The sequence below is a fragment of the Salvelinus alpinus genome, chromosome 30 (assembly GCF_045679555.1).
Source record: "Salvelinus alpinus chromosome 30, SLU_Salpinus.1, whole genome shotgun sequence".
In the NCBI taxonomy this organism is placed as follows: domain Eukaryota; kingdom Metazoa; phylum Chordata; class Actinopteri; order Salmoniformes; family Salmonidae; genus Salvelinus; species Salvelinus alpinus.
The window spans coordinates 4,277,960-4,350,048 of record NC_092115.1 but is presented as its reverse complement, the minus strand read 5'-3'; the positions used below and the strand labels follow the sequence as shown (position 1 = coordinate 4,350,048).

The 72,089-nt window shown below is 44.8% G+C and overlaps 1 protein-coding gene across 2 annotated transcripts; it reads left to right on the top strand.

Annotated features, from left to right (window-relative positions):
• The first annotated feature begins 18,146 nt into the window (after nucleotides 1–18,146).
• LOC139559942 (metallophosphoesterase 1-like) lies at nucleotides 18,147–54,052 on the top strand. Of its 2 annotated transcripts, XM_071376422.1 has the most exons (9): nucleotides 18,147–18,870; nucleotides 19,139–19,247; nucleotides 19,930–20,033; nucleotides 28,108–28,188; nucleotides 30,780–30,891; nucleotides 33,036–33,113; nucleotides 34,753–34,875; nucleotides 49,506–49,646; nucleotides 51,982–54,052. In XM_071376422.1, the coding sequence occupies exons 1-9, from the start codon at nucleotides 18,611–18,613 to the stop codon at nucleotides 52,165–52,167; spliced, it is 1,194 nt and encodes a 397-aa protein (XP_071232523.1). In that variant the 5' UTR covers nucleotides 18,147–18,610; the 3' UTR covers nucleotides 52,168–54,052. The 2 variants fall into 2 exon arrangements, with proteins under 2 accessions (XP_071232523.1, XP_071232524.1); XM_071376423.1 differs by lacking the exon at nucleotides 28,108–28,188.
• The last annotated feature ends 18,037 nt before the right edge of the window (nucleotides 54,053–72,089 follow it).

Here is a 72,089-nt window from a genome sequence, read left to right as displayed (position 1 = left end):
TGGAGGGATTAGAATCACTGTTAGCTAGTGGAGGGATTAGCAACGGATTAGCAACGCTGCTAGCTAGTGGAGGGATTAGCAACGCTGCTAGCTAGTGGAGGGATTAGCAACGTTGCTAGCTAGTGGAGGGATTAGCATCACTGTTAGCTAGTGGAGGGATTAGCAACGCTGCTAGCTAGTGGAGGGATTAGCAACGTTGCTAGCTAGTGGAGGAATTAGCATCGCTGCTAGCTAGTGGAGGGATTAGCATCGCTGCTAGCTAGTGGAGGAATTAGCATCGCTGCTAGCTAGTGGAGGGATTAGCATCGCTGCTAGCTAGTGGAGGGATTAGCAACGCTGCTAGCTAGTGGAGGAATTAGCAGCGCTGCTAGCTAGTGGAGGGATTAGCATCGCTGCTAGCTAGTGGGGGGATTAGCAACGCTGCTAGCTAGTGGAGGGATTAGCAGCGCTGCTAGCTAAGGCATCGCGATCAGGAACAGTTTGCCCCTCACTCCTCTCCTCCGGCACTGACAGTTCTCTGGCCCGTTCTTGGTTCGATTCCATCTTTCTCTGGATTTTGGGATTTGAAAAATTTAATCAAACTCCATGGCCTTATCCATTTTTTATTTGACTTTCCCACGTTTTAAATTCAGCAAGGAGATGACTAGTCTAGGCTACGTAATGTGATTAAGTATGGACCTCTTCACTAGCTGACCACCACTACCAAGAGCTATGTCAAGATTAGTTACTTACCCCACTGGCTCTCCCCATAACAACTGAAATCAGTGTGGCAGGATAGAATGATTAAACAGAAGGATCACCGTGCTTTTACACTGTGGTCTTTCTGGGGGGGGCGGGAGAAATAACGAGGAGGCAAGTGGATTTAATACTGATCGCTTTTATTAGAATGTCTACAGTGTGAACAGTGAAACAATTAATAAATCATGTCGCGAGTGGTACACGTTGTCCTCAGAACAGCCTCAATTTGTTGTGGCATGGACTCTACAAGGTGTCCAAAGCGTTCCATAGGGATGCTGGCCAATGTTGACTCTAATGCTTTCCACAGTTGTGTCAAGTTGACTGGATGTCCTTTGGGTGGTGGACCATTCTGGATACACACTGGAAACTGTTGAGCGTGAAAAATCCAGCAGCGCTGCAGTTCTTAACACAAACCTTGCCTGGCACCTACTATCATACCCCGTTCACCATCTGAATGGCATCACATACACAATCCATGTCTCAGAAGGCTTAAAAATCCTTCTTTAACCTGTCTCCATCCCTTCGTCTTTTACCTGTATTCACCTGGCTAGTCTATGTCATGGAAAGAGCATCATGTTTTGTCCACTCTGAATTTAGTAGTCCTAATCGCTAGCCCTCCACTGAACTCAATTTTGACCATAGAATACACTTGACACTTGTATGTCATAGCGTGGTGGAGACCATTATCTATCTTGTGTTATTAAGCTATATATAACACTTGTATGTCATAGCCTAGTGGAGACCAATATCTATCGTGTTATTAAGCTGTATATAACACTTGTATGTTGTAGTCTAGTGGAGACCATTATCTATCGTGTTATTAAGCTGTATATAACACTGGTTGTTGATGTGTATGGCTGCATTTCAGATACACTTTTGTACATTTGAATATTGCAGTATTTGAACCTAGGCCTGTAGCGTTTTGAGCGAGCGAGAGAGAGAATTATTTTGACAGCAAGCCCTGATCCCAATGACTCGACTACCCTCGCATGGAGAGAAAGACAACTGCTCTTTTTCATGGACTCACGAGGCTCAGTTGAATTTCCTGATGCACCAGGAAAATTCCCCGCAACAAAAGAGTGATCAAGTTAAGATCCAACATCTGTATGGGACTGGGCAGCTGTATGGGCCAATATATGGTCATTGGGTAAACCCATAAAGACATACATTATTTAAGAATCTTGGTCATCGTAGGAAGTACTCACACAGGGTAATGCACAGGGCAATAACGTTAAAGCTTTTAAAACACTGAGATGAGATGCCTGAGGATAAGAGCACTTCACCCCTCTGACCAACACCCTAACAGTTTCTAACCTTGACAACATTACTGAACTTGTTTTACAACCAATTTTACAACCTGTGTCAAAATGGTAGGAGAGGTGGAGACCTGCAAACTGTGGAGAAAGGAGTGGTGAAATCCAACATGGTAGGAGAGGTGGAGACCTGCACACTGTGGAGAAAGGAGTGGTGAAATCCAACATGGTAGGAGAGGTGGAGACCTGCACACTGGAGAAAGGAGTGGTGAAATCCAACATGGTAGGAGAGGTGGAGACCTGCACACTGTGGAGAAAGGAGTGGTGAAATCCAACATGGTAGGAGAGGTGGAGACCTGCACACTGTGGAGAAAGGAGTGGTGAAATCCAACATGGTAGGAGAGGTGGAGACCTGCACACTGTGGAGAAAGGAGTGGTGAAATCCAACATGGTAGGAGAGGTGGAGACCTGCACACTGTGGAGAAAGGAGTGGTTAAATCCAACATGGTAGGAGAGATGGAGACCTGCACACTGTGGAGAAAGGAGTGGTTAAATCCAACATGGTAGGAGAGATGGAGACCTGCACACTGTGGAGAAAGGAGTGGTTAAATCCAACATGGTAGGAGAGGACTTACAGCCGGTCATCTCACTGAGACTCTGAGCAAGGAGTTACAGTCAGTTATCTCACTGAGACTCTTAGCAAGGAGTTACAGCCAGTGATCTCACTGAGACTCTGAGCAAGGAGTTACAGCCAGTGATCTCACTGAGACTCTGAGCAAGGAGTTACAGCCAGTGATCTCACTGAGACTCTGAGCAAGGAGTTACAGCCAGTGATCTCACTGAGACTCTGAGCAAGGAGTTACAGCCAGTGAGCTCACTGAGACTCTGAGCAAGGAGTTACAGCCAGTGATCTCACTGTGACTCTGAGCAAGGAGTTACAGCCAGTGATCTCACTGAGACTCTGAGCAAGGAGTTACAGCCAGTGATCTCACTGAGACTCTGAGCAAGGAGTAACAGCCAGAGATCTCACTGAGACTCTGAGCAAGGAGTAACAGTCAGTGTCAGAATGGGTCATTAACAATACACTGGTCTTAAATACATCTTCAACCTAAATAATTTTATTTGGTTTAAAGCGTTCTCTTAGACCTAAACCTCAGCTGGAGTTGTGCATAAAGGGTGTGACCATTGAACAAGTTGAAGAAACTGAACTCCTAGGAGTAACATTGGATAGTCAGTTATCAAGGTCAAGTCCTATTAACAAAGTTGTTGTGAAGATGGGGGAGAGGTATGTCCGTTATTAAAAGATGTTCTGCGTTTTTGACACAAAGATCAACAGTACTAGTTGTTAGGTCTCTAGTCTTGTCCCATATTGATTAAATCTAATTTATTTATATAGCCCTTCTTACATCAGCTGATATCTGAAAGTGCTGTACAGAAACCCAGCCTAAAACCCCAAACTGCAAGCAATGCAGGTGTAGAAGCACGGTGGCTAGGAAAAACTCCCTAGAAAGGCCAAAACCTAGGAAGAAACCTAGAGAGGAACGAGGCTACGAGGGATGGCCAGTCCTCTTCTGGCTGTGCCGGGTGGAGATTATAACAGAACATGGCCAAGATGTTCAAATGTTCATAAATGACCAGCATGGTCAAATAATAATAATCACAGTAGTTGTCGAGGGTGCAGCAAGTCAGCACCTCAGGAGTAAATGTCAGATGGCTTTTCATAGCCGATCATTAAGAGTATCTCTACCGCTCCTGCTGTCTCTAGAGAGATTACAGTGGTCGATACATGCCGTTTCTATAATATAAACTGACTGTGGTCGATACATGCCGTTTCTATAATATAAACTGACTGTGGTCGATACATGCCGTTTCTATAATATAAACTGACTGTGGTCGATACATGCCGTTTCTATAATATAAACTGACTGTGGTCGATACATGCCGTTTCTATAATATAAACTGACTGTGGTCGATACATGCCGTTTCTATAATATAAACTGACAGTGGTCGATACATGCCGTTTCTATAATATAAACTGACAGTGGTCGATACATGCCGTTTCTATAATATAAACTGACTGTGGTCGAAACATGACGTTTCTATAATATAAACTGACTGTGGTCGATACATGCCGTTTCTATAATATAAACTGACTGTCGTCGATACATGCCGTTTCTATAATATAAACTGACTGTGGTCGATACATGCCGTTTCTATAATATAAACTGACTGGGGTCGATACATGCCGTTTCTATAATATAAACTGACTGTGGTCGATACATGCCGTTTCTATAATATAAACTGACTGGGGTCGATACATGCCGTTTCTATAATATAAACCGACTGGGGTCGATACATGCCGTTTCTATAATATAAACTGACAGTGGTCGATACATGCCGTTTCTATAATATAAACCGACTGTGGTCGATACATGCCGTTTCTATAATATAAACTGACAGTGGTCGATACATGCCGTTTCTATAATATAAACTGACTGTGGTCGATACATGCCGTTTCTATAATATAAACTGACAGTGGTCGATACATTCCGTTTCTATAATATAAACTGACAGTGGTCGATACATGCCGTTTCTATAATATAAACTGACAGTGGTCGATACATGCCGTTTCTATAATATAAACTGACAGTGGTCGATACATGCCGTTTCTATAATATAAACTGACAGTGGTCGATACATGCCGTTTCTATAGTATAAACTGACTGTGGTCGATACATGCCGTTTCTATAATATAAACGGACAGTGGTCGATACATGCCGTTTCTATAATATAAACTGACAGTGGTCGATACATGCCGTTTCTATAATATAAACTGACTGTGGTCGATACATGCCGTTTCTATAATATAAACTGACTGTGGTCGATACATGCCGTTTCTATAATATAAACTGACAGTGGTCGATACATGCCGTTTCTATAATATAAACTGTGGTCGATACATGCCGTTTCTATAATATAAACTGACAGTGGTCGATACATGCCGTTTCTATAATATAAACTGACTGTGGTCGATACATGCCGTTTCTATTATAGAAACTGACTGTGGTCGATACATGCCGTTTCTATAATATAAACTGACTGGGGTCCACATTCCGTTTCTATAATATAAACTGACTGGGGTCGATACATGCCGTTTCTATAATATAAACTGACTGTCGTCGATACATGCCGTTTCTATAATATAAACTGACTGTGGTCGATACATGCCGTTTCTTTAATATAAACTGACAGTGGTCGATACATGCCGTTTCTATAATATAAACTGACAGTGGTCGATATATGCCGTTTCTATAATATAAACTGACTGTCGTCGATACATGCCGTTTCTATAATATAAACTGACAGTGGTCGATACATGCCGTTTCTATAATATAAACTGACTGTGGTCGATACATGCCGTTTCTATAATATAAACTGACTGTGGTCGATACATGCCGTTTCTATAATATAAACTGACTGTCGTCGATACATGCCGTTTCTATAATATAAACTGACTGTCGTCGATACATGCCGTTTCTATAATATAAACTGACTGTGGTCGATACATGCCGTTTCTATAATATAAACTGACTGGGGTCGATACATGCCGTTTCTATAATATAAACTGACTGTGGTCGATACATGCCGTTTCTATAATATAAACTGACTGGGGTCGATACATGCCGTTTCTATAATATAAACCGACTGGGGTCGATACATGCCGTTTCTATAATATAAACTGACAGTGGTCGATACATGCCGTTTCTATAATATAAACCGACTGTGGTCGAAACATGCCGTTTCTATAATATAAACTGACAGTGGTCGATACATGCCGTTTCTATAATATAAACTGACTGTGGTCGATACATGCCGTTTCTATAATATAAACTGACAGTGGTCGATACATTCCGTTTCTATAATATAAACTGACAGTGGTCGATACATGCCGTTTCTATAATATAAACTGACAGTGGTCGATACATGCCGTTTCTATAATATAAACTGACAGTGGTCGATACATGCCGTTTCTATAATATAAACTGACAGTGGTCGATACATGCCGTTTCTATAGTATAAACTGACTGTGGTCGATACATGCCGTTTCTATAATATAAACGGACAGTGGTCGATACATGCCGTTTCTATAATATAAACTGACAGTGGTCGATACATGCCGTTTCTATAATATAAACTGACTGTGGTCGATACATGCCGTTTCTATAATATAAACTGACTGTGGTCGATACATGCCGTTTCTATAATATAAACTGACAGTGGTCGATACATGCCGTTTCTATAATATAAACTGTGGTCGATACATGCCGTTTCTATAATATAAACTGACAGTGGTCGATACATGCCGTTTCTATAATATAAACTGACTGTGGTCGATACATGCCGTTTCTATTATAGAAACTGACTGTGGTCGATACATGCCGTTTCTATAATATAAACTGACTGGGGTCCACATTCCGTTTCTATAATATAAACTGACTGGGGTCGATACATGCCGTTTCTATAATATAAACTGACTGTCGTCGATACATGCCGTTTCTATAATATAAACTGACTGTGGTCGATACATGCCGTTTCTTTAATATAAACTGACAGTGGTCGATACATGCCGTTTCTATAATATAAACTGACAGTGGTCGATATATGCCGTTTCTATAATATAAACTGACTGTCGTCGATACATGCCGTTTCTATAATATAAACTGACAGTGGTCGATACATGCCGTTTCTATAATATAAACTGACTGTGGTCGATACATGCCGTTTCTATAATATAAACTGACTGTCGTCGATACATGCCGTTTCTATAATATAAACTGACTGTGGTCGATACATGCCATTTCTATAATATAAACTGACTGTGGTCGATACATGCCGTTTCTATAATATAAACTGACAGTGGTCGATACATGCCGTTTCTATAATATAAACTGACTGTGGTCGATACATGCCGTTTCTATAATATAAACTGACTGTGGTCGATACATGCCGTTTCTATAATATAAACTGACTGTGGTCGATACATGCCGTTTCTAGAGTATAAACTGACAGTGGTCGATACATGCCGTTTCTTTAATATAAACTGACAGTGGTCGATACATGCCGTTTCTATAATATAAACTGACAGTGGTCGATACATGCCGTTTCTATAATATAAACTGACAGTGGTCGATACATGCCGTTTCTATAATATAAACTGACAGTGGTCGATACATGCCGTTTCTTTAATATAAACTGACTGGGGTCGATACATGCCGTTTCTATAATATAAACTGACAGTGGTCTAACATGCCGTTTCTATAATATAAACTGACAGTGGTCGATACATGCCGTTTCTATAATATAAACTGACTGGGGTCGATACATGCCGTTTCTATAATATAAACTGACAGTGGTCGATACAGGGAGTTTCTTTACTATCAGTCAACTGAAATAAATTCATTAGGCCCTAATCTATGGATTTCACATGACTGGAAATGCAGATGTGAATCTGTTGGTCACAGATAGTTTTTTATAAAGGTAGTGGTGTGGATCAGAAAACCAGTCAGTATCTGGTGTGACCACCATTTGCCTCACGCAGCTCGACACATCTCCCTCGCATAGAGTTGATCAGGCTGTTGATTGTGGCCTGTGGAATGTTGTCCCACTCCTCTTCAATGGCTGTGCGAAGTTGCTGGATATTGGCGGGAATTGGAACACGCTGTCGTCCTGGGTTGGCGTGGTTACACGTGGTCTGCAGTTGTGAGGCAGGTTGGACGTACCTCCAAATTCTATAAAACAAAGTTGGGGGCAGCTTATGGTAGAACAATGTACATTAAATTCTCTTTCAACAACTCTAGTGGACATTCCTGCAGTCAGCATGCCAATTGAACTCTCCCTCAAAACTTGACACATCTGTGGCATTGTGTTGTGTGACAAAACTGCACATTTTAGAGTGGCCTTTTATTGCCCCCAGCACAAGGTGCACCTGTGTAATGATGCTGCTGTTTAATCAGCTTGTTGATACACCACACCTGTCAGGTAGATGGATTATCTTGACAAAGGAGAAATGCTCACTAACAGGGATGGAAACAAATTTGTGCACAACATTTGAGAGAAATAAGCTTTTTGTGCGTATGGAGCATTTCTGGGATCTTTTATTTCAGCTCATGAAACATGGGACCAACACTTTACATGTTGCGTTTATATTTTTGTTTCAGTGTAGATCAATTGTGATTTAGCTAAAGGGTCCAGTATTACATCTGGAGGCGAGATATGTCGACGAGGGTAAAAAAAACACAAGATATTTTTCTGCTCTTACAAAAATAAAGACCATATTTTTCTGCTCTTACAAAAGTAAGAGACCATCTCTTTCTGCCTTAAATATTTACAAGACCTTTGTGTAAACTGTGTGTATTCTTTTTCTGAAAATCTGTATGAATCTAGTTTTAATGGGATTGAATGTGGACATATTATGAAACATGTCCATATCCATGATCCATGATTAGAGACGCTCCATGATCCATCCATCCATGGTCTTTCTATTCTATAGTAGAGATTTAGAGACGCTCTTTAAATCTATGAGGAAGGACAAAGCACCTGGGGACAAGATGGTCTTTCTATTCTATAGTAGAGATTTAGAGACGCTCTTTAAATCTATGAGGAAGGACAAAGCACCTGGGGACAAGATGGTCTTTTTGTGGAATTGCATTTAAAAATGTTGGGAACATTTAGAGGGACCAGTATTCAACATGTTCCAAGAAGGTCTAGTTTACAGTGAGATGATTACTACCATGGAGCAAGAGGTTATTACCTTTAACACCAACACCTGATAAAGATCCCCTTTTCATAGGTCATTGGAGACGGATTATATTAAGTACAGATTATAAATGGATAACTTTAGCATATGCTAATAGACTTTTAAAATGGATCTAAACCACCTTACTAATGAAACGCAAACTGGTTTCATGAAAGGTCGCTACATCAGCGGTTCGTTTTAGACTTGATTGATTACGCTGATTACGTTGACTCAGATGGATATAATTTTACCATCAGCTGTTTAGTTGCATTATTTTATTCCTCTACTTTTGTAAAAACATTTAATACAATAGAACACAAGTTCCTGTTACATTGTTGTACACTTTTTTGTTAAAAAGGTCCAAATATATCTCAATTAGCAGCTCTGTTTATTAAAGGATCAAGTTGCTATTACACTTAATATTATCAAATCATTCTCTTCTGCTTCTGGTCTGGAATTTAATTGAGAAATATTGTCCATACGTAACTCAAATTACCAATCTGTTGAGAATATTCCAGTGAAAGATCATTCGAAATATTGTCCATACGTAACTCAAATTACCAATCTGTTGAGAATATTCCGGTGAAAGATCATGTGAAATATTGTCCATACGTAACTCAAATTACCAATCTGTTGAGAATATTCCGGTGAAAGATAACGTGAAATATTTAGGGGTACCCATTGCGAAAAGCCATATTGTCCGTCAACATCTCAATTTTTCTCAGAGATTAAAGAAAACTAAATCCCTCTTTAATAACCGGCTCCAACGTGACCTCTCTAGTATTGGACGGGGTTTACTGTCTAAAGCAGAGGGTCTGTCACGTTTTTGTCTGCCATGCTCTATCCCTATCTGTAGCTGATCAAACCAGCCAGGATATCAACAACACTTCCCTCGACTTTATATGGACAAATAAACAACACAAACTTAAGAAGTCTGTAATATCAAACCAAAAGAGCTGATGGTGGGATAGAAGTACTAGACTTCATTGATATCAAAAATACCTTTCAAATAAACTGGATAAAAATATGTATTGCTTAGCTCTGAATTCATAACGATACTTCATTCCTTGTCATATTTTTTGTTGTTGTAAATTCGGGTTTCCAAGTGTAACTTTTCTTTAGCAAAATTACCCATCAATTTGTCCAGATTTCACAAACAAGCCTTTTTTCAGACTAGAAACTCTACAACTCCACAAAATGGCCACAACTTCTCCCCGACGCAAAACACTTCTGTGGAACAACAAAGATAGTGTTGTTTAAAACAAGTCTTTCTTGCCGTGCTTCTACACCTGCATTGCTTGCTGTTTGGGGTTTTAGGCTGGGTTTCTGTACAGCACTTTGAGACATCAGCTGATGTAAGAAGGGCTTTATAAATACATTTGATTTGATTTATTCATCCCTAAGTGGTTTGAAATAAATATTATATTTGTGATTGTATTTATTTAATAAAGAAGGGAATATACTCTCTCTTATAGGAAGGTCTTAGAAACATATAACTTACCAAATACATAATAAATAATTTAATTCTTTATGCAAAGTAATACCTTCATAAATGACTAAATTAATGTAATCTCATTCGTGTTTTGGAGAATATGTCAAGATAGATATACAATGTATGTTAGAAGGCTGCCCCCTGCTGGATAACACATGTAATAACACATTCTTCAGGGAACTTTTTCAGTCCAAGAACAAGATCCCCTCCTAGAGGGAAATTCTTCTGGAACGCACATATTACTGAAATCGAATGGAAGAAAGCTTGGTTTTGCTCCCTCTTAAATTTTGTATATCAAATAAAGTAAAATAGATTAACTTTAACATATTGCACAAAATATACCCTTGTAACAACTTGGACATCGGCCTTTCTGTGATAAAGAAGGGGAAACTGTTATACACATGTTTTATGAGTGTGACTCTGTGATGTTATTTTGGAGCGAGTTCAATATTTACATTTTTTTTATTTAATGAATTACATTTTTAATTTCATGAATAAGACCCATGTATTCACAATGAATGATGTAATATGATATTTTTCAAATTAAAACAAAATCATTAATTTATTCATTCTCTCTGGGTAAATTTTACATACACAAAAACAAATATTTGAAATCTGTCACCAAATGTAATATATTTTTACTTGAAATCAAATATTTTATAAAATGTATTAATAACAAACAAAAATATATTCTTACAACTTTAATATGATTTTCTTTACTTTAATGTGATTTTCTTTACTTTAATGTGATTTTCTGTACTTTAATGTGATTTTCTTTACTTTAATGTGATTTTCTGTACTTTAATGTGATTTTCTTTACTTTAATGTGATTTTCTTTACTTTAATGTGATTTTCTGTACTTTAATACTTTAATGTGATTTTCTGTACTTTAATACTTTAATGTGATTTTCTTTACTTTAATGTGATTTTCTGTACTTTAATGTGATTTTCTTTACTTTAATGTGATTTTCTGTACTTTAATGTGATTTTCTTTACTTTAATGTGATTTTCTGTACTTTAATACTTTAATGTGATTTTCTTTACTTTAATGTGATTTTCTTTACTTTAATGTGATTTTATGTTTCTTAAGAGAAAACATATTTGTAGTGATGTCCTGTGTTTATTTGTTATTGTATTGTAATTTATGACATTTTATTTAAAATTAAAAATATATATAAAAGTCACCTTGTCCTAGAGAGATTTACATGGTTATCAAAACGTCACGCCAGGGTAAGCCTAAACGAAACACAGCCCTTATTTTAAGTGTTTCTAAAATCCCAGATGGGAAAAATGATTGGAACCATTTCCCTGTTTGACAACTAGGTTTTATGGGGCTCTATGGGAGCATAATTAATCATCGTGGGCAGAACAAGTAAGGAAGTGCACAGGCGCAATAACTACATCTGCCCTTACACTCCGTCTAAACAATGCAAAATAGACTTTGGCAAACAAAACTTTCGAGTAGTAAGACATGTATAAAAGCAGCAGATACCATTAATAAGAAGGGGCTAGAAGCGTCTTATATGGTGAGCTACCGAGTGGCTAGGACAGGCAAGCCCCATACTATTGTGGAGGACTTAATTCTTCCTGCTGCAGCAGATATGGCTGGGACAATGCTGGGGGGAAAAGGCCCAAAAAACTATACAGACAATGCCTTCATCAAACAACACTGTTTCACGACACATCATTGACATGGCAGGAGATGTTTTGAAACAATTACTGCTTCGCATACAAGCCAGTGAATTATATGCGTTACAGCTGGATGAGTCAACAGACGTGGCGGGCCTGGCACAGCCCCTGGTATATGTCCGTTACGTTTATGGGGGGTCAATTAAGGAAGACATCCTCTTCTGCAAACCACCAGTAACCAGGACAACAGGAGAGGATATTTTTAAAGTACTGGACAGCTTTGTGACATCAAATGGACTTTGGTGGTCAAGATGTGTTGGTATCTGTACTGACTGCGCAAAAGCCATGACCTAGTGGAGTGGTAACGTGCGTGCAAGCAGTTGCTCCCGACGCCACTTGGGTACACTGCAGCATCCACCGAGAGGCTCTTGCTACCAAGGGAACGCCTGACAGCTTGAAAGACGTTTTGAACACTACAGTGAAAATGGTTAACTTTGTTAAAGCAAGGCCCCTGAACTCTCGTGTATTTTCTGCACTATGCAATGATACGGGCAGCAACCATGTAACGCTTTTACAACATACAGAAGTGCGCTGGTTATCAAGGGGCAAAGTATTGACCATTTATTTTAAATTGAGAGTCGAGTGGCCGTACTGAAGAGCTCTTTGACTTTCATCGTGGCACCGTCATAAGATTCCACCTTACCAACAAGTCAGTTTGTCAAATTTCTGCCCTGCTAGAGCTGCCCCGGTCAACTGTACGTGCTGTTGTTGTGAAGTGGAAACGTCTAGGAGCAACAACGGCTCGGCCGTGAAGTGGTAGGCCACACAAGCTTACAGAATGGGACCGCCGAGTGCTGAAGCGAGTAGCGTGTAAAAATTGTCTGTACTTGGTTGCAACACACACTACCGAGTTCCAAACTGCCTCTAGAAGCAACGTCAGCATAAGAACTGTTCGTCGCGAGCTTCATGAAATAGGTTTCCATGGCCAAGCAGCCGCACAAAATGCGCAAAGCCAAGCGTCGGCTGGAGTGGTGTAAAGCTCACCGCCATTGGACTCTGGAGTGATGAATCACACTTGGTCCTCCCCTTGCTCCTCTGAGGAGCCTCCTCTGCTGTCTATTATATGTAATAGGTGAAATACAGAAAACAACATTCCTTATGTAACGTGTTTAGTTGTTTTTCTTTGATAAGCCTCTCTCTCACATTGTGACCGTTGTCCTCTCCTCAGCTGTGGTGTGTGACGGCCTGGAGGCGTGTTGTGGTGTTTGATCAATTCCGCCCCTTGTCTCTCATTAACTTGTAAGTCGCTCTGGATAAGAGCGTCTGCTAAATGACTTAAATGTAAATGTAAAAATTAACCATATCATCTCAGCAGCAGGCTGGAGGGTGACTGAGGACGGGACAGAGCACTGGGTGGGGAGAAACTTCTGAGTACGTCTCCACACACAAACAAACCACAAAACACACAGGATACACACACACCTACCGTGTGACAATTCAGTCCGTTTCAAAATCCTATTTTCCCTAACTCTAAACCTAACCTTAACCCTAAAACTAAACTAACTCTAGCTCCTAAACATAATTCTAACACTAATTCTAACCTTTGACCTTGTCGGGACTAACAAAATGTCACCAGTTGACAGGGTTGGGGAGTAACAGATTACATGTAAGGGATTACAACAACAAACGGTAACTGTAACCCGTTACGTTACCAGCTAAAATATTATAATCAGATTACAGATACTTTTGAAAAACTAAATGATTACTTTAAAAATTCAGAAAGGATGTTTGCGGAAATAAATCTTTGACACTTCTCTGTTTTCTCAATGACATTCAAATCAGCTTTGAAAAAAGAGGCGCAAGTTTAAGTTTGTTCCACCTGAGAGAGTCAGACCACTACGATGACACATCAAATGATGACTACCAATCAGAGACCACTATAATGACACATCAAAAGATGACCACCAATCAGAGACCACTATGATAACACATCAAATGATGACCACCAATCAGAGAACACTATGATGACACATCAAATGATGACCACCAATCAGAGAACACTATGATGACACAAAGTGTTTGATGGATCAAAACATTTAAAAATAATAAAAACCCTTGAATGGCAGAGTTGTAAAGAAAAAGCCATTTCTCAGACTGGCCAATAAAAAGAAAAGATTAAGATGGGCAAAAGAACACAGACACTGGACAGAGGAACTCTGCCTAGAAGGCCAGCATCCCGGAGTCGCCTCTTCACTGTTGACCTTGAGACTGGTGTTTTGTGTGTACTATTTAATAAAGCTTCCAGTTGAGGACTTGTGAGGCATCTGTTTCTCAAATTTGACACTCTAATGTACTTGTCCTCTGCTCAGTTGTGCTCCAGGGCCTCCCACTCCTCTTTCTATTCTGGTTAGAGCCAGTTTGCGCTGTTCTGTGAAGGGAGTAGTACACAGCGTTGTACGAGATCTTCAGTTTCTTGGCAATTTCTCGCATGGAATAACCTTCATTTCAAGTCAAGAATAGACTGACGAGTTTCAGAAGAAAGGACTTTGTTTCTGACCATTTTGAGCCTGTAATCGAACCCACAAATGCTGATGCTCCAGATACTCAGCTAGTCTAAAGAAGGCCAGTTTTATTGCTTCTTTAAAATCACAACAACAGTTTTCAGCTGTGCTAATATAATTGCAAAAGGGTTTTCTAATGATCAATTAGTCTTTTAAAATGATAAACTTGGATTAGCTAACACAACGTCCCATTGGAACACAGGAGTGATGGTTGCTGATAACGGGCCTCTGTACGCCTATGTAGATATTCCATTAAAAATCTGCCATTTCCAGCTACAATAGTAATTTACAACATTAACAATGTCTACACTGATTTTCTGATCAATTTGATGTTATTTTAATGGACAAAAAAGTTTTCTTTCAAAAACAAGGATATGTCTAAGTGACCCCAAACTTTTGAACGGCAGTGTATATATACACATATATAGTGTGGCGCAGCGGTCTAAGGCACTGCATCTCAGTGCTAGAGGGGTCATTACAGACCCTGGTTCAATTCCAGGCTGTAGCGCAACCGTCTGTGATTGGTAGTCCCATAGGGCGTACCACAATTGGCCCAGCGTCGTCTGGGTTAGGGTTTGGCCGGGGTATCATTGTAAATAAGAATTTGTTTTTAACTGACTTGCCTAGTTTAAATAAAGGTTAAATAAAAAATATAGATGTGTGTATATATATATATATATAACCATTTATTCTTGAAGAATGTAACTTATAAATGCCTCATGAGTTTAGTTCTGTCAACATTCCATCAGAACATAAACTTGTTCTCCTCCAATGTTTGTAAACAGTGTAAATGTAAACAAACACTGTGTAGCCTCATAACATGGTTATAACTATAATGTTGATATCATGGATGGCCAGTCCTGTATAACCTCATAACATGGTTATAACTGTAATGTTGATATCATGGATGGTCAGTCCTGTATAGTCTCATAACATGGTTATAACTATAATGTTGATATCATGGATGGTCAGTCCTGTGTAGCCTCATAACATGGTTATAACTATAATGTTGATATCATGGATGGTCAGTCCTGTATAGCCTCATAACATGGTTATAACTATACTGTTGATATCATGGATGGTCAGTCCTGTATAGCCTCATAACATGGTTATAACTATAATGTTGATATCATGGATGGTCAGTCCTGTATAGCCTCATAACATGGTTATAACTATAATGTTGATATCATGGATGGTCAGTCCTGTATAGTCTCATAACATGGTTATAACTATAATGTTGATATCATGGATGGTCAGTCCTGTATAGCCTCATAACATGGTTATAACTATAATGTTGATATCATGGATGGTCAGTCCTGTGTAGCCTCATAACATGGTTATAACTATAATGTTGATATCATGGATGGTCAGTCCTGTATAGCCTCATAACATGGTTATAACTATAATGTTGATATCATGGATGGTCAGTCCTGTATAGTCTCATAACATGGTTATAACTATAATGTTGATATCATGGATGGTCAGTCCTGTATAGCCTCATAACATGGTTATAACTATAATGTTGATATCATGGATGGTCAGTCCTGTATAGCCTCATAACATGGTTATAACTATAATGTTGATATCATGGATGGTCAGTCCTGTATAGCCTCATAACATGGTTATAACTATAATGTTGATATCATGGATGGTCAGTCCTGTATAGCCTCATAACATGGTTATAACTAATGTTGATATCATGGATGGCCAGTCCTTGCATCCATATCTCTATCTATTAATCTGAGACTGGTTACATTTCTCCAGGCCCGTCCCTCAGCTTTTTACCAAAACAGAGGCAGGGCGACCATGTTGTTATTGTCTCATCTGTAGATTTGCCCTTTAAAACAGCTGCATATTATCACGATATAAAAGTGTCACCAACTAAAAAGGTAAACAATATATTCCTGTAGCAAATGCAGAATATGGTATTGATTTTTCACATGTAAATAGCCCTTTTCAGTAGTGCTCAAAGCATGCCATTCCATGAGCTAGAATCAATGAGCCCAATCAGTCCTCCATGACAACACAATCATAGACAACAGAGTAGGGCTGGCTAATAAGTCCTTAGTTTTGGGGTCATGCTCATGTAAAACTATTTGGCTAATCTATACTTCCATATTTCCACATCCTGTTCTAGAAGATCAAGGGGTTTAACATTTATTGGAATGACTGGAATTCTGATAGACTTCGGTTTTTAATGTAAAGATATAATTTAATCGTATTATTATGTAGTAGAAAGCGATGAGTTAGAAGAAGCATCACCAACCCATAAAGTACAATTTAACATCCATATATGGCCAGTTATGTCAACTTGAACATTGATTTATGAAATTATTGTTTGTCTTCTTCTAATGCCTCTTAAGGGGAAAGTAATCTAAAAGTAACTGAATGTAATCAAATTACATTAGACTACAATTTTGACCAGGTAACTAGTAATTGTAACGGATTACATTTAGAAGGTGCCCTGCCAGTTGGTCACATGTTTGTTTGTTTACTATTCTTGTGGGGACTTCTGCTCCAGTATAGTTAAACACACACACACACACACACACACACACACACACACACACACACACACACACACACACACACACACACACACACACACACACACACACACACACACACACACACACACACACACACACACACACAGACTTAGTACGGGCCTTTTTACAATAGAACAATTGTCTGTCATGAAATACGTCTTCTGATTCCTCAACCAACAACAGCTGACATAGAGAAGCTGTGACGACTGTATATCAATCTGGAAAGATGGTACTAAGAACAGTATTTTGGGTTTGCTTCACAGGGAGAATATGGTTGGGCGAAGATCGTGACCTGTGCTTATAAAAGGAAGGAAAGGGAACTGGTACAACCTGGCTATTAGGAAGACCGTTACCTATCGGAATCCCATTGTGACATAAGAGGAAGGAACGCTGACACTAGTAGCTTCTAGACCTGTCAATCAAAAGCCTTAGAGGCGTATCCCAGAACATATACTGTCTTCCTTAAATGAAGGAACCACGTCCTATATTTCTTACCAGGTCCATCTACAAGTCAATGATGTCCTTACGAAACAGTTGTGCCTGCCAGTTGACCTTAGCGTTGACCTGATGTTAATATTGAAGAATATGTCAAGAGATACTACTGTCCACTCAATTCAGTGTAAACATACAGTATGAATGCCCTGTGACAGCACTGAAACACTCTCAGGAGACTGTTACTGAACTACACCTCACACTCATTCTGCATTGGGCTGTTTGACTGCTGTTAGCAAATGTTATGTAAGAATAAACAATGATTTTTTTGCCTTTTCATTTGTTCAGCGAAATAAGAAATTGGTGAAGCAGGTTACTGTGCCTTTAAAGCTGTTCATTGGTCCTCTTAAGAAATTGTTAGGAATAATCTAGTTCCTTATGATCCTGAGCTCTTCATCGATTGGCTAGCTAGCTAATCTCAGAGCCCAGTCCTGAATGGTATTTCGAGGCTATATTATAATTAGGAATCGTTATTATGTGATGACATTGTGCTGTAAATGAAGGCTGTATTATTCATATGATTTTAACCCCAACGTGACAAGAATGTTGTTATAATCATAGCTATATAATTCACTGCTTTTTGCTGTCTGGCTTTTACAGGAAGTATTCAATAACACCTATTTCAGTAAATCTAGAGGAATCTCCAATCAAGAAAGACCCTCTTTAGAGACTCGTTGTCAGGAATTACAAATTAAATATGAAATTATATTATTGAATGAGCCTCGTGACTATTCCATGGGTCAAGGACAACAGAATCAACTACATCTACCCCTCCCCTCCCCTCCACCCTTCATCCAACTGCGAACGCGTGAATGGGGACCTATTACAAAACAGCGTCTTGCAGCTCAGCTGTCAACAGTCCACTCAACCTTATCTCCCTGAGCAAGCAGTCATCGGTCGCCGTTCAGATCTTTGAATTTAAAAAAAACAACATACCGTTATTTCTCTACAATTGTGCATCATGCGATGAGAACGTCACGAAGACATTGTGATATTTAGGTTTGAAAAGAAGAAGAAGAAGAGACGATGCCTGGTGAAACGCCGCCGCTCCACCAGCGCGCCTCTATTGCAGGCCATCTGAAAACCACAACAATAGAGATATGATGCCTGGCTTGAGCGTCGTATGCAGCGCCGTTATTGTCCTGTTCGGAGCGGTTTGCAGCGTGTTCATATTCTGTGAATATCTGATTTATTACGCCGCGATATTACAGTGTGGTTGGCCGGGGATCGACCATGGTGCGCCGGCGGCTGAGAAGAGCGCAGACGGGCAGCCAAATGCGGAGGTTCTCCGCGCTATGGTGCTTTCAGACACGCACCTCCTCGGCGCTGTCGGAGGGCACTGGTTCGACAAACTGCGAAGGTAATGGTGATCCTGATAAATAGATCTAACTATGCATTTTATTGTGAAAATAAATAATTGTATGTTTTGCATATACTTTGTGAGCGAGTTTCTGTTATGCAAGGGAATGCATGTGACGCGTGTACAGTGGTTCTTCCGTCCCCGACTCTTCTTATCAGCCAATATCCACGCTGTCTCCAAGGAGATGAGTCGTCAACCACCACAACAGAGCGGCTAATGCATGGTGCACTGAGCTGACAGTGTGTCGGTCTGTCTCTGTGCCACCCAGAGAATGGCAGATGGAACGGGCTTTCCAGACCGCCCTGGCACTGCTCCGACCCGAGGTCGTTTTTATTCTGGGAGACGTGTTCGATGAGGGGAAGTGGAGCTCTCCAAAGGTATGTGCCCATAAAAGCCCGTTAATACAGGGTACACTGCAGCGAATTATTGGCGTTGTCCAATTGAGATTCGAACCTGTAACTTAGTCTTGGCCATTATGCAAAGAGGACCAAACCTGTTGATGCGGAGTCGATGTTATTCTAGCGACAGTAGGCAAACACTGAACATGTCTATATAATAGTCCTATAGACTGACTGTATTTATTCCTCTTGTCCCCTACAGGTCTATGTAATAGTCCTATAGACCGACTGTATTTATTCCTCCTGTCCCCTACAGGTCTATATAATAGTCCTATAGACTGACTGTATTTATTCCTCTTGTTCCCTACAGGTCTATATAATAGTCCTATAGACTGACTGTATTTATTCCTCTTGTTCCCTACAGGTCTATGTAATAGTCCTATAGACTGACTGTATGTATTCCTCTTGTCCCCTACAGGTCTATATAATAGTCCTATAGACTGACTGTATTTATTCCTCTTGTCCCCTACAGGTCTATGTAATAGTCCTATAGACTGACTGTATTTATTCCTCTTGTCCCCTACAGGTCTATGTAATAGTCCTATAGACTGGCTGTATTTATTCCTCTTGTTCCCTACAGGTCTATGTAATAGTCCTATAGACTGACTGTATGTATTCCTCTTCCTATGTAATAGTCCACTTCCTCTTATTCCCTCCACAGAACTGGGAGGATGATGTCTGTCGTTTTCAGAAGATGTTCAGACACCCCAGAGACACAGAGCTGGTAGTTCTGGTTGGAAACCACGACATCGGCTTCCACTACGAGTAGGTTAACATCCATCAGCATGGAGCTGTAGACTCTATACCGTACATACCATATACTGCAGACTCTATACTGTACATACCGTACACTGCATACTCTATACTGTACATATCATATACTGCAGAATCTATACTGTACATACCGTACACTGCATACTCTATACTGTACATACCGTACACTGCAGACTATATACTGTACATACCGTATACTGCAGAATCTATACTGTATATATCATATACTGCAGAATCTATACTGTACATACCGTACACTGCATACTCTATACTGTACATACCGTACACTGCAGACTATATACTGTACATATCATATACTGCAGAATCTATACTGTACATATCATATACTGCAGACTCTATACTGTACATACCGTACACTGCATACTCTATACTGTACATACCGTACACTGCAGACTATATACTGTACATACCGTATACTGCAGAATCTATACTGTACATATCATATACTGCAGAATCTATACTGTACATATCATATACTGCAGAATCTATACTGTACAAACCGTATACTGCAGACTCTATACTGTACACTGCAGACTCTATACTGTACATACCGTACACTGCAAACTCTACATACCGTATACTGCAGACTATACTGTACATACTGTATACTGCAGACTCTACTGTACATACCGTATACTGCAGACTATACTGTACATACCGTATACTGCAGACTATACTGTACATACGTATACTGCAGACTATACTGTACATACCGTATACGGCAGACTATATACTGTACATACCGTATACTGCAGACTATACTGTACATACGTATACTGCAGACTATACTGTACATACCGTATACTGCAGACTATACTGTACATACCGTATACTGCAGACTATACTGTACATACCGTATACTGCAGACTATACTGTACATACCGTATACTGCAGACTCTATACTGTACACTGCAGACTCTATACTGTACATACCGTACACTGCAAACTCTACATACCGTATACTGCAGACTATACTGTACATACTGTATACTGCAGACTCTACTGTACATACCGTATACTGCAGACTATACTGTACATACGTATACTGCAGACTATACTGTACATACGTATACTGCAGACTATACTGTACATACCGTATACGGCAGACTATATACTGTACATACCGTATACTGCAGACTATACTGTACATACCGTATACTGCAGACTATACTGTACATACCGTATACTGCAGACTATACTGTACATACGTATACTGCAGACTATACTGTACATACCGTATACTGCAGACTATACTGTACATACCGTATACTGCAGACTCTATACTGTACACTGCAGACTCTATACTGTACATACCGTACACTGCAAACTCTGCATACCGTATACTGCAGACTATACTGTACATACTGTATACTGCAGACTCTACTGTACATACCGTATACTGCAGACTATACTGTACATACCGTATACTGCAGACTATACTGTACATACGTATACTGCAGACTATACTGTACATACCGTATACGGCAGACTATATACTGTACATACCGTATACTGCAGACTATACTGTACATACGTATACTGCAGACTATACTGTACATACCGTATACTGCAGACTATACTGTACATACCGTATACTGCAGACTATACTGTACATACCGTATACTGCAGACTCTATACTGTACATACCGTATACTGCAGACTATATAATGTACATACCGTATACTGCATACTCTATACTGTACATACCGTACACTGCAGACTCTACATACCGTATACTGCAGACTATACTGTACATACCGTATACTGCAGACTATACTGTACATACCGTATACTGCAGACTATACTGTACATACCGTATACTGCAGACTCTATACTGTACATACCGTATACTGCAGACTATACTGTACATACTGTATACTGCAGACTCTATACTGTACATACCGTATACTGCAGACTATACTGTACATACCGTATACTGCAGACTATACTGTACATACCGTATACTGCAGACTCTACTCTACATACTGTATACTGCAGACTATATACTCTACATACCGTATACTGCAGACTATATAATGTACATATCATATACTGCAGAATCTATACTGTACATATCATATACTGCAGAATCTATACTGCAGAATCTATACTGTACATACCGTATACTGTACATACCGTATACTGCAGACTATACTGTACATACCGTATACTGCAGACTCTACATACCGTATACTGCAGACTATATACTGTACATACCGTATACTGCAGACACTATACTGTAAATACCGTATACTGCAGAATCTATACTGCACATACCGTATACTGCAGACTCTATAATGTACACCGCAGACTCTATACTGTACATACCATATACTGCAGACTATACTGTACATACCGTATACTGCAGACTATACTGTACATACCGTATACTGCAGACTATACTCTGCATACCGTATACTGCAGACTCTATACTGTACATAACGTATACTGCAGACTATACTGTACATACCGTATACTGCAGACTCTATACTGTACATACCGTATACTGCAGACTATACTGTACATACCATATACTGCAGACTATACTGTACATACCGTATACTGCAGACTCTACTCTACATACTGTATACTGCAGACTATATACTCTACATACAGTATACTGCAGACTATATACTGTACATATCATATACTGCAGAATCTATACTGCACATATCATATACTGCAGAATCTATACTGTACATACCGTATACTGCAGACTCTACTTTACATACCGTATACTGCAGACTATACTGTACATACCGTATACTGCAGACTATACTGTACATACCGTATACTGCAGACTATACTGTACATACCGTATACTGCAGACTATACTGTACATACCGTATACTGCAGACTCTACATACCGTATACTGCAGACTATATACTGTACATACCGTATACTGCAGACACTATACTGTAAATACCGTATACTGCAGAATCTATACTGTACATACCGTATACTGCAGACTCCATACTGTACACTGCAGACTCTATAATGTACATACCGTATACTGCAGACTCTATACTGTACATACCGTACACTGCAAACTCTACATACCGTATACTGCAGACTATACTGTACATACTGTATACTGCAGACTATACTGTACATACCGTATACTGCAGACTCTACATACCGTACACTGCAAACTCTACATACCGTATACTGCAGACTATACTGTACATACTGTATACTGCAGACTATACTGTACATACCGTATACTGCAGACTCTATACTGTACATACCGTATACTGCAGACTATACTGTACATACCATATACTGCAGACTATACTGTACATACCGTATACTGCAGATTCTATACTGTACATACCATATACTGCAGACTCTACATACCATATACTGAAGACTCTATACTGTACATACCGTATACTGTAGACTCTATACTGTACATACCGTACACTGCAAACTCTACATACGTATACTGCAGACTATACTGTGCATACCGTATACTGCAGACTATATACTGTACATACCGTATACTGCTGACTCTACTATACATACCGTATACTGCAGACTATATACTGTACATACCGTATACTGCAGACTCTATACTGTACATACCGTACACTGCAGACTCTACTCTACATACCATACACTTCAGACTCTACTCTACATACGGTATACTGCAGACTATATACTGTACATACCGTATACTGCAGACTCTATACTGTAAATACTGTATACTGCAGACTATACTGTACATACCGTATACTGCAGACTATACTGTACATACCGTATACTGCAGACTATACTGTACTTACCGTATACTGCAGACTATACTGTACATACCGTATACTGCAGACTATACTGTACATACCGTATACTGCAGACTCTATACTGTACATACCGTATACTGCAGACTATATACTGTACATACCGTATACTGCAGACTATATACTGTACATACCGTATACTGCAGACTCTATACTGTACATACCGTACACTGCAGACTATACTGTACATACCGTATACTGCAGACTCTACTCTACATACTGTACACTGCAGACTCTACTCTACATACCGTACACTGCAGACTCTACTCTACATACGGTATACTGCAGACTCTACTCTACATACGGTATACTGCAGACTCTACATACGGTATACTGCAGACTCTACTCTACATACGGTATACTGCAGACTATATACTGTACATAGCGTATACTGCAGAATCTATACTGTAAATACCGTATACTGCAGAATCTATACTGTAAATACCGTATACTGCAGACACTATACTGTACATACCGTATACTGCATACTCTATACTGCACATACCGTATACTGCAGACTATACTGTACATACCGTATACTGCAGACTCTATACTGTACATACCGTATACTGCAGACTCTACTCTACATACCATACACTGTATCCCAGGTCCATTCTGTAAACCTGGCTTATGAATGTTGTTAAGTCAATGAGGCCTATTCAAATGGTATATTTTTACCTTCTACAGTAATTTACAGATTGCAGAATGACCAAAGCATACTGTGGAATAGTGAAACGATTCAACATGTACAGTATAGGACTAGTACTGTAGAGTATAGGACTAGTACTGTACAGTATAGGACTAGTACTGTACAGTATAGGACTAGTACTGTAGAGTATAGGACTAGTACTGTGCAGTATAGGACTAGTACTGTGCAGTATGGGACTAGTACTGTGCAGTATAGGACTAGTACTGTGCAGTATAGGACTAGTACTGTAGAGTATAGGACTAGTACTGTAGAGTATAGGACTAGTACTGGGCGGTATAGGACTAGTACTGTACGGTATAGGACTAGTACTGTACAGTATAGGACTAGTACTGTACGGTATAGGACTAGTACTGTGCGGTATAGGACTAGTACTGTACAGTATAGGACTAGTACTGTGCAGTATAGGACTAGTACTGTGCAGTATAGGACTAGTACTGTGCGGTATAGGACTAGTACTGTACGGTATAGGACTAGTACTGGGCGGTATAGGACTAGTACTGGGCAGTATAGGCCTGGTACTGTACGGTATAGGACTAGTACTGGGCGGTATAGGACTAGTACTGTGCGGTATAGGACTAGTACTGGGCGGTATAGGACTAGTACTGGGCGGTATAGGACTAGTACTGGGCGGTATAGGACTAGTACTGGGCGGTATAGGACTAGTACTGTGCGGTATAGGACTAGTACTGTACAGTATAGGACTAGTACTGTGCAGTATAGGACTAGTACTGTGCAGTATAGGACTAGTACTGTGCGGTATAGGACTAGTACTGTACGGTATAGGACTAGTACTGGGCGGTATAGGACTAGTACTGGGCAGTATAGGCCTGGTACTGTACGGTATAGGACTAGTACTGGGCGGTATAGGACTAGTACTGTGCAGTATAGGACTAGTACTGGGCGGTATAGGACTAGTACTGGGCGGTATAGGACTAGTACTGGGCGGTATAGGACTAGTACTGGGCGGTATAGGACTAGTACTGGGCGGCATAGGACTAGTACTGGGCAGCATAGGACTAGTACTGTGCAGCATATGACTAGTACTGTACAGTATATGACTAGTACTGTACAGTAGAGGACTAGTACTGTGCAGTATAGGACTAGTACTGTACAGTATAGGACTAGTACTGTACAGTATAGGACTAGTACTGTACAGTATAGGACTAGTACTGTACAGTATAGGACTAGTACTGTACAGTATAGGACTAGTACTGTGCAGTATAGGACTAGTACTGTGCAGTATAGGACTAGTACTGTGCAGTATAGGACTAGTACTGTGCAGTATAGGACTAGTACTGTGCAGTATAGGACTAGTACTGTACAGTATAGGACTAGTACTGTGCAGTATAGGACTAGTACTGTACAGTATAGGACTAGTACTGTGCAGTATAGGACTAGTACTGTACAGTAGAGGACTAGTACTGTACAGTAGAGGACTAGTACTGGGCGGTAGAGGACTAGTACTGTGCAGTAGAGGACTAGTACTGGGCGGTATAGGACTAGTACTGGGCGGTATAGGACTAGTACTGGGCGGTATAGGACTAGTACTGGGCGGTATAGGACTAGTACTGTGCAGTATAGGACTAGTACTGGGCAGTATAGGACTAGTACTGTACAGTATAGGACTAGTACTGTACAGTATAGGACTAGTACTGTACAGTATAGGACTAGTACTGTACAGTATAGGACTAGTACTGTACAGTAGAGGACTAGTACTGGGCAGTATAGGACTAGTACTGTGCAGTAGAGGACTAGTACTGGGCGGTATAGGACTAGTACTGGGCGGTATAGGACTAGTACTGTGCAGTATAGGACTAGTACTGTGCAGTATAGGACTAGTACTGTGCAGTATAGGACTAGTACTGTGCAGTATAGGACTAGTACTGTACAGTATAGGACTAGTACTGTACAGTATAGGACTAGTACTGTACAGTATAGGACTAGTACTGTGCAGTATAGGACTAGTACTGTGCAGTATAGGACTAGTACTGTGCAGTATAGGACTAGTACTGTGCAGTATAGGACTAGTACTGTGCAGTATAGGACTAGTACTGTGCAGTATAGGACTAGTACTGTGCAGTATATGACTAGTACTGTGCGGTATAGGACTAGTACTGTGCGGTATAGGACTAGTACTGTGCGGTATAGGACTAGTACTGGGCGGTATAGGACTAGTACTGTGCAGTATAGGACTAGTACTGTACAGTATAGGACTAGTACTGTACAGTATAGGACTAGTACTGTACAGTATAGGACTAGTACTGTACAGTATAGGACTAGTACTGTACAGTAGAGGACTAGTACTGTACAGTAGAGGACTAGTACTGGGCAGTAGAGGACTAGTACTGGGCAGTAGAGGACTAGTACTGGGCGGTATAGGACTAGTACTGGGCGGTATAGGACTAGTACTGTGCAGTATAGGACTAGTACTGTGCAGTATAGGACTAGTACTGTGCAGTATAGGACTAGTACTGTGCAGTATAGGACTAGTACTGTGCAGTATAGGACTAGTACTGTACAGTATAGGACTAGTACTGTACAGTATAGGACTAGTACTGTGCAGTATAGGACTAGTACTGTGCAGTATAGGACTAGTACTGTGCAGTATAGGACTAGTACTGTGCAGTATAGGACTAGTACTGTGCAGTATAGGACTAGTACTGTGCAGTATAGGACTAGTACTGTGCAGTATAGGACTAGTACTGTGCAGTATAGGACTAGTACTGTGCGGTATAGGACTAGTACTGTGCGGTATAGGACTAGTACTGGGCGGTATAGGACTAGTACTGGGCGGTATAGGACTAGTACTGGGCGGTATAGGACTAGTACTGTGCGGTATAGGACTAGTACTGGGCGGTATAGGACTAGTACTGTGCGGTATAGGACTAGTACTGTACAGTATAGGACTAGTACTGGGCAGTATAGGACTAGTACTGTGCAGTATAGGACAAGTACTGTGCAGTATAGGACTAGTACTGTGCAGTATAGGACTAGTACTGTGCAGTATAGGACTAGTACTGTGCAGTATAGGACTAGTACTGTGCGGTATAGGACTAGTACTGTGCGGTATAGGACTAGTACTGGGCGGTATAGGACTAGTACTGTGCAGTATAGGACTAGTACTGTGCAGCATAGGACTAGTACTGTGCAGTATAGGACTAGTACTGTGCAGTATAGGACTAGTACTGTGCAGTATAGGACTAGTACTGTAGAGTATAGGACTAGTACTGTACAGTATAGGACTAGTACTGTGCAGTATAGGACTAGTACTGTGCAGTATAGGACTAGTACTGTGCAGTATAGGACTAGTACTGTACAGTATAGGACTAGTACTGTACAGTATAGGACTAGTACTGTACAGTATAGGACTAGTACTGTGCAGTCGCCTCTGTTCTTGAACATCGATGATACATGATGTATTGTATGAAAACAGTTTAACCTTCAAAAGAAGCCAATGAAAAGTCTCACAGAATAATGATGTGAAACGGCTTGTCTGGACTTCCCTCTGGCTTGGTGCCATCTCTCCTCCTCCTGAAGAATGGACTGGTTCAAGTTACAGCGCTTTGAGAAAGCCTTCAACACCACCTCCACCAGAATGGTCACCAAGAAAGGAGTGAAGTAAGTCTCCCTACTGTATAAACCCTGAGGTGTTGTCTCTCTACTGTATAAACCCTGAGGTGTTGTCTCTCTACTGTATAAACCCTGAGGTGTTGTCTCTCTACTGTATAAACCCTGAGGTGTTGTCTCTCTACTGTATAAACCCTGAGGTGTTGTCTCTCTACTGTATAAACCCTGAGGTGTTGTCTCTCTACTGTATAAACCCTGAGGTGTTGTCTCTCTACTGTATAAACCCTGAGGTGTTGTCTCTCTACTGTATAAACCCTGAGGTGTTGTCTCTCTACTGTATAAACCCTGAGGTGTTGTCTCTCTACTGTATAAACCCTGAGGTGTTGTCTCTCTACTGTATAAACCCTGAGGTGTTGTCTCTCTACTGTATAAACCCTGAGGTGTTGTCTCTCTACTGTATAAACCCTGAGGTGTTGTCTCTCTACTGTATAAACCCTGAGGTGTTGTCTCTCTACTGTATAAACCCTGAGGTGTTGTCTCTCTACTGTATAAACCCTGAGGTGTTGTCTCTCTACTGTATAAACCCTGAGGTGTTGTCTCTCTACTGTATAAACCCTGAGGTGTTGTCTCTCTACTGTATAAACCCTGAGGTGTTGTCTCTCTACTGTATAAACCCTGAGGTGTTGTCTCTCTACTGTATAAACCCTGAGGTGTTGTCTCTCTACTGTATAAACCCTGAGGTGTTGTCTCTCTACTGTATAAACCCTGAGGTGTTGTCTCTCTACTGTATAAACCCTGAGGTGTTGTCTCTCTACTGTATAAACCCTGAGGTGTTGTCTCTCTACTGTATAAACCCTGAGGTGTTGTCTCTCTACTGTATAAACCCTGAGGTGTTGTCTCTCTACTGTATAAACCCTGAGGTGTTGTCTCTCTACTGTATAAACCCTGAGGTGTTGTCTCTCTACTGTATAAACCCTGAGGTGTTGTCTCTCTACTGTATAAACCCTGAGGTGTTGTCTCTCTACTGTATAAACCCTGAGGTGTTGTCTCTCTACTGTATAAACCCTGAGGTGTTGTCTCTCTACTGTATAAACCCTGAGGTGTTGTCTCTCTACTGTATAAACCCTGAGGTGTTGTCTCTCTACTGTATAAACCCTGAGGTGTTGTCTCTCTACTGTATAAACCCTGAGGTGTTGTCTCTCTACTGTATAAACCCTGAGGTGTTGTCTCTGTCTCTCTACTGTATAAACCCTGAGGTGTTGTCTCTCTACTGTATAAACCCTGAGGTGTTGTCTCTCTACTGTATAAACCCTGAGGTGTTGTCTCTCTACTGTATAAACCCTGAGGTGTTGTCTCTCTACTGTATAAACCCTGAGGTGTTGTCTCTCTACTGTATAAACCCTGAGGTGTTGTCTCTGTCTCTCTACTGTATAAACCCTGAGGTGTTGTCTCTCTACTGTATAAACCCTGAGGTGTTGTCTCTCTACTGTATAAACCCTGAGGTGTTGTCTCTCTACTGTATAAACCCTGAGGTGTTGTCTCTCTACTGTATAAACCCTGAGGTGTTGTCTCTGTCTCTCTACTGTATAAACCCTGAGGTGTTGTCTCTCTACTGTATAAACCCTGAGGTGTTGTCTCTCTACTGTATAAACCCTGAGGTGTTGTCTCTCTACTGTATAAACCCTGAGGTGTTGTCTCTCTACTGTATAAACCCTGGTCTCTCTACTGTATAAACCCTGAGGTGTTGTCTCTCTACTGTATAAACCCTGAGGTGTTGTCTCTCTACTGTATAAACCCTGAGGTGTTGTCTCTCTACTGTATAAACCCTGAGGTGTTGTCTCTCTACTGTATAAACCCTGAGGTGTTGTCTCTGTCTCTCTACTGTATAAACCCTGAGGTGTTGTCTCTGTCTCTCTACTGTATAAACCCTGAGGTGTTGTCTCTGTCTCTCTACTGTATAAACCCTGAGGTGTTGTCTCTGTCTCTCTACTGTATAAACCCTGAGGTGTTGTCTCTGTCTCTCTACTGTATAAACCCTGAGGTGTTGTCTCTCTACTGTATAAACCCTGAGGTGTTGTCTCTGTCTCTCTACTGTATAAACCCTGAGGTGTTGTCTCTCTCTCTCTACTGTATAAACCCTGAGGTGTTGTCTCTGTCTCTCTACTGTATAAACCCTGAGGTGTTGTCTCTGTCTCTCTACTGTATAAACCCTGAGGTGTTGTCTCTGTCTCTCTACTGTATAAACCCTGAGGTGTTGTCTCTCTACTGTATAAACCCTGAGGTGTTGTCTCTGTCTCTCTACTGTATAAACCCTGAGGTGTTGTCTCTGTCTCTCTACTGTATAAACCCTGAGGTGTTGTCTCTCTACTGTATAAACCCTGAGGTGTTGTCTCTCTACTGTATAAACCCTGAGGTGTTGTCTCTGTCTCTCTACTGTATAAACCCTGAGGTGTTGTCTCTGTCTCTCTACTGTATAAACCCTGAGGTGTTGTCTCTCTACTGTATAAACCCTGAGGTGTTGTCTCTCTACTGTATAAACCCTGAGGTGTTGTCTCTGTCTCTCTACTGTGTAAACCCTGAGGTGTTGTCTCTGTCTCTCTACTGTGTAAACCCCAAGGTGTTGTCTCTTTGTGTCTCTCTAGCTTCCTATTGGTTAACAGCGTGGCGTTGCATGGTGACGGCTGTCCTATCTGCCAATCAGTGGAGAAACAGCTGTCCACACTGTCCAGGAACCTCAACTGTTCATTACTACAGGTAGACACGTCCTCTACCTCACAGACAGATGTCCACACTGTCCAGGAACCTCAACTGTTCATTACAGGTAGGCACGTCCTCTACCTCACAGACAGATGTCCACACTGTCCAGGAACCTCAACTGTTCATTACTACAGGTAGACACGTCCTCTACCTCAAAGACAGATGTCCACACTGTCCAGGAACCTCAACTGTTCATTACTACAGGTAGGCACGTCTTCTACCTCAAAGACAGATGTCCACACTGTCCAGGAACCTCAACTGTTCATTACTACAGGTAGGCACGTCTTCTACCTCAAAGACAGATGTCCACACTGTCCAGGAACCTCAACTGTTCATTACAGGTAGGCACGTCCTCTACCTCACAGACAGATGTCCACACTGTCCAGGAACCTCAACTGTTCATTACAGGTAGACACGTCCTCTACCTCACAGACAGATGTCCACACTGTCCAGGAACCTCAACTGTTCATTACAGGTAGGCACGTCTTCTACCTCACAGACAGATGTCCACACTGTCCAGGAACCTCAACTGCTCATTACTACAAGTAGGCACGTCTTCTACCTCACAGACAGATGTCCACACTGTCCAGGAACCTCAACTGTTCATTACAGGTAGACACGTCTTCTACCTCACAGACAGATGTCCACACTGTCCAGGAACCTCAACTGTTCATTACTACAGGTAGGCACGTCTTCTACCTCACAGACAGATGTCCACACTGTCCAGGAACCTCAACTGTTCATTACTACAGGTAGGCACGTCTTCTACCTCAAAGACAGATGTCCACACTGTCCAGGAACCTCAACTGTTCATTACAGGTAGGCACGTCCTCTACCTCAAAGACAGACGTCCACACTGTCCAGGAACCTCAACTGTTCATTACTACAGGTAGACACGTCCTCTACCTCAAAGACAGATGTCCACACTGTCCAGGAACCTCAACTGTTCATTACTACAGGTAGACACGTCCTCTACCTCAAAGACAGACGTCCACACTGTCCAGGAACCTCAACTGTTCATTACTACAGGTAGACACGTCCTCTACCTCACAGACAGATGTCCACACTGTCCAGGAACCTCAACTGTTCATTACTACAGGTAGACACGTCTTCTACCTCAAAGACAGACGTCCACACTGTCCAGGAACCTCAACTGTTCATTACTACAGGTAGACACGTCCTCTACCTCAAAGACAGATGTCCACACTGTCCAGGAACCTCAACTGTTCATTACTACAGGTAGGCACGTCTTCTACCTCAAAGACAGACGTCCACACTGTCCAGGAACCTCAACTGTTCATTACTACAGGTAGGCACGTCCTCTACCTCAAAGACAGACGTCCACACTGTCCAGGAACCTCAACTGTTCATTACAGGTAGGCACGTCCTCTACCTCAAAGACAGACGTCCACACTGTCCAGGAACCTCAACTGTTCATTACTACAGGTAGGCACGTCCTCTACCTCAAAGACAGACGTCCACACTGTCCAGGAACCTCAACTGTTCATTACAGGTAGGCACGTCTTCTACCTCAAAGACAGACGTCCACACTGTCCAGGAACCTCAACTGTTCATTACTACAGGTAGACACGTCCTCTACCTCAAAGACAGATGTCCACACTGTCCAGGAACCTCAACTGTTCATTACTACAGGTAGACACGTCTTCTACCTCACAGACAGATGTCCACACTGTCCAGGAACCTCAACTGTTCATTACTACAGGTAGGCACGTCTTCTACCTCAAAGACAGACGTCCACACTGTCCAGGAACCTCAACTGTTCATTACTACAGGTAGACACGTCCTCTAACTCAAAGACAGATGTCCACACTGTCCAGGAACCTCAACTGTTCATTACTACAGGTAGACACGTCCTCTAACTCAAAGACAGATGTCCACACTGTCCAGGAACCTCAACTGTTCATTACTACAGGTAGGCACGTCTTCTACCTCACAGACAGATGTCCACACTGTCCAGGAACCTCAACTGTTCATTACTACAGGTAGGCACGTCTTCTACCTCAAAGACAGATGTCCACACTGTCCAGGAACCTCAACTGCTCATTACAGGTAGGCACGTCCTCTACCTCACACGTTGTGGAGTCCTCATGACATGCCTGTTGTGTTTTGTTATCTGACAGAATTCCCAGTCCAGTATTATTAATGAATTCTGTCGAGACGCATGGACCTATCCTCCTACACCACCCATTATCCTGCAGGTAGATATATGCTCTTTATTACACGGTAATAACCCCTATTACACGGTAATAACCCCTATTACACGGTAATAACCCCTATTACATGGTAATAATCCCTATTACATGGTAATAACCCCTATTATATAGTAATATCCCCTATTATATAGTAATAACCCCTATTACATGGTAATAACCCCTATTACATAGTATTAACTCCTATTACATGTAATAACACCTATTACATGGTAATAACCCCATATTACAAGGTAATAACCCCTATTATATAGTAATAACCCCTATTACAAGGTAATAACCCCTATTACATGGTAATAACCCCTATTACAAGGTAATAACCCCTATTGCATGGTAATAACCCCTATTACATGGTAATAACCCCTATTACATGGTAATAACCCCTATTACATGGTAATAACCCCTATTACAAGGTAATAACCCCTATTACATGGTAATAACCCCTATTATATAGTATTAACTCCTATTACATGGTAATAACCCCCTATTACATGGTCATAACCGCCTATTACAAGGTAATAACCCCTATTGCATGGTAATAACCCCTATTGCATGGTAATAACCCCTATTACATGGTAATAACCCATATTATATAGTAATAACCCCTATTACATGGTAATAACCCCTATTACATGGTAATAACCCCTATTATATAGTATTAACTCCTGTTACATGTAATAACCCCTATTACATGGTAATAACCCCCTATTACAAGGTAATAACCCCTATTATATAGTAATAACCCCTATTACATGGTAATAACCCCTATTGCATGGTAATAACCCCTATTACATGGTAATAACCCCTATTACAAGGTAATAACCCCTATTACAAGGTAATAACCCCTATTGCAAGGTAATAACCCCTATTACATGGTAATAACCCCCTATTACATAGTAATAACCCCTAGTATATGGTAATAACCCCTATTACATAGTAATAACCCCTAGTATATGGTAATAACCCCTATTACATGGTAATAACCATACAGTGTAGTCATAATAGGTAGTGAAAGGTAGAAGAGCTAGTTTTAATAATAAATAAGTATATTTTTGTTGTTGTTCTAAATGAGTTTCTGAAGTTCTTTTCACACTTCTAGTTTGTTCCTCTTTCCAAGGGACTTGATTGTAAAACGAGGATTACTCACAGTATTCACCAGCATATCTGTCTGCCTGCCTGCCTGTCTGTCTGTCTGTCTGCCTGCTTGCCTGCCTGTCTGCCTGCCTGCCTGTCTGTCTGCCTGCCTGTCTGCTTGCCTGCCTGTCTGCTTGCCTGCCTGTGTCTGTCTGCCTGCCTACCTGTCTGCCTGCCTGCCTGTCTGTCTGTCTGCCTGCCTGTCTGCTTGCCTGCCTGTGTCTGTCTGCCTGTGTCTGTCTATCTGTCTGCCTGCCTGCCTGTCTGTCTGTCTGCTTGCCTGCCTCTGTCTGTCTGTCTGTCTGTCTGTCTGTCTGTCTGCCTGCCTGCCTGCCTGTCTGTCTGTCTGTCTGTCTGTCTGTCTGTCTGCCTGCCTGCCTGCCTGTCTGTCTGTCTGTCTGTCTGTCTGTCTGTCTGTCTGTCTGTCTGTCTGCCTGTCTGCTTGCCTGCCTGTCTGGTTGCCTGCCTGTGTCTGTCTCTCTCTCTCTTTCAGCATTACCCTCTGTACCGGGCGAGTGATTCGGGCTGTACGGGTCGGGATGCTGCTCCTCCTAAAGAGCGCTACCTGCTGTTCAGAGAGAAGTATGACGTGCTGTCTCAGGAGGCCTCTCACAGGGTATGTGGACCACTGATAGACTGGTCTCAGATCAGTTTGTGCTCTTGTCCCAACCCTCAATATTGCTGTCATTATGAAGCACAACGTGTTTTGTATGACAATGAGTGACAGGCAGTAAAGCACTTGGATTGGTTCAGTCCACAAGAACCACTACGGGTCACCGAAACCCCAGAAATAAAAAACATTATTTGTAATTTGACGGAAGTCAGTCGGGGTCTCAACTTATTGTTGAGAGTTTGAATAGAAGAATAGACAACAGTCAATCCATTATCCCATGTCAGATAACATTTTATAGATTGCTAGGTAAGTTAGCCTAGCATGCTATCTAAACATGGAAGTAAACGTGGCTGAATTACTGACCGGGCTACCCAGGGGGCCCTGGCCTCCAGGGGCCCTGACCTCCAGGGGGCCCTGACCTCCAAGGGGCCCTGACCTCCAGGGGGCCCTGACCTCCAAGGGGCCCTGACCTCCAGAGGGCCCCTGACCTCCAGGGGCCCCTGACCTCCAGGGGGCCCTGACCTCCAGGGGGCCCTGACCTCCAGGGGGCCCTGACCTCCAGGGGGCCCTGACCTCCAGGGGCCCCTGACCTCCAGGGGGCCCTGACCTCCAGGGGGCCCTGACCTCCAGGGGCCCTGACCTCCAGAGGGCCCTGACCTCCAGAGGGCCCTGACCTCCAGGGGGCCCTGACCTCCAGGGGGCCCTGACCTCCAAGGGGCCCTGACCTCCAGGGGGCCCTGACCTCCAGAGGGCCCTGACCTCCAGAGGGCCCTGACCTCCAGAGGGCCTGAACTCCAGAGGGCCTGAACTCCAGAGGGCCTGAACTTCAGAGGATCCCCATTGATTTTGTTAGTCACTAACTCAGATATATGAACAATGCAAATCCTCCATCCCCATGGAAAAATGTGTAAAATTACAAGACATCAAAACTTGATTGCAGTTTCTATGCTACAATGGTTAAATGTTGAATATATCTTTAATACCGGTAATCAGAATGTGTTGTTAGGTGTCAAGTTACATGGCTACCATTTTGATAGTTTAATGTGTAATATTATGATTACTTAAAACAAATCTATTGTTAAAATACCCTAAAAAGCTATTGTTTAACTTACATTTTTCTAAATAAATAAATTTGTTTCGACCGCAGCCCACCACTCAGATTATATTTTGGCCAAATCCAAACACTAGACCAGGGACGACGGTACCGGATGTCTGGACTAGACCAGGGACGACGGTAACGGATGTCTGGACTAGACCAGGGACGACGGTAACGGATGTCTGGACTAGACCAGGGACGACGGTAACGGATGTCTGGACTAGACCAGGGACGACGGTAACGGATGTCTGGACTAGACCAGGGACGACGGTAACGGATGTCTGGACTAGACCAGGGACGACGGTACCGGATGTCTGGACTAGACCAGGGACGACGGTACCGGATGTCTGGACTAGACCAGGGACGACGGTAACGGATGTCTGGACTAGACCAGGGACGACGGTAACGGATGTCTGGACTAGACCAGGGACGACGGTAACGGATGTCTGGACTAGACCAGGGACGACGGTAACGGATGTCTGGACTAGACCAGGGACGACGGTAACGGATGTCTGGACTAGACCAGGGACGACGGTAACGGATGTCTGGACTAGACCAGGGACGACGGTAACGGATGTCTGGACTAGACCAGGGACGACGGTAACGGATGTCTGGACTAGACCAGGGACGACGGTACCGGATGTCTGGACTAGACCAGGGACGACGGTACCGGATGTCTGGACTAGACCAGGGACGACGGTACCGGATGTCTGGACTAGACCAGGGACGACGGTAACGGATGTCTGGACTAGACCAGGGACGACGGTAACGGATGTCTGGACTAGACCAGGGACGACGGTAACGGATGTCTGGACTAGACCAGGGACGACGGTAACGGATGTCTGGACTAGACCAGGGACGACGGTAACGGATGTCTGGACTAGACCAGGGACGACGGTAACGGATGTCTGGACTAGACCAGGGACGACGGTAACGGATGTCTGGACTAGACCAGGGACGACGGTAACGGATGTCTGGACTAGACCAGGGACGACGGTAACGGATGTCTGGACTAGACCAGGGACGACGGTAACGGATGTCTGGACTAGACCAGGGACGACGGTAACGGATGTCTGGACTAGACCAGGGACGACGGTACCGGATGTCTGGACTAGACCAGGGACGACGGTAACGGATGTCTGGACTAGACCAGGGACGACGGTAACGGATGTCTGGACTAGACCAGGGACGACGGTACCGGATGTCTGGACTAGACCAGGGACGACGGTAACGGATGTCTGGACTAGACCAGGGACGACGGTAACGGATGTCTGGACTAGACCAGGGACGACGGTAACGGATGTCTGGACTAGACCAGGGACGACGGTAACGGATGTCTGGACTAGACCAGGGACGACGGTAACGGATGTCTGGACTAGACCAGGGACGACGGTAACGGATGTCTGGACTAGACCAGGGACGACGGTACCGGATGTCTGGACTAGACCAGGGACGACGGTACCGGATGTCTGGACTAGACCAGGGACGACGGTACCGGATGTCTGGACTAGACCAGGGACGACGGTAACGGATGTCTGGACTAGACCAGGGACGACGGTAACGGATGTCTGGACTAGACCAGGGACGACGGTAACGGATGTCTGGACTAGACCAGGGACGACGGTAACGGATGTCTGGACTAGACCAGGGACGACGGTAACGGATGTCTGGACTAGACCAGGGACGACGGTAACGGATGTCTGGACTAGACCAGGGACGACGGTAACGGATGTCTGGACTAGACCAGGGACGACGGTAACGGATGTCTGGACTAGACCAGGGACGACGGTACCGGATGTCTGGACTAGACCAGGGACGACGGTACCGGATGTCTGGACTAGACCAGGGACGACGGTACCGGATGTCTGGACTAGACCAGGGACGACGGTACCGGATGTCTGGACTAGACCAGGGACGACGGTACCGGATGTCTGGACTAGACCAGGGACGACGGTACCGGATGTCTGGACTAGACCAGGGACGACGGTACCGGATGTCTGGCACTAGACCAGGGACGACGGTAACGGATGTCTGGACTAGACCAGGGACGACGGTAACGGATGTCTGGCACTAGACCAGGGACGACGGTAACGGATGTCTGGCACTAGACCAGGGACGACGGTAACGGATGTCTGGACTAGACCAGGGACGACGGTAACGGATGTCTGGCACTAGACCAGGGACGACGGTAACGGATGTCTGGACTAGACCAGGGACGACGGTAACGGATGTCTGGACTAGACCAGGGACGACGGTACCGGATGTCTGGACTAGACCAGGGACGACGGTACCGGATGTCTGGACTAGACCAGGGACGACGGTACCGGATGTCTGGACTAGACCAGGGACGACGGTACCGGATGTCTGGACTAGACCAGGGACGACGGTACCGGATGTCTGGACTAGACCAGGGACGACGGTACCGGATGTCTGGACTAGACCAGGGACGACGGTACCGGATGTCTGCGACTAAACCAGGGACGACGGTACCGGATGTCTGGACTAGACCAGCGAGGTACCGGATGTCTGGCACTAGACCAGGGACGACGGTACCGGATGTCTGGACTAGACCAGGGACGACGGTACCGGATGTCTGGCACTAGACCAGGGACGACGGATGGCTGTCTGGACTAGACCAGGGACGACGGTAACGGATGTCTGCGACTAGACCAGGGACGACGGTAACGGATGTCTGGACTAGACCAGGGACGACGGTAACGGATGTCTGGACTAGACCAGGGACGACGGTAACGGATGTCTGGACTAGACCAGGGACGACGGTAACGGATGTCTGGACTAGACCAGGGACGACGGTAACGGATGTCTGGACTAGACCAGGGACGACGGTAACGGATGTCTGGACTAGACCAGGGACGACGGTACCGGATGTCTGGACTAGACCAGGGACGACGGTAACGGATGTCTGGACTAGACCAGGGACGACGGTACACGGATGTCTGGACTAGACCAGGGACGACGGTAACGGATGTCTGGACTAGACCAGGGACGACGGTAACGGATGTCTGGACTGGACCAGGGACGACGGTAACGGATGTCTGGACTGGACCAGGGACGACGGTAACGGATGTCTGGACTAGACCAGGGACGACGGTACCGGATGTCTGGACTAGACCAGGGACGACGGTAACGGATGTCTGGACTAGACCAGGGACGACGGTAACGGATGTCTGGACTAGACCAGGGACGACGGACGGATGTCTGGACTAGACCGGGACGACGGTACGGATGTCTGGACTAGACCAGGGACGACGGTACCGGATGTCTGCGACTAGACCAGGGACGACGGTAACGGATGTCTGGACTAGACCAGGGACGACGGTAACGGATGTCTGGCACTAGACCAGGGACGACGGTAACGGATGTCTGTCACTAGACCAGGGACGACGGTAACGGATGTCTGCGACTAGACCAGGGACGACGGTACCGGATGTCTGGACTAGACCAGGGACGACGGTACCGGATGTCTGGCACTAGACCAGGGACGGTACCGGATGTCTGTCACTAGACCAGGTACGGTACCGGATGTCTGTCACTAAACCAGGGACGGTACCGGATGTCTGTCACTAGACCAGGTACGGTACCGGATGTCTGCCACTGGACCAGGTACCGGATGTCTGTCACTAAACCAGGGACGACGGTACCGGATGTCTGTCACTAGACCAGGTACCGGATGTCTGTCACTAGACCAGGTACGGTACCGGATGTCTGTCACTAGACCAGGGACGGTACCGGATGTCTGTCACTAGACCAGGGACGGTACCGGATGTCTGTCACTAGACCAGGTACCGGATGTCTGTCACTAGACCAGGGACGGTACCGGATGTCTGTCACTAGACCAGGTACCGGATGTCTGTCACTAGACCAGGGACGGTACCGGATGTCTGGACTAGACCAGGGACGACGGTACCGGATGTCTGGCACTAGACCAGGGACGACGGTACCGGATGTCTGGCACTAGACCAGGGACGGTACCGGATGTCTGTCACTAGACCAGGTACCGGATGTCTGGCACTAGACCAGGGACGACGGTACCGGATGTCTGGCACTAGACCAGGGACGACGGTAACGGATGTCTGGCACTAGACCAGGGACGGTACCGGATGTCTGCACTAGACCAGGTACCGGATGTCTGTCGACTAGACCAGGGACGACGGTAACGGATGTCTGGCACTAGACCAGGGACGACGGTAACGGATGTCTGGACTAGACAGGGACAGGCGGTACCCAATAGAACTAGACCCCCGCGGACCAATATATCGACTAAACCAGGACGGTACCCGGTACTATGACCAGCCGGCCGAGCGGTAACGGATGTCTGGACTAGACCACGGCGACGACGCGTAACGGATGTCTGGACTAGACCAGGGACGACGGTAACGGATGTCTGGACTAGACCAGGGACGACGGTAACGGATCTGTACTAGACCAGGGAGCGGTACGGATCTGTCACAACCAGGGACGGTACCGGTAACGGTCATGTCTGGACTAGACCAGGGACGACGGTAACGGATGTCTGGACTAGACCAGGGACGACGGTACCGGATATCTGTCACTAAACCAGGGACGATTCTGTCACTAAACCAGGGACGGTACCGGATGCTGGACTAGACCAGGGACGACGGTAACGGATGTCTCAGACTCAGACCAGGGCGACGTAACGGATGTCTGGACTAGACCAGGGACGACGGTAACGGATGTCTGGCACTAGACCAGGGACGACGGTAACGGATGTCTGGACTAGACCAGGGACGACGGTAACGGATGTCTGTGACTAGACCAGGGACGACGGTAACGGATGTCTGGCACTAGACCAGGGACGACGGTAACGGATGTCTGGCACTAGACCAGGACGACGGTACCGGATGTCTGTCACTAGACCAGGGACGGTACCGGATGTCTGTCACTAGACCAGGTACCGGATGTCTGTCACTAAACCAGGGACGACGGTAACGGATGTCTGGCACTAGACCAGGGACGACGGTAACGGATGTCTGGCACTAGACCAGGGACGGTACCGGAAGTCTGTCACTAGACAGGTACCGGATGTCTGGCACTAGACCAGGGACGACGGTACCGGATGTCTGGCACTAGACCAGGGACGACGGTACCGGATGTCTGGACTAGACCAGGGACGACGGTAACGGATGTCTGGACTAGACCAGGGACGACGGTAACGGATGTCTGGACTAGACCAGGGACGACGGTACCGGATATCTGTCACTAAACCAGGGACGGTACCGGATGTCTGTCACTAGACCAGGTACCGGATGTCTGTCACTAGACCAGGGACGGTACCGGATGTCTGTCACTAGACCAGGTACCGGATGTCTGCCACTAGACCAGGGACGACGGTACCGGATGTCTGTCACTAAACCAGGGACGGTACCGGATGTCTGTCACTAGACCAGGTACCGGATGTCTGTCACTAGACCAGGGACGGTACCGGATGTCTGCCACTAGACCAGGGACGACGGTACCGGATGTCTGTCACTAGACCAGGGACGGTACCGGATGTCTGTCACTAGACCAGGGACGGTACCGGATGTCTGTCACTAGACCAAGTACCGGATGTCTGTCACCAGACCAGGGACGACGGTACCGGATGTCTGCCACTAGACCAGGGACGACGGTAACGGATGTCTGGCACTAGACCAGGGACGACGGTACCGGATGTCTGGACTAGACGAGGTACGACGGCAACCGATGTCTGGACTAGACCAGGGACGACGGTAACGGATGTCTGGACTAGACCAGGGACGACGGTAACGGATGTCTGGACTAGACCAGGGACGACGGTAACGGATGTCTGGACCAGACCAGGGACGACGGTACCGGATGTCTGTCACTAGACCAGCGGACCGGTACCGGATGTCTGTCACTAGACCAGGGACGGACGATGCTGCCACTAGACCAGGGACGACGGTACCGGATGTCTGTCACTAGACCAGGGACGGTACCGGATGTCTGTCACTAGACCAGGGACGGTACCGGATGTCTGTCACTAGACCAGGTACCGGATGTCTGTCACTAAACCAGGGACGACGGTACCGGATGTCTGTCACTAGACCAGGGACGGTACCGGATGTCTGTCACTAGACCAGGGACGGTACCGGATGTCTGGACTAGACCAGGGCGGCGGTACCGGATGTCTGGACTAGACCAGGGACGACGGTAACGGATGTCTGGACTAGACCAGGGACGACGGTAACGGATGTCTGGACTAGACCAGGGACGACGGTACCGGATATCTGTCACTAAACCAGGGACGGTACCGGATGTCTGTCACTAAACCAGGGACGGTACCGGATGTCTGTCACTAGACCAGGGACGGTACCGGATGTCTGTCACTAGACCAGGGACGGTACCGGATGTCTGTCACTAGACCAGGGACGGTACCGGATGTCTGCCACTAGACCAGGTACCGGATGTCTGTCACTAGACCAGAGACGGTACCGGATGTCTGTCACTAGACCAGGGAGTACCGGATGTCTGTCACTAAACCGGGGACCGTACCGGATGTCTGTCACTAGACCAGGGACGGTACCGGATGTCTGTCACTAGACCAGGGCTACCGGATGTCTGCCACTAGACCAGGTACCGGATGTCTGTCACTAGACCAGGGACGGTACCGGATGTCTGTCACTAGACCAGACGGTACCGGATGTCTGTCACTCAGACCAGGGACGGCGTACCGGATGTCTGTCACTAGACCAGGTACCGGATGTCTGTCACTGACAGTGCCCATATGGCTGCAACTGTCACTAGACCAGGGACGACGGTACCGGATGTCTGTCACTAGACCAGGGACGACGGTACCGGATGTCTGCCACTGGACCAGGTACCGGATGTCTGTCACTAGACCAGGGACCAGGTACCGGATGTCTGCCACTAGACCAGGTACCGGATGTCTGTCACTAGACCAGGGACGGTACCGGATGTCTGCCACTAGACCAGGGACGGTACCGGATGTCTGTCACTAGACCAGGGACGGTACCGGATGTCTGTCACTAGACCAGGGACGGTACCGGATGTCTGTCACTAGACCAGGTACCGGATGTCTGTCACTAAACCAGGGACGGTACCGGATGTCTGTCACTAGACCAGGGACGACGGTACCGGATGTCTGTCACCAGACCAGGGACGACGGTACCGGATGTCTGTCACTAGACCAGGTACCGGATGTCTGTCACTAGACAAGGGACGGTACCGGATGTCTGTCACTAGACCAGGGACGGTACCGGATGTCTGTCACTAGACCAGGGACGGTACCGGATGTCTGTCACTAGACCAGACCAGACCAGGGACGACGGTACCGGATGTCTGTCACTAGACCAGGGACGACGGTACCGGATGTCTGTCACCAGACCAGGGACGACGGTACCGGATGTCTGTCACTAGACCAGGGACGGTACCGGATGTCTGTCACTAAACCAGGGACGGTACCGGATGTCTGTCACTAGACCAAGTACCGGATGTCTGTCACCAGACCAGGGACGACGGTACCGGATGTCTGCCACTAGACCAGGGACGGTACCGGATGTCTGTCACTAGACCAGGGACGGTACCGGATGTCTGTCACTAGACCAGGGACGGTACCGGATGTCTGTCACTAGACCAGGTACGGTACCGGATGTCTGTCACTAAACCAGGGACGGTACCGGATGTCTGTCACTAGACCAGGTACGGTACCGGATGTCTGCCACTGGACCAGGTACCGGATGTCTGTCACTAAACCAGGGACGACGGTACCGGATGTCTGTCACTAGACCAGGTACCGGATGTCTGTCACTAGACCAGGTACGGTACCGGATGTCTGTCACTAGACCAGGGACGGTACCGGATGTCTGTCACTAGACCAGGGACGGTACCGGATGTCTGTCACTAGACCAGGTACCGGATGTCTGTCACTAGACCAGGGACGGTACCGGATGTCTGTCACTAGACCAGGGTCGGTACCGGATGTCTGTCACTAGACCAGGGACGACGGTACCGGATGTCTGTCACTAGACCAGGTACCGGATGTCTGTCACTAGACCAGGGACGGTACCGGATGTCTGTCACTAGACCAGGGACGGTACCGGATGTCTGTCACTAGACCAGGTACCGGATGTCTGTCACTAAACCAGGGACGGTACCGGATGTCTGTCACTAGACCAGGTACGGTACCGGATGTCTGTCACTAGACCAGGTACGGTACCGGATGTCTGCCACTGGACCAGGTACCGGATGTCTGTCACTAAACCAGGGACGGTACCGGATGTCTGTCACTAGACCAGGTACCGGATGTCTGTCACTAAACCAGGGACGACGGTACCGGATGTCTGTCACTAGACCAGGTACCGGATGTCTGTCACTAGACCAGGTACGGTACCGGATGTCTGTCACTAGACCAGGGACGGTACCGGATGTCTGTCACTAGACCAGGGACGGTACCGGATGTCTGTCACTAGACCAGGTACCGGATGTCTGTCACTAAACCAGGGACGGTACCGGATGTCTGTCACTAGACCAGGGACGGTACCGGATGTCTGTCACTAGACCAGGGACGGTACCGGATGTCTGCCACTAGACCAGGTACCGGATGTCTGTCACTAGACCAGAGACGGTACCGGATGTCTGTCACTAGACCAGGGACGGTACCGGATGTCTGTCACTAGACCAGGTACCGGATGTCTGTCACTAGACCAGGGACGGTACCGGATGTCTGCCACTAAACCAGGGACGGTACCGGATGTCTGTCACTAGACCAGGTACCGGATGTCTGTCACTAGACCAGGTACCGGATGTCTGTCACTAGACCAGGTACCGGATGTCTGTCACTAGACCAGGGACGACGGTACCGGATGTCTGTCACTAGACCAGGGACGACGGTACCGGATGTCTGCCACTGGACCAGGTACCGGATGTCTGTCACTAGACCAGGGACGGTACCGGATGTCTGCCACTAGACCAGGGACGGTACCGGATGTCTGTCACTAGACCAGGGACGGTACCGGATGTCTGTCACTAGACCAGGGACGGTACCGGATGTCTGTCACTAGACCAGGTACCGGATGTCTGTCACTAAACCAGGGACGACGGTACCGGATGTCTGTCACTAGACCAGGGACGGTACCGGATGTCTGTCACTAGACCAGGGACGGTACCGGAAGTCTGTCACTAGACCAGGTACCGGATGTCTGTCACTAAACCAGGGACGACGGTACCGGATGTCTGTCACTAAACCAGGGACGGTACCGGATGTCTGTCACTAGACCAGAGACGGTACCGGATGTCTGCCACTAGACCAGGTACCGGATGTCTGTCACTAGACCAGAGACGGTACCGGATGTCTGCCACTAGACCAGGTACCGGATGTCTGCCACTAGACCAGGGACGGTACCGGATGTCTGCCACTAGACCAGGTACCGGATGTCTGTCACTAGACCAGAGACGGTACCGGATGTCTGTCACTAGACCAGGGACGGTACCGGATGTCTGCCACTAGACCAGGTACCGGATGTCTGCCACTAGACCAGAGACGGTACCGGATGTCTGTCACTAGACCAGGTACCGGATGTCTGCCACTAGACCAGGGACGACGGTACCGGATGTCTGTCACTAAACCAGGGACGGTACCGGATGTCTGTCACTAACCAGGTACCGTATGTCACTAGACCAGACGGTGCCGGATGTCTGCCACTAGACCAGGAGGCGGTGCCGGATGTCTGTCACTAGACCAGGGACGGTACCGGATGTCTTGTCACTAGACCAGGGACGGTACCGGATGTCTGCCACTAGACCAGGGACGATACCGGATGTCTGTCACTAGACCAGGGACGGTACCGGATGTCTGTCACTAGACCAAGTACCGGATGTCTGTCACCAGACCAGGGACGACGGTACCGGATGTCTGCCACTAGACCAGGGACGGTACCGGATGTCTGTCACTAGACCAGGGACGGTACCGGATGTCTGTCACTAGACCAGGGACGGTACCGGATGTCTGTCACTAGACCAGGGACGGTACCGGATGTCTGCCACTAGACCAGGTACCGGATGTCTGTCACTAGACCAGAGACGGTACCGGATGTCTGTCACTAGACCAGGGACGGTACCGGATGTCTGCCACTAGACCAGGTACCGGATGTCTGCCACTAGACCAGAGACGGTACCGGATGTCTGTCACTAGACCAGGTACCGGATGTCTGCCACTAGACCAGGGACGGTACCGGATGTCTGTCACTAGACCAGGTACCGGATGTCTGCCACTAGACCAGGGACGACGGTACCGGATGTCTGTCACTAAACCAGGGACGGTACCGGATGTCTGTCACTAGACCAGGTACCGGATGTCTGTCACTAGACCAGGGACGGTACCGGATGTCTGTCACTAGACCAGGGACGGTACCGGATGTCTGTCACTAGACCAGGGACGACGGTACCGGATGTCTGCCACTAGACCAGGGACGGTACCGGATGTCTGTCACTAGACCAGGGACGGTACCGGATGTCTGTCACTAGACCAGGGACGGTACCGGATGTCTGTCACTAGACCAGGTACCGGATGTCTGTCACCAGACCAGGGACGACGGTACCGGATGTCTGCCACTAGACCAGGGACGGTACCGGATGTCTGTCACTAGACCAGGGACGGTACCGGATGTCTGTCACTAGACCAGGGACGGTACCGGATGTCTGTCACTAGACCAGGTACCGGATGTCTGTCACTAAACCAGGGACGGTACCGGATGTCTGTCACTAGACCAGGTACGGTACCGGATGTCTGCCACTGGACCAGGTACCGGATGTCTGTCACTAAACCAGGGACGGTACCGGATGTCTGTCACTAGACCAGGTACCGGATGTCTGTCACTAAACCAGGGACGACGGTACCGGATGTCTGTCACTAGACCAGGTACCGGATGTCTGTCACTAGACCAGGTACGGTACCGGATGTCTGTCACTAGACCAGGGACGGTACCGGATGTCTGTCACTAGACCAGGGACGGTACCGGATGTCTGTCACTAGACCAGGTACCGGATGTCTGTCACTAGACCAGGGACGGTACCGGATGTCTGTCACTAGACCAGGTACCGGATGTCTGTCACTAGACCAGGGACGGTACCGGATGTCTGTCACTAGACCAGGGACGGTACCGGATGTCTGTCACTAGACCAGGTACCGGATGTCTGTCACTAAACCAGGGACGACGGTACCGGATGTCTGTCACTAGACCAGGGACGGTACCGGATGTCTGTCACTAGACCAGGGACGGTACCGGATGTCTGTCACTAGACCAGGGACGGTACCGGATGTCTGTCACTAGACCAGGTACCGGATGTCTGTCACTAAACCAGGGACGACGGTACCGGATGTCTGTCACTAGACCAGGGACGGTACCGGATGTCTGTCACTAGACCAGGTACGGTACCGGATGTCTGCCACTGGACCAGGTACCGGATGTCTGCCACTGGACCAGGGACGGTACCGGATGTCTGTCACTAGACCAGAGACGGTACCGGATGTCTGCCACTAGACCAGGTACCGGATGTCTGTCACTAGACCAGGGACGGTACCGGATGTCTGTCACTAAACCAGGGACGGTACCGGATGTCTGTCACTAGACCAGGGACGGTACCGGATGTCTGTCACTAGACCAGGGACGGTACCGGATGTCTGCCACTAGACCAGGTACCGGATGTCTGTCACTAGACCAGAGACGGTACCGGATGTCTGTCACTAGACCAGGGACGGTACCGGATGTCTGTCACTAGACCAGGTACCGGATGTCTGTCACTAAACCAGGGACGGTACCGGATGTCTGTCACTAGACCAGGGACGGTACCGGATGTCTGTCACTAGACCAGGGACGGTACCGGATGTCTGTCACTAGACCAGGTACCGGATGTCTGTCACTAGACCAGAGACGGTACCGGATGTCTGTCACTAGACCAGGGACGGTACCGGATGTCTGTCACTAGACCAGGTACCGGATGTCTGTCACTAAACCAGGGACGGTACCGGATGTCTGTCACTAGACCAGGTACCGGATGTCTGTCACTAGACCAGGGACGACGGTACCGGATGTCTGTCACTAGACCAGGGACGACGGTACCGGATGTCTGCCACTGGACCAGGTACCGGATGTCTGTCACTAGACCAGGGACCAGGTACCGGATGTCTGCCACTAGACCAGGTACCGGATGTCTGTCACTAGACCAGGGACGGTACCGGATGTCTGCCACTAGACCAGGGACGGTACCGGATGTCTGTCACTAGACCAGGGACGGTACCGGATGTCTGTCACTAGACCAGGGACGGTACCGGATGTCTGTCACTAGACCAGGTACCGGATGTCTGTCACTAAACCAGGGACGACGGTACCGGATGTCTGTCACTAGACCAGGGACGGTACCGGATGTCTGTCACTAGACCAGGGACGGTACCGGAAGTCTGTCACTAGACCAGGTACCGGATGTCTGTCACTAAACCAGGGACGACGGTACCGGATGTCTGTCACTAGACCAGGGACGGTACCGGATGTCTGTCACTAGACCAGGTACGGTACCGGATGTCTGCCACTGGACCAGGTACCGGATGTCTGTCACTAGACCAGAGACGGTACCGGATGTCTGCCACTAGACCAGGTACCGGATGTCTGTCACTAGACCAGAGACGGTACCGGATGTCTGCCACTAGACCAGGTACCGGATGTCTGCCACTAGACCAGGGACGGTACCGGATGTCTGCCACTAGACCAGGTACCGGATGTCTGTCACTAGACCAGAGACGGTACCGGATGTCTGTCACTAGACCAGGGACGGTACCGGATGTCTGCCACTAGACCAGGTACCGGATGTCTGCCACTAGACCAGAGACGGTACCGGATGTCTGTCACTAGACCAGGTACCGGATGTCTGTCACTAAACCAGGGACGGTACCGGATGTCTGGACTAGACCAGGTACGGTACCGGATGTCTGTCACTAGACCAGAGACGGTACCGGATGTCTGTCACTAGACCAGGTACCGGATGTCTGTCACTAAACCAGGGACGGTACCGGATGTCTGTCACTAGACCAGGGACGGTACCGGATGTCTGCCACTAGACCAGGGACGGTACCGGATGTCTGTCACTAGACCAGGGACGGTACCGGATGTCTGTCACTAGACCAGAGACGGTACCGGATGTCTGTCACTAGACCAGGTACCGGATGTCTGTGATGTGGACAGTGGTCATCGTGCAGCTGTCATTGACCTTTCACCAACAGAGCATCTTTAATGAGCGGCCTGGTTATCCAGTAAACCATTATCTTGTAGAGAGTTAGTTGTCCACCCCTGATAAAATGTTACATTTGCCATTAGTGTGAGGTACAAGTCACAGGCGGCTGGTGGCATCTTAAATGGGGAGGACAGGCTCATAGTAACGGCTGGAACGGTGTGAATGAACCCTGCCATTATTATGACCCGTCCTCCCCTCACCAGCCTCCTGGGGTACAGGTGTGATGAAAGATTCCTTCCCTTCCTCCTCCCAGCTGCTGCAATGGTTTAAGCCCCGCCTGGTTCTCAGTGGCCACACCCACAGCGGCTGTCAGGTTCTCCATGACAACCAGTACCCGGAGATCAGTGTTCCGTCCTTCAACTGGAGGAACCGCAACAACCCCAGTTTCATCCTGGTAAGTCACTCGATCCGTAATAAACCTCTCCACTGGAACACCCAGATGTTTCACAATGTTGTGGTAGCCCTGAACCAGCTCACCTGATTACCCGAGTACCCTAGTCAAGGACTTGGGGATTTTAGTCATGTGTTGAATCTGGTGTGCTAGCTCTGGAACAGATCAAACGAACCAACTAACTCTGATGTTAACAGATCAAACTAACCAACTAACTCTGATGTTAACAGATCAAATGAACCTACTAACTCTGATGTTAACAGATTAAACTAACCAACTAACTCTGATGTTAACAGATCAAACTAACCTACTAACTCTGATGTTAACAGATCAAACTAACCAACTAACTCTGATGTTAACAGATCAAACTAACCAACTAACTCTGATGTTAACAGATCAAACTAACTCTGATGTTAACAGATCAAACTAACCAACTAACTCTGATGTTAACAGATCAAACTAACCAACTAACTCTGATGTTAACATATCAAACTAACCAACTAACTCTGATGTTAACAGATCAAATGAACCTACTAACTCTGATGTTAACATATCAAACTAACTCTGATGTTACCCTGATACCTCAATGTTAACAGATCTGTTTTGTGCTTTAGCCTTGTCCTGTATACAGTTTATTCGGAAAGTATTCAGACCCCTTCACTATTTCCACATTTTGTTTACGTTACAGCCTTATTCTAAAATGTATTAAATAATTTTTGACCCTCATCAATCTACACACAATACCCCATAATGACATCACAATACCCCTTAATGACATCACAATACTGTATGACAAAGCAAACACTTTTTATTTTCTTATACATTTATATATATATATATATTTTAAAAAAAAACATTTACATAAGTATTCAGATTCTTTACTCAGTACTTCGTTGAAGCACCTTTGGCAGCGATTACAGCCTTGAGTCTTCTTGGGTATGCCGCTACAAGCTTGGCACACCTGTATTTGGGGAGTTTCTCTCATTCTTCTCTGCAGATTCTCTCAAGCTCTGTCAGGTTGGATGGGGAGCGTCACAGCTCATCTATTTTCAGGTCTCTCCAGAGATGTTAGATCGGGTTCAAGTCCGGGCTCTGGCTGGTCCACTCAAGGACATTCAGCGACTTGTCCCAAAGCCACTCCTGCGTTGTCTTGGCTGTGTGCTTAGGGTCGTTGTCATGTTGGAAGGTGAACCTTCACACCATTCTGAGGTCCTGAGCGCTCTGGAGCAGGTTTTAATTAAGGATCTCTGTACATCTTTCACTCGATCCTGACTAGTCTCCCAGTCCCTGCCACTGAAAAACATCCCCACAGCATGATGCTGCCACCACCATGCTTCACCGTAGGGATGGTGCCAGGTTTCCTCCAGACGTGATGCTTGTCATTCAGGCCAAAGAGTTCAATCTTGGTTTCATCAGACCAGAGAATCATGTTTCTCATGGTCTGAGAGTTCTTTAGATGCTTTTTGGCAAACTCCAAGCGGGCTGTCATGTGCCTTTCACTGAGGAGTGGCTTCAGTCTGGCCACTCTACCATAAAGGCCTGAATGGTGGAGTGCTGCAGAGATGGTTGTCCTTCTGGTAGGTTCTCCCATCTCCACAGGGGAACTCTGGAGCTCTGTCAGAGTGACCGTCAGATTCTTGGTCACCTCCCTGACCAAGGCCCTTCTCCCCCAATTGCTCAGTTTGGCCGGGCGGCCGGCTCTAGGAAGAGTCTTGGTGGTTCCAAACGCCTTCCATTTAAGAATGATGGAGGCCACTGTGTTCTTGGGGACCTTCAATGCTGTAGAATATTTTTGGTACCCTTCCCCAGATCTGTGCCTCAACACAATCCTGTCTCGGAGCTCTACGGACAATTCCTTCAACCTCGTGGTTTGGTTTTTGCTCTGACATGCACTGTCAACTGTGGGACCTTATATAGACAGTGTGTGACTTTCCAAATCATGTCCAATCAATTGAATTTACCACAGGTGGACTTGTAGAAACATCTCAATGATGATCAATGGAAACAGGATGCACCTGAGCTCAATTTCACGTCTCATAGCAAAGGGTCTGAATATTTATGTAAATTTGATATTTCTAAAAACCTTATTTTCGCTTTGTCATTATGGGGTATTGTGATGTCATTGTGGGGTATTGTGATGTCATTATGGGGTAGTGTGATGTCATTATGGGGTAGTGTGATGTCATTATGGGGTAGTGTGTGTAGATTGAGGAAAATAATTCATTTAAATTTAAGAATAAGGCTGTAACAAAATGTGGAGAAAGGGTTTGAATACTTTCCGAATGCACTGTACGCCATAGACACAATATATACAGTATTACCTTTCTCTCTCTCTCAGGGTTCTTTCTCTCCAAGTGGTTACGGCCTGTCTAAGTGTTTCCTTCCAGAGGAGAGTACAGTGATAGCCCTGTACTGTTCTACCGGAGCCAGCCTCCTCCTCCTCCCTCTGGTCCACTGCCTGTGGATAAGAGGTCTTCTCCGGTGCCTCAACTTCTGTCCCATCAGCAAACACAAGTCTCTCTGATCGTCTCAGGTAGAGGTTGTCCCTGACTGCTGAATGATACAGGGTCAGATACTGGATGCTGTCGTCCCTCTGATGCGGAGAGGTGGCTATGCTGTCATCCCTGTCATGTAGAGAGGTAGCTATGCTGTCGTCTCTCTCATGCAGAGAGGTAGCTATGCTGTCATCCCTGTCATGCAGAGAGGTGGCTATGCTGTCATCCCTGTCGTGCAGAGAGGTGGCTATGCTGTCATCCCTGTCGTGCAGAGAGGTGGCTATGCTGTCATCCCTGTCATGCAGAGAGGTGGCTACGATGTCGTCCCTGTCATGCAGAGAGGTGGCTATGCTGTCATCCCTCTCATGCAGAGAGATGGCTATGCTGTCATCCCTGTCGTGCAGAGAGGTGGCTATGCTGTCATCCCTGTCGTGCAGAGAGGTGGCTATGCTGTCGTCCCTGTCATGCAGAGAGGTGGCTACGCTGTCATCCCTCTCATGCAGAGAGGTGGCTATGCTGTCGTCCCTGTCATGCAGAGAGGTGGCTATGCTGTCATCCCTGTCATGTAGAGAGGTGGCTATGCTGTCATCCCTGTCATGTAGAGAGGTGGCTATGCTGTCGTCCCTCTCATGCAGAGAGGTGGCTATGCTGTCATCCCTGTCATGTAGAGAGGTGGCTATGCTGTTGTCCCTCTCATGCAGAGAGGTGGCTATGCTGTCGTCCCTCTCATGCAGAGAGGTGGCTATGCTGTCGTCCCTGTCATGTAGAGAGGTGGCTATGCTGTCATCCCTGTCATGCAGAGGTGGCAGACGCTCCTACCGGAGCGCTACCGGTACCTGCTTCACACTATAGAACCGAACCGTACTCTGCTGGCTCAGATATTTTATTTTGTTCAATTGTCCTTTCCAGTATGGTTCCAGGAACTATGATTGTTGCATTACCAGGCTCGCCCAGTACAGCTCTACTCGGGTTAGTAGTGTGAAAAGGGTAAAGAGTTCTCCCAGGGGTAGTGTTGACCAACTCTGCCCTAATAGTACCTTAACCATTAGTATTGGGGATATACGGTAATCTGATTCTAGATCTGTAGTTAAGGACAGCTTCTACCTGGAGAGCACCTGTGTGTTGGAATCACGTTGGCTCTATTCATTCTATTTCTATCTGCAACGTTTGGCTACTGAATGTGGTGCAGGAAATACGGTGGCCCCGCCCTCTGAAAAGTATTACAGTTCACCGTCTCCTATCTGGGGCCTGTATTCATTAAACCATCTCAGAGCAGTAGTGCTGATCTAGGATCAGGCTATTCCTGTCCATGTCATCTCATTCATTATGATCTCAAAAGGCTAAACTGATCCTAGGTCAGCAGTCCTACTCTGAATGAAGGTTTATGACTATAGGCTCTGATCTCTACGGACTGTATACAGTGGGGCAAAAAAGTATTTAGTCAGCCACCAATTGTGCAAGTTCTCCCATTTAAAAATACTTATTTTCCACCATAATTTGCAAATAAATTCATTAAAAATCCTACAATGGGATTTTCTGGATTTTTTTTCTCATTTTGTCTGTCATAGTTGAAGTGTCCCTATGATGAAAATTACAGGCCTCTCTCATATTTTTAAGTGGGAGAATTTGCACAATTGGTGGCTGACTAAATACTTTTTTGCCCCACTGTATACAGTACAGAAGTCTGATACAAGATATGGAAGCGTATGTCTTCAACCAGCATTTGATGTACAGTATTTAAAGACACACACACACACACACACACACACACACACACACACACACACACACACACACTATGGTCCTAATGTGTTCATGTGCTTCTTTTAAGGCCGTTGTTTTACGGCAGGTTTTTTCTCTGTGTAAAATCCCTGATGTAAATACTAATAAAAAGCAGATTATTTGTCAACAGTATTCAGTTCAGGTGAATTTGTTGTGACTATCGATCAATTCATGCCATTTCTATCTGCAACGTTTGTCTGAATGTGGTGCAGGAAATATGGTGGCCCCCCTGAAAAGTATTAAAGTTCACAGCACCATCTAGTGGTGGAAACACTTTCTATTACAGCGGGTTGACATCGGTTAATTAACCAGGAACTAACAGGCATGAAACTGTGACTGAGCTTTTAACAGTTTAACAGTGTATTACCACCGTAGTGACACGGTAACTCGGTAAAGAAAGTGAAACGTGTGCAGGTTTGTTGTTAAAAAGGATCCTATTTATGAAACGGTCACCGTCCATACATCACATATGAAGTGACTTCACTAAAAGACGTAAAACAGAGACGGGCTTTAAACGTTGCTGCTTCAACCTAGACCCCTGTAACTCCAGAGAAATACAACTTACAACAGGACCCCGTAGGACTCTGGTCAAAAGTAGTGCACTATATAGGGAATAGGGTTCTATAAAGGTAGTGCACTATATAGGGAATAGGGTTCGATAAAGGTAGTGCACTATATAGGGAATAGGGTGCCATTTGAGATGCAATCATTAACTGACTACAGACACACTGGCCATGTCCAAATATCCATACTAGCGTACTAAATAGTATGCGGGGGGGAAAAAACAGTACTCGGTCGGTAGCAGAATACATTGTGACTCCTGTTTGCCACATTTTTAATTTAGGTCTAGAAGACACTGTGTGCCCTCAGACATGGAGGGGGGTCAAAGGTCATTCAGCTATCCAAGAATAACAGAGCCCCCTTTAAATGGTTCAAACAGCCGACCAATCAGCCTGTTACAAGTGCTAAGCAAACTTTAGGAGGAAATTGTGTTTGATCAAATACAAAGTTATTTGACAGAAAACAAATGAACAGACAGACTTTCAGCATGCTTATAGGGAAGGGCACTCAACATGCTCGGCACTGACTGATGATTGGCTGAAAGAAATTGATAGTAAGCAGATTGTGAGAGCTGTTTTGTTTGTACTTCAGTGGGCTTTTGATGTCATTGATCATAACCTATTGCTGAAAAAAAAACATAGGTGTTATGGATTTGTATCCTCTGCCTTATCATGGATTGAGAGTTAACACAGGGGGCTTTCGTTAGTAGAGACTCGTGCAAATTCAGTTGGGTGTGGTGTACCGCAGGGCAGCCGGCTAGGGACATTATTGTTTTCTGTTTTTACAAATGACCTTGAATAATGCCCGTGAGTCTGTATAACAGTATACATGTCAGCTACAACAGTAAAATAAATAACTGGCACCCTTAACATAGGGCTCCAGTCAGTTTTAAAAATGTGTAACTAGCAATAGGGTGATGCTAAACATCACAAAAACAAAGAGCATAATTTTTTGGGCCCAAATCACTCACTCAATGCTAAACTTAATTTAGATCTATTATTGAATAATGTGGCGATTGAGCAAATTTAAGAGACTAAACTGCTGGGTGTAACCCCCCCCAAATAGCAAACTGTCATGATCAAAACATACTCAACTGTTGCTAAAATGGTAAGAGGTCTGTCCATGTTAGGGCTTTGCTCTGCCTTCTTGACATCTCAGTCAAGTGACCATACAGTACCAGTCAAATGTTTGGACACAACTACTCATTCAATGATTTTTCTTTATTGTAGAATAATATAGTGAAGACATCTAAACTATGAAATAACACATATGGAATAATGTAGTGACCAAAAAAGTGTTAAACAAATCAAAATATATTTTATATTTAAGATTCTTCAAAGTAGCCACCCTTTGCCTTGATGACAGCCTTTGCACACTCTTGGCATTCTCTCAACCAGCTTCAAATCACCTGGAATGCATTTCAATTAACAGGTGTGCATTGTTAAAAGTTAATTTGTGGAATTTCTTTCCTTCTTAATGTGTTTGAGCCAATCAGTTGTGTTGTGACATGGTAGGGGTGGTACACAGAAGATAGCCCTATTTGGTAAAAGACCAAGTCCATATTATGGCAAGAACAGCTCAAATAAGCAAAGAGAAACGACAGTCCATCATTACTTTAAGACATGAAGGTCAGTCAATCCGGAAAATGTCAAGAACTTTGAAATTTCCTTCAAGTGCAGTTGCAAAAACCATCAAGCGCTATGATGAAACTGGCTCTCATGAGGACCGCCACAGGAAAGGAAGACCCAGAGTTACCTCTGCTGCAGAGGATAAGTTCATTAGAGTTACCAGCCTCAGAAATTGCAGCCCAAATAAATGCTTCACAGTGTTCAAGTAACAGACACATGTCAACATCAATTGTTCAGAGGAGACTGCGTGAGTCAGGCCTTCATGGTTGAATTGCTGCAAAGAAACCACTACTAAAGGACACCAATAAGAAGAAGAGACATGCTTGGGCCAAGAAACACGAGCATTGGACATTAGACCGGTGGAAAACTATCCTTTGGTCTGATGAGTCCAAATTTGAGTAGGTGAACGGATGATCTCTGCATGTGTGGTTCCCACCGTGAAGCATGGAGGAGGAGGTGTGATGGTGCTTTGCTGTTTGTATTTATTATGGATTCCCATTAGCTGCTGCATTCAGACTGTGTGCCCTGTGTGCCCTCCACCACATATATACAGTACAAAATCTGTGTGTGAATGTTTGTGTTGCTTCACTGTTCCGCTGTTCATTAAGGTGTTTTATCTGTTTTTTGCGTCAGTTACTTGATGTGGAATAGATGTAGTCATGGCTTTATGTAGTACTGTGTGCCTCCCATAGTCTGTTCTGGACTTGGGGACTGTGAAGAGACCTCTGGTGGCATGTCTTGTGGGGTATGCATGGGTGTCTGAGCTGTGTGCCGGTAGTTTAGACAGACAGCTCGGTGCATTCAACATGTCAATACCTCTCACAAATACAAGCAGTGATGAAGTCAATCTCTCCTCCACTTTGAGCCAGGAGAGATTGACATGCATATTATTAATATTAGCTCTCTGTGTACATCCAAGGGCCAAGAACACATTCTTATTTTCAATGACGGCCTAGGAACAGTGGGTTAACTGCCTTGTTCAGGGGCAGAACGACAGATTTTTACCTTGTCAGCTCAGGGATTCAATCTTGCAACCTTACGGTTAACTAGTCCAACGCTCTAACCACCTGCCTCACGAGGAGCCCGCCTGTTACGCGGTAAGAAGCCAAGGTAAGTTGCTAGCTAGCATTAAACTTATCTTATAAAAAACAATCAATCAATCAATCATAATCACTAGTTATAACTACACATGGTTGATGATATTACTAGTTTATCTAGCGTGTCCTGCGTTGCATATAATCGATGCAGTGCGCATTCGCGAAAAAGGACTGTCGTTGCTCCAACGTGTACCTAACCATAAACATCAATGCCTTTCTTAAAATCAATACAAGAAGTATATATTTTTACTAATTTGCCAGAATTTTACGTAATTATGACATAACATTGAAGGTTGTGTAATGTAACAGGAATATTTAGACTTATGGATGCCACCCGTTAGATAAAATACGGAACGGTTCCGTATTTCACTGAAAGAATAAACGTCTTGTTTTCGAGATGATAGTTTCCGGATTCGACCATATTAATGACCTAAGGTTCGTATTTCTGTGTGTTATTATGTTGTAACTAAGTCTATGATTTGATAGAGCAGTCTGACTGGCAGTCTGACTGAGCGATGGTGGGCACCAGCAGCAGGCTTGTAAGCATTCATTCAAACAGCACTTTCGTGCGTTTTGCCAGCAGCTCTGCTGTTTATGAATTCAAGCCTATCAACTCCCGAGATTAGGCTGGAGTAACCGATGTGAAATGGCTAGCTAGTTAACGGGGTGCGCGCTAATAGCGTTTCAAACGTCACTCGCTCTGAGACTTGGAGTAGTTGTTCCCCTTGCTCTGCATGGGTAACGCTGCTTCGAGGGTGGCTGTTGTCGATGTGTTCCTGGTTCGAGCCCAGGTAGGAGCGAGGAGAGGGACGGAAGCTATACTGTTACACTGGCAATACTAACGTGCCTATAAGAACATTGAATAGTCAAAGGTATATGAAATACAAATGGTATAGAGAGAAATAGTCCTATAATTCCTATAATGACTACAACCTAAAACTTCTTACCTGGGAATATTGAAGACTCATGTTAAAAGGAACCACCAGGTTTCATATGTTCTCATGTTCTGAGCAAGGAACTTAAACGTTAGCTTTCTTACATGGCACATATTGCACTTTTACTTTCTTCTCCAACACTTTGTTTTTGCATTATTTAAAACAAATTGAACATGTTTCATTATTTATTTGAGGCTAAATTGATTTTATTGATGTATTATATGAAGTTAAAACAAGTGTTCATTCAGTATTGTTGTAATTGTCATTATTACAAATAAATAAATAAAAAGCGGCAGAGTTCAATCGGTATCGGCTTTATTTGGTCCTCCAATAATCGGTATCGGCATTGAAAAATCATAATCGGTCGACCTCTAATAGAGACACTATATACACTACAGAGACACTATATACACACTATAGAGACACTATATAAACACTATAGACACTGTATATACTACAGATACACTATATACACACAACAGAGACACTATATACACTATAGAGACACTATATACACTACAGAGACACTATATACACACTATAGACACTGTATACACTACAGATACACTATATACACACAACAGAGAGACTATATAGACTACAGAGACACTATATAAACACTATAGACACTATATACACTACAGATACACTATATACACTACAGAGACACTATATACACTACAGAGACACTATATACACCATAGAGACACTATATACACTATAGAGACACTATATACACTATAGAGACACTATATACACTATAGAGACACTATATACACTATATATACTACAGAGACACTATATACACTACAGAGACACTATATACACTACAGGGACACTATATACACTATAGAGACACTATATACACTATATAGACACTATATACACTACAGAGACACTATATACACTACAGAGACACTATATACACTATAGAGACACTATATACACTATAGAGACACTATATACACCATAGAGACACTATATACACTACAGAGACACTATATACACTACAGGGACACTATATACACTATATACACCATAGAGACACTATAGAGACACTATATACACCATAGAGACACTATATACACCATAGAGACACTATATACACTATAGAGACACTATATACACTACAGAGACACTATATACACTACAGAGACACTATATACACTACAGAGACACTATATACACCATAGAGACACTATATACACCATAGATACACTATATACACACTACAGAGACACTATATAAACTACAGGGACAATATATAAACTACAGGGACACTATATACACTATATAAACTATAGGGACACTATATACACTACAGGGACACTATATAAACTATATACACTATAGAGACACTATATACACTATACAGATACTATAGAGACAGTATACCCTCCATACAAACTATAGAGACTATAAACACTAGAGAGACTAGAAACACTATAGAGACTAGAGAGACTAGAGAGACTAGAGAGACTAGAAACACTAGAGAGACTAGACACACTAGAGAGACTAGACACACTAGAGACACTATAGAGACTAGAGACACTATAGAGACTAGAGACACTAGAGAGACTAGAGACACTATAGAGACTATAAACACTAGAGAGACTAGAAACACTAGAGAGACTAGAGACACTATAGAGACTAGAGACACTAGAGAGACTAGAAACACCAGAGAGACTAGAGACACTAGAGAGACTAGACACACTAGAGACACTATAGAGACTAGAGACACTATAGAGACTAGAGACACTATAGAGACTAGAGACACTATAGAGACTAGAGACACTATAGAGACTAGAGACACTATAGAGACTAGAGACACTATAGAGACTAGAGACACTATAGAGACTAGAGACACTATAGAGACTAGAGACACTATAGAGACTAGAGACACTATAGAGACTAGAGACACTATAGAGACTAGAAACACTAGAGAGACTAGAGACACTATAGAGACTAGAGACACTATAGAGACTAGAGACACTATAGAGACTAGAAACACTAGAGAGACTAGAGACACTATAGAGACTAGAGAGACTAGAGAGACTAGACACACTAGAGAGACTAGACACACTAGAAAGACTAGAGAGACTAGACACACTAGAGAGACTAGACACACTAGAGAGACTAGAAACACTAGAGAGACTAGACACACTAGAGAGACTAGAGAGACTAGACACACTATAGAGACTAGAGAGACTAGACACACTAGAGAGACTAGACACACTAGAGAGACTAGAGACACTATAGAGACTATAAACACTAGAGAGACTAGAGACACTATAGAGACTAGAGACACTATAGAGACTAGAGACACTATAGAGACTAGAGACACTATAGAGACTAGAGACACTATAGAGACTAGAGACACTATAGAGACTAGAGACACTATAGAGACTAGAGACACTATAGAGACTAGAGACACTATAGAGACTAGAGACACTATAGAGACTAGAAACACTAGGGAGACTAGAGACACTATAGAGACTAGAGACACTATAGAGACTAGAGACACTATAGAGACTAGAGACACTATAGAGACTAGAGACACTATAGAGACTAGAAACACTAGAGAGACTAGAGACACTATAGAGACTAGAAACACTAGAGAGACTAGAGACACTATAGAGACTAGAGACACTATAGAGACTAGAGACAATATAGAGACTAGAGACACTAGAGAGACTAGAAACACTAGAGAGACTAGACACACTAGAGAGACTAGAAACACTATAGAGACTAGAGAGACTAGAGAGACTAGACACACTAGAGAGACTAGAAACACTAGAGAGACTAGACACACTAGAGAGACTAGACACACTAGAGAGACTAGACACACCAGAGAGACTAGACACACTAGAGAGACTAGACACACCAGAGAGACTAGAAACACTAGAGAGACTAGACACACTAGAGAGACTAGACACACTATAGAGACTAGAGAGACTAGACACACTAGAGAGACTAGAAACACTAGAGAGACTAGACACACTAGAGAGACTAGACACACTAGAGAGACTAGACACACTATAGAGACTAGAGAGACTAGACACACTAGAGAGACTAGACACACTAGAGAGACTAGACACACTAGAGAGACTAGAGAGACTAGACACACTAGAGAGACTAGACACACTAGAGAGACTAGACACACTAGAGAGACTAGACACACTAGAGAGACTAGACACACTATAGAGACTAGAGAGACTAGAGAGACTAGACACACTAGAGAGACTAGACACACTATAGAGACTAGACACACTATAGAGACTAGAGAGACTAGACACACTAGAGAGACTAGACACACTAGAGAGACTAGAGAGACTAGAGAGACTAGACACACTAGAGAGACTAGACACACTAGAGAGACTAGACACACTATAGAGACTAGAGAGACTAGCGAGACTAGACACACTAGAGAGACTAGACACACTAGAGAGACTAGACACACTAGAGAGACTAGAGAGACTAGAGAGACTAGACACACTAGAGAGACTAGACACACTAGAGAGACTAGACACACTATAGAGACTAGAGAGACACACTAGAGAGACTAGACACACTAGAGAGACTAGACACACTAGAGAGACTAGACACACTAGAGAGACTAGACACACTAGAGAGACTAGACACACTATAGAGACTAGACACACTAGAGAGACTAGACACACTAGAGAGACTAGACACACTAGAGAGACTAGACACACTAGAGAGACTAGACACACTAGAGAGACTAGACACACTAGAGAGACTAGACACACTAGAGACTAGACACACTAGAGAGACTAGACACACTAGAGACTAGACACACTAGAGAGACTAGACACACTAGAGAGACTAGACACACTAGAGACTAGACACACTAGAGAGACTAGACACACTATAGAGACTAGACACACTAGAGAGACTAGACACACTATAGAGACTAGACACACTAGAGAGACTAGACACACTAGAGAGACTAGACACACTATAGACACTAGAGAGACTAGACACACTAGAGAGACTAGACACACTAGAGAGACTAGACACACTAGAGAGACTAGACACACTAGAGAGACTAGACACACTAGAGAGACTAGACACACTATAGAGACTAGACACACTAGAGAGACTAGACACACTAGAGAGACTAGACACACTAGAGAGACTAGACACACCAGAGACTAGACACACTAGAGAGACTAGACACACTAGAGAGACTAGACACACTATAGAGACTAGAGAGACTAGACACACTAGAGAGACTAGACACACCAGAGACTAGACACACTAGAGAGACTAGACGCACTAGAGAGACTAGACACACTAGAGAGACTAGACACACTAGAGAGACTAGACACACTAGAGAGACTAGACACACTAGAGAGACTAGACACACTAGAGAGACTAGACACACTAGAGAGACTAGACACACTAGAGAGACTAGACACACTATAGAGACTAGACACACTAGAGAGACTAGACACACTAGAGAGACTAGACACACTATAGAGACTAGACACACTAGAGAGACTAGACACACTAGAGAGACTAGACACACTAGAGACTAGACATACTAGAGAGACTAGACACACTAGAGAGACTAGACACACTAGAGAGACTAGACACACTAGAGAGACTAGACACACTAGAGAGACTAGACACACTAGAGAGACTAGACACACTAGAGAGACTAGACACACTAGAGAGACTAGACACACTAGAGAGACTAGACACACTAGAGAGACTAGACACACTAGAGAGACTAGACACACTATAGAGACTAGAGAGACTAGACACACTAGAGAGACTAGACACACTAGAGAGACTAGACACACTAGAGAGACTAGACACACTAGAGAGACTAGACACACTAGAGAGACTAGACACACTAGAGAGACTAGACACACTAGAGACTAGACACACTAGAGAGACTAGACACACTAGAGAGACTAGACACACTAGAGAGACTAGACACACTAGAGAGACTAGACACACTATAGAGACTAGACACACTAGAGAGACTAGACACACTAGAGAGACTAGACACACTAGAGAGACTAGACACACTAGAGAGACTAGACACACTAGAGAGACTAGACACACTAGAGACTAGACATACTAGAGAGACTAGACACACTAGAGAGACTAGACACACTATAGAGACTAGACACACTAGAGAGACTAGACACACTAGAGAGACTAGACACACTAGAGACTAGACATACTAGAGAGACTAGACACACTAGAGAGACTAGACACACTATAGAGACTAGACACACTAGAGAGACTAGACACACTAGAGAGACTAGACACACTAGAGAGACTAGACACACTAGAGAGACTAGACACACTAGAGAGACTAGACACACTAGAGAGACTAGACACACTAGAGAGACTAGACACACTAGAGAGACTAGACACACTAGAGAGACTAGACACACTAGAGCGACTAGACACACTAGAGCGACTAGACACACTAGAGAGACTAGACAGACTAGAGAGACTAGACACACTAGAGAGACTAGACACACTAGAGAGACTAGACATACTAGAGGGACTAGACACACTAGAGAGACTAGACACACTAGAGAGACTAGACACACTAGAGAGACTAGACACACTAGAGGGACTAGACACACTAGAGAGACTAGACACACTAGAGAGACTAGACACACTAGAGGGACTAGACACACTATAGAGACTAGACACACTAGAGAGACTAGACACACTAGAGAGACTAGACACACTAGAGAGACTAGACACACCAGAGACTAGACACACTAGAGAGACTAGACACACTAGAGAGACTAGACACACTATAGAGACTAGACACACTATAGAGACTAGACACACTATAGAGACTAGAGAGACTAGATACACTAGAGAGACTAGACATACTAGAGGGACTAGACACACTAGAGAGACTAGACACACTAGAGGGACTAGACACACTAGAGAGACTAGACACACTAGAGAGACTAGACACACTAGAGACTAGACATACTAGAGAGACTAGAGACTAGACACACTAGAGAGACTAGACATACTAGAGAGACTAGACACACTAGAGACTAGACATACTAGAGAGACTAGAGAGACTAGACATACTAGAGGGACTAGACACACTAGAGAGACTAGACACACTAGAGAGACTAGACACACTAGAGAGACTAGACACACTAGAGAGACTAGACACACTAGAGACTAGACATACTAGAGAGACTAGACACACTAGAGAGACTAGACACACTATAGAGACTAGACACACTAGAGAGACTAGACACACTAGAGAGACTAGACACACTAGAGACTAGACATACTAGAGAGACTAGACACACTAGAGAGACTAGACACACTAGAGAGACTAGACACACTATAGAGACTAGCGAGACTAGACACACTAGAGAGACTAGACACACTAGAGAGACTAGACACACTAGAGAGACTAGACACACTAGAGAGACTAGACACACTAGAGAGACTAGACACACTAGAGAGACTAGACACACTAGAGAGACTAGACACACTAGAGAGACTAGACACACTATAGAGACTAGACACACTAGAGAGACTAGACACACTAGAGAGACTAGACACACTATAGAGACTAGACACACTAGAGAGACTAGACACACTAGAGAGACTAGACACACTAGAGAGACTAGACACACTAGAGACTAGACATACTAGAGAGACTAGACACACTAGAGAGACTAGACACACTATAGAGACTAGACACACTAGAGAGACTAGACACACTAGAGAGACTAGACACACTAGAGACTAGACACACTAGAGAGACTAGACACACTAGAGAGACTAGACACACTAGAGAGACTAGACACACTAGAGAGACTAGACACACTAGAGAGACTAGACACACTATAGAGACTAGAGAGACTAGACACACTAGAGAGACTAGACACACTAGAGAGACTAGACACACTAGAGAGACTAGACACACTAGAGAGACTAGACACACTAGAGAGACTAGACACACTAGAGAGACTAGACACACTAGAGAGACTAGACACACTAGAGACTAGACACACTAGAGAGACTAGACACACTAGAGAGACTAGACACACTAGAGAGACTAGACACACTAGAGAGACTAGACACACTAGAGAGACTAGACACACTATAGAGACTAGACACACTAGAGAGACTAGACACACTAGAGAGACTAGACACACTAGAGAGACTAGACACACTATAGAGACTAGACACACTAGAGAGACTAGACACACTAGAGAGACTAGACACACTAGAGACTAGACATACTAGAGAGACTAGACACACTAGAGAGACTAGACACACTATAGAGACTAGACACACTAGAGAGACTAGACACACTAGAGAGACTAGACACACTAGAGACTAGACATACTAGAGAGACTAGACACACTAGAGAGACTAGACACACTAGAGAGACTAGACACACTAGAGAGACTAGACACACTATAGAGACTAGACACACTAGAGAGACTAGACACACTAGAGAGACTAGACACACTATAGAGACTAGAGAGACTAGACACACTAGAGAGACTAGACACACTAGAGAGACTAGACACACTAGAGAGACACACTAGAGAGACTAGACACACTAGAGAGACATACTAGAGGGACTAGACACACTAGAGAGACTAGACACACTAGAGAGACTAGACACACTAGAGAGACTAGACACACTAGAGACTAGACATACTAGAGAGACTAGACACACTAGAGAGACTAGACACACTAGAGAGACTAGACACACTAGAGAGACTAGACACACTATAGAGACCAGACACACTAGAGACTAGACACACTAGAGAGACTAGACACACTAGAGAGACTAGACACACTATAGAGACTAGACACACTAGAGAGACTAGACACACTAGAGAGACTAGACACACTAGAGAGACTAGACACACTAGAGAGACTAGACACACTAGAGACTAGACATACTAGAGAGACTAGACACACTAGAGAGACTAGACACACTATAGAGACTAGACACACTAGAGAGACTAGACACACTAGAGAGACTAGACACACTATAGAGACTAGACACACTAGAGAGACTAGACACACTAGAGAGACTAGACACACTAGAGAGACTAGACACACTAGAGAGACTAGACACACTAGAGACTAGACACACTAGAGAGACTAGACACACTAGAGAGACTAGACACACTAGAGAGACTAGACACACTAGAGAGACTAGAGAGACTAGACACACTAGAGAGACTAGACACACTAGAGAGACTAGACACACTAGAGAGACTAGACACACCAGAGACTAGACACACCAGAGAGACTAGACACACTAGAGAGACTAGACACACTATAGAGACTAGACACACTAGAGAGACTAGACACACTAGAGAGACTAGACACACTAGAGAGACTAGACACACTATAGAGACTAGACACACCAGAGACTAGACACACCAGAGAGACTAGACACACTAGAGAGACTAGACACACTAGAGAGACTAGAGAGACTAGACACACTAGAGAGACTAGACACACCAGAGACTAGACACACCAGAGAGACTAGAGAGACTAGACACACTAGAGAGACTAGACACACCAGAGACTAGACACACTAGAGAGACTAGACACACTAGAGAGACTAGACACACTAGAGAGACTAGACACACCAGAGACTAGACACACTAGAGAGACTAGACACACTAGAGAGACTAGACACACTAGAGAGACTAGACACACTATAGAGACTAGACACACTAGAGAGACTAGACACACTAGAGAGACACACTAGAGGGACTAGACACACTAGAGAGACTAGACACACTAGAGAGACTAGACACACTAGAGAGACTAGACACACTAGAGGGACTAGACACACTAGAGGGACTAGACACACTAGAGAGACTAGACACACTAGAGAGACTAGACACACTATAGAGACTAGACACACTAGAGAGACTAGACACACTAGAGAGACTAGACACACTAGAGAGACTAGACACACTAGAGAGACTAGACACACTAGAGAGACTAGACACACTAGAGAGACTAGACACACTATAGAGACTAGACACACTATAGAGACTAGAGAGACTAGATACACTAGAGAGACTAGACATACTAGAGGGACTAGACACACTAGAGAGACTAGACACACTAGAGAGACTAGACACACTAGAGGGACTAGACACACTAGAGAGACTAGACACACTAGAGGGACTAGACACACTAGAGAGACTAGACACACTAGAGACTAGACATACTAGAGATACTAGAGAGACTAGACACACTAGAGACTAGAGAGACTAGAGAGACTAGAGAGACTAGACATACTAGAGGGACTAGACACACTAGAGAGACTAGACACACTATAGAGACTAGACACACTAGAGAGACTAGACACACTAGAGAGACTAGACACACTAGAGAGACTAGACATACTATAGAGACTAGACACACTAGAGAGACTAGACACACTAGAGAGACTAGACACACTAGAGAGACTAGACATACTATAGAGACTAGACACACCAGAGACTAGACACACTAGAGAGACTAGACACACTATAGAGACTAGACACACTAGAGAGACTAGACACACTAGAGAGACTAGACACACTAGAGAGACTAGACACACTAGAGAGACTAGACACACTAGAGACTAGACACACCAGAGACTAGACACACTATAGAGACTAGACACACTATAGTAACCATAGAGACTAGACACACTATAGAGACTAGACACACTATAGAGACTAGACACACTATAGACACACCAGAGACTAGACACACCAGAGACTAGACACACTATAGAGACTAGACACACTAGAGAGACTAGACACACCAGAGACTAGACACATTAGAGACTAGACACACTATAGACACACCAGAGACTAGACACACTATAGACACACCAGAGACTAGACACACCAGAGACTGGACACACTATAGACACACCAGAGACTAGACACACTATAGACACTATAGAGACTAGACACACCAGAGACTAGACACACTATAGACACACCAGAGACTAGACACACTATAGACACACCAGAGACTAGACACACCAGACACTGGACACACTATAGACACACCAGAGACTGGACACACTATAGACACACCAGAGACTAGACACATTAGAGACTAGACACACTATAGACACACCAGAGACTACACACACTATAGACACACCAGAGACTAGACACACCAGAGACTAGACACACTATAGACACACCAGAGACTAGACACACCAGAGACTGGACACACTATAGACACACCAGAGACTAGACACACTATAGACACACCAGAGACTAGACACACTATAGACACACCAGAGACTAGACACACCAGAGACCAGACACACTATAGACACACCAGAGACTAGACACATTAGAGACTAGACACACTATAGACACACCAGAGACTAGACACACCAGAGACTAGACACACTATAGACACACCAGAGACTAGACACACCAGAGACTAGACACACTAGAGAGACTAGACACACTAGAGAGACTAGACACACTAGAGAGACTAGACACACTAGAGAGACTAGACACACCAGACACACCAGAGACTAGACACACTATAGAGACTAGACACACTATAGTAACCATAGAGACTAGACACACTATAGAGACTAGACACACTATAGAGACTAGACACACTATAGAGACTAGACACACTAGAGAGACTAGACACACTATAGACACACCAGAGACTAGACACACCAGAGACTAGACACACTATAGAGACTAGACACACTAGAGAGACTAGACACACTAGAGAGACTAGACACACTAGAGAGACTAGACACACCAGAGACTAGACACACTAGAGAGACTAGACACACTAGAGAGACTAGACACACTAGAGAGACTAGACACACTATAGAGACTAGACACACTAGAGAGACTAGACACACTAGAGAGACACACTAGAGGGACTAGACACACTAGAGAGACTAGACACACTAGAGAGACTAGACACACTAGAGAGACTAGACACACTAGAGAGACTAGACACACTAGAGAGACTAGACACACTAGAGAGACTAGACACACTAGAGAGACTAGACACACTATAGAGACTAGACACACTATAGAGACTAGACACACTAGAGAGACTAGACACACTAGAGAGACTAGACACACTAGAGAGACTAGACACACTAGAGAGACTAGACACACTAGAGAGACTAGACACATTATAGAGACTAGACACACTATAGAGACTAGAGAGACTAGATACACTAGAGAGACTAGACATACTAGAGGGACTAGACACACTAGAGAGACTAGACACACTAGAGGGACTAGACACACTAGAGAGACTAGACACACTAGAGGGACTAGACACACTAGAGAGACTAGACACACTAGAGACTAGACATACTAGAGATACTAGAGAGACTAGACACACTAGAGACTAGAGAGACTAGAGAGACTAGACATACTAGAGGGACTAGACACACTAGAGAGACTAGACACACTATAGAGACTAGACACACTAGAGAGACTAGACACACTAGAGAGACTAGACACACTAGAGAGACTAGACATACTATAGAGACTAGACACACTAGAGAGACTAGACACACTAGAGAGACTAGACACACTAGAGAGACTAGACATACTATAGAGACTAGACACACCAGAGACTAGACACACTAGAGAGACTAGACACACTATAGAGACTAGACACACTAGAGAGACTAGACACACTAGAGAGACTAGACACACTAGAGAGACTAGACACACTAGAGAGACTAGACACACTAGAGACTAGACACACCAGAGACTAGACACACTATAGAGACTAGACACACTATAGTAACCATAGAGACTAGACACACTATAGAGACTAGACACACTAGAGACTAGACACACCAGAGACTAGACACACTATAGAGACTAGACACACTATAGTAACCATAGAGACTAGACACACTATAGAGACTAGACACACTATAGAGACTAGACACACTATAGACACACCAGAGACTAGACACACCAGAGACTAGACACACTATAGAGACTAGACACACTAGAGAGACTAGACACACCAGAGACTAGACACATTAGAGACTAGACACACTATAGACACACCAGAGACTAGACACACTATAGACACACCAGAGACTAGACACACCAGAGACTGGACACACTATAGACACACCAGAGACTAGACACACCAGAGACTAGACACACTATAGACACTATAGAGACTAGACACACCAGAGACTAGACACACTATAGACACACCAGAGACTAGACACACTATAGACACACCAGAGACTAGACACACCAGAGACTGGACACACTATAGACACACCAGAGACTGGACACACTATAGACACACCAGAGACTAGACACATTAGAGACTAGACACACTATAGACACACCAGAGACTACACACACTATAGACACACCAGAGACTAGACACACCAGAGACTAGACACACTATAGACACACCAGAGACTAGACACACCAGAGACTGGACACACTATAGACACACCAGAGACTAGACACACTATAGACACACCAGAGACTAGACACACTATAGACACACCAGAGACTAGACACACCAGAGACCAGACACACTATAGACACACCAGAGACTAGACACATTAGAGACTAGACACACTATAGACACACCAGAGACTAGACACACCAGAGACTAGACACACTATAGACACACCAGAGACTAGACACACCAGAGACTAGACACACTATAGAGACTAGACACACTAGAGAGACTAGACACACTAGAGAGACTAGACACACTAGAGAGACTAGACACACTAGAGACTAGACACACCAGAGACTAGACACACTATAGAGACTAGACACACTATAGTAACCATAGAGACTAGACACACTATAGAGACTAGACACACTATAGAGACTAGACACACTATAGAGACTAGACACACTAGAGAGACTAGACACACTATAGACACACCAGAGACTAGACACACCAGAGACTAGACACACTATAGAGACTAGACACACTAGAGAGACTAGACACACCAGAGACTAGACACATTAGAGACTAGACACACTAGAGAGACTAGACACACCAGAGACTAGACACATTAGAGACTAGACACACTATAGACACACCAGAGACTAGACACACCAGAGACTGGACACACTATAGACACACCAGAGACTAGACACACCAGAGACTAGACACACTATAGACACACCAGAGACTAGACACACCAGAGACTGGACACACTATAGACACACCAGAGACTAGACACACCAGAGACTGGACACACTATAGACACACCAGAGACTAGACACATTAGAGACTAGACACACTATAGACACACCAGAGACTAGACACACTATAGACACACCAGAGACTAGACACACCAGAGACTAGACACACTATAGAGACACTTTTTCTATTTTTATTTTATTTTTTTAAGTCACGATCGTCCCCAGCAACAGGTCAACTGGGCCAGAGAAGCGGTCGTTACCATACCAACAGCTTCAGTCAGTCCCCACTTAGCACAGCCGCCAGTTCAACGTGTCGTTGTGATTTCCATTTGGTTGAGTTGTCATCGTCGTGGCATCCTCATCATCTCATTGATTTGTAGGTGGGTTGAAATGATGTGGATTCAACCAGTCTTTGGTAAACAGCATTTCCTAGTTAACCCTTGGTGTGCTGTTGACCTCGTGTTCCTCTTGGTGCACTGCATCGGGAGGCATAACACTCTCTCTCTCTCTCTGTCTCACACAATCTCTCTCTCTCTCTCTCTGTCTCACACAATCTCTCTCTCTCTCTCTCTGTCTCACACAATCTCTCTCTCTCTCTCTGTCTCACACAATCTCTCTCTCTCTCTCTCTGTCTCACACAATCTCTCTCTCTCTGTCTCACACAATCTCTCTCTCTCTCTCTGTCTCACACAATCTCTCTCTCTCTCTCTCTGACACACTGACAC

Bases quoted from the DNA above. Each gene is read 5' to 3' on its own strand.
- LOC139559942 (XM_071376422.1), top strand. From the start codon at position 18,611: ATGATGCCTGGCTTGAGCGTCGTATGCAGCGCCGTTATTGTCCTGTTC. The intron at 30,892-33,035 runs GTAGACACGTCC...GTTATCTGACAG, and splicing joins TCAACTGTTCATTACTACAG to AATTCCCAGTCCAGTATTAT. The intron at 49,647-51,981 runs GTAAGTCACTCG...TCTCTCTCTCAG, and splicing joins ACAACCCCAGTTTCATCCTG to GGTTCTTTCTCTCCAAGTGG.